At 40.3% G+C, this 72089-nt stretch overlaps 1 protein-coding gene and 1 long non-coding RNA gene across 2 annotated transcripts; one reads left to right on the top strand and one right to left on the bottom strand.

Moving 5' to 3' along the window:
- Nucleotides 1-13542: 13542 nt before the first annotated feature.
- LOC116784507 lies at nucleotides 13543-16563 on the top strand. Its single transcript, XR_004356101.1, has 2 exons — nucleotides 13543-14577; nucleotides 15625-16563. It is a non-coding gene; the product is annotated as an uncharacterized LOC116784507 (long non-coding RNA).
- A 13981-nt stretch (nucleotides 16564-30544) lies between these two features.
- MYCN (MYCN proto-oncogene, bHLH transcription factor) lies at nucleotides 30545-35286 on the bottom strand. Its single transcript, XM_032684209.1, is given in 3 exon segments — nucleotides 30545-32052; nucleotides 33236-33436; nucleotides 33439-35286. Coding segments are annotated over 3 exon segments (1311 nt in total). The 5' UTR covers nucleotides 33950-35286; the 3' UTR covers nucleotides 30545-31453.
- Nucleotides 35287-72089: the final 36803 nt, after the last annotated feature.

The raw sequence follows: 72089 nt of genomic DNA, 5'->3' as shown, positions 1-72089 counted from the left end.
ACTTTACAAATGACAGCCCTAAGGCACTAGCAGAAATTGAGGAGCTTGTAAACCCTGCTAGACTGAGCTATTATAAATGTAACATACTGGAAAGCAGATGTCCAGACTCAGAAGTGCCTCAGGTGCATCATTTTTCCTCAAACATACGGCAGAGACATTGAGCTTATACCATCTGAACTTTTTGAGTTTAGTATTAATTCTCCCTCTCAATAACAGTTCCCTTATGCAGCTGTCAGAAATTACAGCAGGACTGAAAGGAAGAGTTTTATTTCTGTTTCCATTTCTTTTTTTTTCAGTGGTAAGAGGGCAAAGTGATTTTACAGAGCATGGAACTGTATTCATTAAGAACCAGTACTCACCACTGTTATCTGAGTGTGATGCTCTAGAATTTAATAAAAAAGGAGGCAGACAGTCTCCTTTGGAAGGCTCAAAAGACATCTGCTTCTCTCCAGTGGATAACAGAGCACCTAGCCACTTGAGTTTATAAAGCATTTAAACTGTAAATTCAAGTAAGGTGCAAATTTAAAGCAATCTCAAAGACATTCAGTGAGTACTAAAATATCCCTTTGGCTTCACATTGTTTATCCAAAGATACAGAAACTGAAATTCTCCTACTTCTCTGTTCAAAATGTTCACTGACATCACCGTCAGAAGATGCCTACAGTTCTACTGATAACTGCATCTTCCTCTGCCCTGATCTACCCGATGAAACCCGTGGTTTCTGGAACTTGTAATTGCAAAAGATAAAGTATCATTTTGCAAGGTACCAAAGCCATATGGCACTCATTAAAATTACCATTTGTAAGAATACACAATGTTTGATGTCCCATACAGATCCATCCAAAGGCTCTGCTTTCCCCCTGCTCGCTTCTCTCACCTCCTTTGTGTACCAGGTTGTGGAGGCACCTGAGCCAAACACTCACTCCTGAGTAAAGGCAAGGGCTGGTGGTGTCACCTGTGGAGATCTGTCAGCTTTGTAGTCTTGCCCCCTATTCTGAAATGTTTGAGGCCGTACTGAAAAGCACATTTGTTTTTCTGATTTAAGGGCTGGAAGTTGCTGGCATTGGATAAATTAGTTTTTAAATGCAGGGTTGAGTTTTAAATCAGTAAAATTAGTTCTGTGTAAAAGACAGTGTTGCACCCAGATTATTAGATTACTTGAAATATACCATTAAAAGGAAAGTTCCTTTTTTTTTTTTAACTGGGAATATGTAAATTTATATAAACTGACCTATATAAACTCATCATCTTTTTGCCATAATTGTATTTTTACTGTTCCTCTGAAGAAATAAAAAGGTATAATGGCACGAGATGAAATAAAAAAAAAAAAATCTCAGTTCTGATTCCTGTAATATTTATGCTCTGGAGCCAAGGAAGCATTTTTTTCAGATCATGCACACTCAGGTCATGGCATACTCTGCCCCAGGAAATGACTGGGAACATCCCTACTGATAAATCAAACTTTGTCAAGGCTCATTCCTAAGCCCACAGGCTAAATGGTGTGGTCTGGTCAGGTCTATGCTATTACACTTTCTTAATTTACAGAACAAGATGGCCACATCCAAATTATGTTTTGGGAGTGGTCCCTGGCCTGTTCAAACTCCTGAACCTTGCCTGGGAGTTGTCTGTGAGTTGACTGTTGATTGGCCTCAATCAAAGTTGTGCCAGGGAATGTTTGTCAGCAGAACAAATTATTGAGTTTCAGGAATGGCTCTGGCTCCTGTTAGTTCATTAGTACAGATATAATCAACGACAATGGACTAAGGATTTATCTTTACATGTTCAGGAGATGCATTTTTTCAGTCATCCAAGCATACAAACACAAACATATAATGTGAGAATATTCTTTTTTATGGTTTCATTTTCTATTTCAATCCACCATCTCAGACACTCTTTATGGTAAACGTTCCAAAAAACCAAGTCAGTAAAATAAGGCAAATGAAGTCTTGTCCCTCAGATTTGACTGCAAAATGCTATTCCTAAACTACCTGTAGTCCATAAGAGTTCAAGATCTGATCATTAATAAAGTTTTAACTTGCCCTGTGCCCTAACTCTCTGAGATGTGCATGGGTACAATGCTATTCAATAGAGTTAGGTTACTTCAGACTTTCCCAGCATATTATTTGAAGTGCTCCAGACAGGATGCCTAAGGTAGCTCTTCTTTCAAATTAAGCAAGGTATCCTCATGAATTACTGAAGTAGCAGCTTCACTCAAATACCACTGAAACCACTGGAATTTTTCCACTGACTTTGTGAGGTTTGTTTCTGGTTCAGGCTCTATGTAATCTCATCCAGATATTGTCTGATGAGAAAATATGGCTGTGCTTCAAAATTCTCCCACACTTTGCAAAAGGAATGGGACTGGGATTAAAAAGCTGCAGGAAAAAAATAATCAGAACACTTATCTGGGCAAGTAACCTTTGAAACTGATCATCATAAGATAAAAAACAGTATCTCACCAGAAAGGTGAAACATGTCCAAATCTTGATGGAATAATTTTTGATCCAGGCTATCAAGATACTTCATTCCTTTCATAAAATAGTCATGAAAGTCAGTACAGTCAGCTGTTTCTGAACTCGAGTAATTCAGAAAACACTCAGCACTGAGCAGAACTGAAGGAAAACACCTTTTGAGGGAAGACATCATCTCACATATGTTTATAGAATCACTAACCTTGAAAAGGAGTGTTAAGATCATGTAGTCCCAGCATTCACCTATCACTGCCAAATCTACCACTAAACCATGTCCCTAAGTGGGGATCTACACATCTCTTAAATAACTCCAGGGATGGTGACACAAACACTTCCCTGGAAAGCCTGTTCCAATGCTTAACAACCCTTTCCATGAAGAATTTTTGCCTAATATACAATCTAAATCTCTCCTGATGCATCTTAAGGCTGTTCCTTCTTGTCCTATCACTTTCTACCTGGGAAAAGACACTGACCTCCACCTGGCTACAGCCTCCTTTCAGGAAGTTGTAGAGAACAATAAGATCTCCCCTGAGCCTCCTCTTCTCCAGGCTAAACAACTCCAGCTCCCTCAGCCACTCCTCATCAGACCTGTGCTTCAGAACCTTCACTAGCTTCATTGCCCTTCTCTAGAGACACTTCAGCACTTCAATATCATTCTTGTAGTGGGGGGCTCAAAACTGGACACAGGATTTCAGGTGAAGCCTCACAAGTGTTGAGCACAGGGGAATGATCTCTTTTCTAGTCCTGCTGGCCAAAAAATGCTTATTTTCAAACATTCACTTGAAATAGGTGGCATTGGTCTCATCTTACTGCAACCACTGAGAAGTTAGGCATTATTCACCTTGGAACTCCTTTTTGTCAAAGGAGAGATGGCTTCCCTTGGTGTGAGATGAATTGCCTTCTAGGGCTGCCTGTCTCTCACCATGGGCTGCCAGGACACCCTAGAAGATTTTCTTGGAATATACCTATAACTGCAGTTAATTAAGATGGAGCAAAGTCTGGGAATATTGGTACTTTTCTGCATGCTATATAAATTACTGCCTGCTTTACTATGCAGGTATGATTATTTGTGCCAGCTTTACAGGGTTGATAGGACTGTCCATTTACCATCCCACTACCGTTTGTGATTTTCACATGGGTCTTGATCCATCTCTGTAAAATCAATGACAGCTGAACTGAGTATTGTGTCAAAAACAGAGCTCTAGAAACTTTAAAGAAATACTGTCCTGGAAATCTCCCTCTCTGCCAGGAGAATTCTACAGAATAAGAAATTAAAATAAAACTAATAAATATAAAGAAGAGAAAAATAACAAGCATAAACATCAACTTCCTGCAGAACTAGTGAAAATATAATGATCCAGGACTGCACATTCAAAAAGAAAATTTTAGCAACCAAAAACAATGAATGGTAAGGAAATTTCTGGGGAAAAGATCACAAAGGAGAATGAAGTAAGGAATGTAATAGAAGTTTAGAGAAAAAGCTGAATGATTTGCTTTACCCCTTTGCAGTGAACATAAACACACTTTGCCACAATATGCTCTGACATAGGCAGTGTGCAACACTTAAAAACTCTGAGATTACAGGTAAAACCTTGTTCCTAACAAACTGAAAACCTGCAATAAAACTCGGTAGGCTAGTTAAAGCAAAAATAACTCAATTTTTACATAAGTCATACTGCATTATATCCATAAACTTGAGACTTATAATATGTGAGAGATTTTTAAATGTTGCTTGACATTCATTCATTCATTGGGAGGAATTAATTCCACTGGCTCTGAGATAGATTGAGAGCAACAGGAGGATGTAAAACGCAGGGCTCATATTCATTGGAGGTTCATGGCATTTACAGTGTTTTAAACAATCATATTCTAAGGTTGATTTTGCAGGCTGCCTTAGTCACTATCTCCAGTCAAGGCTCTTGTGTAAACGGGTTTGTTCTACCCTGACAGTGTGCCTATTGTAACTTGGGGCCACCTGTTAGACAGCATGAAGTGTTGCCTAAAAAAATACACAATAAGCAGATTGTTTGTTACAGTTGTGCACAGACAACTGTATTAGTGTTCTTCTCACCATATGTCTATATAAACAGAGCTGCAGTGAGCTATTCACCAACGACTCAAACACTGATGAAGAAGCTTCTCTTAAAAGACCCAGGGCTAACAAGCATTGGTTCACCTGTTAGCCTTACATCACGGTTTCAAATGCTTGGCTTCAAAGGAGAATTAGTCCTTCAGAAGTTTCTGCAGGAAGTTTTATGGTAGAAGCACAAAAATACCCCACACAAACAAAAAATTCCACCGCAAACCAATATAATACTACACATTTGGTGGTTTTAGTAGTTCTGTGCAAAGGGAAAGAGAGGGAAATTGGATTTATAGAAACAGTTTGACTACCTTCCAAAGTAAAATTACTACTAGATCATTTTGTAATACATATTTTAATTGCTGTTGTTACTATTATCAAATGCACCTCATCCATGTGTCAAGACTAAATCTGAAGTCTCTCATAAGATATATTTGTGAGCTCAGTCATATCCAGGGTTCTTGCAGTCTTGCCAAGACTACCTTGGACAGTTTCTTCTATTCATTTCACTTTTTCACAAGGACAGATTTTGAGGGAGGGCATGCAATGAAAATTTTTTTTTTTGTTTTTTTGTGCAAGGAAAAGTGTTACAGTAAAATAAGCAAGAGACACTACTGATTGCTATGGTGTAAGAAAGAATAGGACAAAATGGAACGGAATGGAATAGAATAGAATAGAATAGAATAGAATAGAATAGAATAGAATAGAATAGAATAGAATAGAATAGAATAGGAATAGAAATTACATGAGTCTTTTAACAAGATCTGTGCAAGGATAATCAATTCTATAAACCCAGATCTCCACAGTTATTGTGTGATGTGACTATAAAAGGCACATCAAGGCCTAACAAGCTCTGTTACACAACTGCCTGACAAGACTGGAGTGTATGTGAGGAAGCACATATTAATGCCTATGCATCCTGTTGCTCTGGTAGCAGAGAAGATGCATGGAGCAGAAGTCTCTTTGGCTGCCATCCTCCTGCATCAGCTTGCCTCCTGGAGCTGGTGCAGGTACGGGACATAAACTCTTCCACCAGAAAAGCCCACTGCAGCTAAGTCCTTCTGGAGCAAGGACACAGAACCAGAATGTGAAAAGGGAGTCACTATCTCGTGCCTGTTCTGCTCCTGCAGCAGTCTCTCTCTATTATTATGTTTCCAAGGCTAAATTATTACATGGTAGCATCTACAAAAATTGAATTTTGGAGGGGCTAGAAGCATTCTTCCTACACCACTAAAGCTGATACCCAGCATGTAAAACACCTATCAGAGACAAGAAAAGGAAAAAAATAAGAGGGGATTTTTATTCTCCAGTTTATTCTCTAGCATAGAACAAAAGAACCACAGCAATTTATTTTCTAATAACTCTTGAAAAACTTCACTTTACAGTTGAACTCCTCTAAACAGCACAGATCAACTGTTCTAGCTCCAAATGCATACAGGAATTATTTAATGTATGAATTGTTTACTCTGATATTGTTAAAATGTAGCTATGCAGGTTTTGGCTCCATTCAAAACAAAAATATTATCAACCTATTTTATGTCTTTATTTTTGTCTTTTTTTTTTTGTTTTGTTTAGTTTTCAGAAAGGAGTGTTTGGTTTAAGAAGCAGCATTAGAGAGCAGATTTTTAAAAGGTTCTGCTTCAAGGTTAGTTAACGCACATTTTTTCACGAATTACCATGAATACTTTTTCCCCGTGCTACTTTCTTTCTATTAACACAGAGAATACAATGCATCCCAGTTTTACAGACTATATTGGTCTCTGTTTGGAATAATATTTCATTTCGTACTAATAAGTGGGTTTTTTTTAAATCAAGCTATTGTGTTTTCTCAGCACTATTCTGTGTAATACTTCTTTCTTTTTACTTCATTGTAGAAACATTTTTTATATCCAGATGCATGTTAATGAATGAAGCTGCACATGTTTCACATCCTTCTTTCCCAAGTTAAATATCCAATTAGTTCACTGTTAAATCAGTCCAGTTTGGAAACAGTTTTCCTAACTCTGCATATGCACTTTGTATGGGGGCTGAAATTTGTAATGGTAATACCTTGACACCAATCCTAAACATTCACTGGTCAGATTATGTGACCAATACACCTGTTCTAGAACAAGTAGCAGTCACAGGTATTGAGGCCATGTTGCTGAGAACACAGCTGCGTTGGGCAGGACATGTCTCCAGGATGAAGGACCACCACCTCCCTAAGATCTTGCTTTATGGTGAACTTGCCACCGGCTGCCGCAAGAGAGGAGCCCCGAAGAAAAGATACAAGGACTCCCTGAAACATCTCAGCCTTGGCCATATTGATCACCATAACTGGTCTACTCTGGCCTCCAATCGGGAGGTCTGGAGACACACCATCTATAACGCTGCTGATGCCTTTGAGAAAGCACGCAGGATCACCCTTGAGGAGAAAAGACAACGCAGAAAGAATTGTGCCTTGCAGAGTGTACCACCTGGGGAATCTTTCTGCTGTGCCTTTTGCAACCAGGCATGTCTATCTCGTATTGGCCTTTTTAGCCACCAACATGCTTGCAGCAAGCGTGGGTAGTGCCTTCCCAAATCTTCGTTTGCGAAGTCTAGCCATGATGACTGTGCATTGAACAGTCTATATCATGCAGAACTCCAGTCTGAAGGATATGGCAGCATAATAAATGGAGGAAGCATGATTATATTTCAATTTTGGCCTGTCTACTACAGTTAAGAGTAGCAATGAAGATATCATGACATGATTTCTATTTTAATTCTAGCAACCAGAGAGAGTTGTTGCTCTAAGTTTTAACAGCAGGGAACACTGCTTTGAACCAATGGAACTCAGGCTCCCGAGTAGGAAAATGGCAGAAGAAGGGGAGTGAAGGCTCGTAATGGGCTAGGGAGGGATTCCTGTTTCCTTTACTCTCCCAAGATCCACTCCAACCACATCAACTGATGCCTACCAAGCAACTTAGGTTTCATACTCTTTTTAATAAGATAAGCCAGAGCCCATACTCCCACTTTTCATTTTTTATGTACGATTAAGACCATCATGTTTATGAAAGTATGTCTCATAATCCCATGCCCTTCATCCTAGCTGCCCTCCCTAGAAAGACAAAAAAGTGGATAGGAGAACTTTTATGAACCCTTTTTTTACAGAGCTATCTAAAAACAGTGTAACCATGTTTGTACCAAATCACAGCTGGTCCCAGAAACAGAAGGAAGCATGGGTAGGAGAAAGGGATGCAGAGTGGTGGAAGTCCACCAGCCTGCCAGGAGTGTTAGCTGGATTGTTCCAAAGCTGAACTGAAGGAGTTTATGTAAACAAGCAATGCAGATGGATGGGAAATTTGTACTCAAACCCCACTCCAGGACTGACATTTCCACAAAGTCACTTGGACAGTTCATAGGAGAACTGGCAGTAAATCCAAAGCTCTATGCAAGAGACTGGTCCTACTACAAAATCCTAAGTATAAAGAGGGTGCAATTGATGCTGTACAGTGGCCAGATTTGTCAACAGAGTGAAATGTGTTCATTTTCCTGGCAGAACACAAAAGAGAATCCCCTTTCCTCCCAAATTCTGTCTTGGCTTATACGAAATCTTTCATTTTGTTATTAAAACTGTGTTCTTATATAATTGTGTTTGTTTTATTTTCTTATTTTAAAAATCTAATTACATTTAGCATAGGAACTTTGGAAATTAAAATTTGAGCAATGTTGATGTGAATGCTTGTTTTTTTCAATATTTTGATTTTGGTGGCTGAGAAGGAAATAATAAAGAAGAGGAAACAGGAAGTTTTCACAGTTTATTCTAACAATGGGATTAACTTTTTTTATTCCAAAGCCACATTTTTTCATTATTTTAAGAGGTGCTACATGCAAAATTCCTCTTTCATTGCATATCATTGCTAATATAACGAAACTGTAGATTTCAGCTGCTGAAGAAATGGAATTTTCCAGTAGCAATCTCTGAAATTTATCCTACAGTTAAAAGGTTCTTTGAAAATGAAGTAACATGTACAGTGGAATTATAAATCTGTTTTTATTCAACACTAAATATGACTGCAAACATATTTAATTTTATGTGAAAATCTTTATATAAAATGGCCAACAGAAAAGTTGCAAGGCTATGGATGGTACCCCAGTAGATGTGGCCATGCACCTCTTTGCTTCATGAGGAACTTTAGGCTACTTTCCCCTACAGTTCTTCAAGCAGCTTTCCTCTGGAAGAGATGTGCACAGGGAATAAATAGGAAAATCAGGGAACAGTGGCAAAGCAAAATCAGAAGGGGTCTGGCAAAGGTAGCTCCTCTTGCACTGTGCTAGCTGCGATGTCAAAAGCATGCATCAGAAATGGAGAAACCACTATGCTAGAATTAGAGGCACTGTTTGTTAGCAGCAGTCAGCCTGACTTCACATTTGGCTAATGAATACATACACAGGTTTCAGGCCTGCTGGTGGCATTCACACAAGATGATGAGTAGGAAAACAGGAATTGTTTTTACTGAAAACAAAGATTTGTATTGAAAATGTCAATGTTCAATAATAACAAAAAAAACAAGTTAAAATATGCAAACTTTTCCTGTTTCTTTATTTTGATTAAAACTTCTAATTTGAGCATTCAGAGGTTTTGACTAAAAAAGCACAGAAAAACCAAAAAAAAAAAAAGAAAAAAGGGAAAAAACCCACAGCAAACAATACTTTTCACTTTTCTTTTCTTTTTTTTTTTTTTCCTCTTTGGCAGAAGTTTTCTGAGTTTTGTCTTTACCTGTCTGAAATTTTATCAGCTTCTGCATTTGCTGGTACATATCCAGTTCAACATCAATCTTTTCAAGTTGTTAAATGACAAGGTCTTCTGTTATTTAGGCTGTAAATGCCCTGAATCAAAGTCAATGGGGGCCTGACAATATTCTGGGCATGCACATTATATTGAGAGCTTCCTGGCTGTTCCTTTAACATATATGTCCATCACTATTTGTTCAGCTTCTTCTGAGATCAGAGTTTATTAAACAAGAGAACAAAAAGTAAGCAAAACAAGAAAATTTCAGACTAAGGCCTCATTTCCTTAAAATTGCTTACTTTCCTCTGTCTCACTAGGAATTAATTTCTTAGAGGTACTGCAGAGGTTTCTTAATATACTGGACTGAGAACCTGTGTATAACATCTCTCCTGCATCCAGCAATAGTCACGCTGCTGAAATAATTGGAATATTGAAAGACTGTGAACTCTTTGGGGCGCAAAACTGGTTGTTTTCTTTTGTTTTATTTTTGCTTCAGTGTTTGTCTTTTCAATGCCTAAACATACACCAGAGCTCTAAACATGCAGATCTGAATGATGTTAAATATCATAGAATCATAGAATCAGCCAGGTTGGAAAAGACTTCTGAGATCATCAAGTCCAACCCTTGGATCCACTACTGCTGTGGTTACTAGACCATGGCACTAAGTGCCATATTCAGTCTCACCTTAAAAACCTCCAGGGATGGAGAATCCACCATTTCCCTGGGCACTCCCTTCCAATGCCTGATTACCGTCTCTGTAAAGAATCTCTTCCTAATATCTAACCTAAACGGCCCCTGGCAGAGCTTAAGACCATGCCCTCTTGTCTTACTGCTGGTTGCCTGGAATCAGCCCAACTCTCCAGCCTGTCCAGGTCCCTCTGCAGAGCCCTCCTCCCACCCAGCTTGGTGTCATCTGCAAATTTGTTAATGGTGGACTCAATCCCCTCATCTAAATCATTGATAAAGGACTGGGCCCAACACCTATCCCTGGAGGACACAACTAGTGACCAGTCACCACCACTCTCTGGGCCCGGCCATCAGCCAGTTCCTAACCCAGCACAGAGTGCCCCTGTCCAAGCCATGGGCTGCCAGCTTTTTCAGGAGAATGCTGTGGGAGATGGTGTCAAAGGCTTTGCTGAAGTCCCGAGAGACCACATCCACAGCCTTCCCCTCATCCACCAGGCAGGTCACCTGATCATAAAAGGAGATCAGGTTGGTCAGACAGAACCTGACCTTCCTAAACCCCTGCTGGCTGGATCTGATCCCTTGTCCATCCTGTAGGTGCTATATGATTGCACTGAGGATGATCTGCTCCATAACCTTGCCAGGCACTGAGGTCAGACTGACAGGCCTGTAGTTTCCCAGGTCCTCCTTCTGGCCCTTTTTGTGGATGGGCGTGACATTTGCCCCTATGCATCTATGCTGCTTGGTGCAGTGATTAACCAGAAGCCTGTTGGGGTATTTCTGTACAGTGAGAGTTTGTTGTAGTTAAGGAATTTGACTATTTGTATTAGAAATAGTGTGGCCAGCAGGACTAGGAAGGGGACCATTTCACTGTACTTGACACTTGTGAGGCTATACCTCAAACACTGTGTTCAATTTTAGGGTCCTCATGATAAGAAAGACATTGAGGGGCTGGAGTGTGTCCAGAGAAGGACAACGAAGCTGGTGAAGGATCTAGAGCACAGGTCTGATGAGAAGCAGCAGAAGTTGTTTATCCAGGAGAAAAGGAGGGTTTAGGGGAGACCTTATTACTCTCTACAATCACCTGAAAGGACGTTGTAGCGAGTTTGGGGTCAGTTTCTTCTCCCACGTAGCAAGCAATAGGACAAGAGGAAACAGTCTCAAGTTGTGCCAGGGGAGATTTAGGGAAAATTTCTTCAAGAAAAGGGTTGTCAAGCATTGGAACAGGCTTTCCAGGGAAGTGTTTGAGTCACCATCCCTGGAGTTATTTAGGAGATGTGTAGATCCCCACATAGGGACATGGTTTAGTGGTGGAGTTGGCAGTGCTGGGTTAATAGTTGGTCTCATTGATCTTAACGGTCCTTTCCAACCTAAATGATTCAATAATTCTATGACTATTGTGTGATTTCGGAGAAATCACAGAAAATCAATCTTATGCTAGAACAGATGTCATTTATCTCTTCAGTATTTAGGACCCTATCTGCAAAATGCACACACATCGCTTTATTCTACTGCATTGCAAAAATATCAATTTGAATTTTTAATGGGATCTTGTAACCTTGGAGAGTGACATCAAAATCTTCCTGAGCTTCCTTAAAGTGTGAATCATCTTGTCTAATGGTCTGTCTGGCCACTGTAGAGTACTGAGCATACCACCAGACTAAGGCGATAAACAAGTGACCCTACATTCAAAATTCCATTTGAATTCACATCCACAACTAAAACAATACATATTTACCCCCAATAGGAGAGAGAGGAAGTGGAGTGGGATTACAGGACAGACAGTGGAAATTAATCCGGGGTTTCAGTTTTCTAGCTATCTTCTATTATTATTCTTGTTACATTTCAGAAGTGTTTGATAACTACTTACTAGAGATCCTAAAACTTTTTTAAAATGTTAGTGTAACCTTTTGATTCTTTCTTGGAATATTTCTTGGTATAATTGATTACAGTTACAAAATATTACTATACTTCTCTATCAGTTTAGGGATAGTAAAATGGGATTAATAACATGAATATGAATTTTTCATGACACATTTTACTGAATACTGAAATTCAATAGAATCTGTATTTAACTCTGTGATTCTTTATTTTATATTTTTGACCCATTTACAGCATACTATTTCTGAAGAGCAGGCTTTCTCGGGACTAGCTCTGTGATGTGCTACTGATAATTAGATGATACTGCTCTTTTCCATGTTTGTGTTAATATATCCATTTTAAATTAGAAGGCTTTATATTCCTGAAGCTGACCATTCAAACTGTGAAGAAATATGTACACAGAACAAAAAATATGGAATATATTGATCCTAAAGTGGTTGCGTATATTTAAGGATTCTTTGACATTCGTGTATTTAGTGTACTTTAAGTGATTATGTGCTGCCTATCAGGAAACTTCATTGCCATTTTGCCTCCTTTAAACCACTCCTCGCTACTGCTGAATGATGCTCCTCTGCATTTTAAGGAGCAATGGCCAGCTCCTGGGCCCATGTAAGCATCGTTTCTCCATGGGATTATACTGATTTACACAGCTCAGGATCTGATCCATATTTTCTATCTCTGTGACATGATTTAGGCAAAATTAAACCCCATAAATCTATTCTCAGCTGTTATTTTCTGCCTCAAGCTTCCAAGAGGAGAGCCCATATTCAGGTTTCACATCCAGGCAACAAAGGGCTTCCCCTGGGTACTCTGCTACTCTTTGAAAAACCGAAGCGCAGGGGCTGTGGAGGCAGAGCGTTTAAATAGCAGCATTCATTACCCCCGGACGGAGGAAGCAAGGTCAGCTCAGCAGCAATCTCCTGCTGTAAATTTGCGAGAGGAACAACACGCCAGCAAAAGCGCACATTAAGCAACACCGGGGCAATGGGACGCTGCCTCCTCCAGCCCCACGGGCCCTACTGACAGTGTAATACCCCACGCTGGGGAGAACCCCGAGTGCCGAGAGGGACGCCGCGGGGCGAAGAACAAAGTTATTCAGCGTGTCCATGAGCACGGATGGCTTCCAGAGGGAGGGTCCCTGTCCCGGGACCATGTGACGGTGTTGGTAAACACAGTCCACACCGGCCGCGGGCGTCCGGGGCCGCCGCCAAGGCCCCGCCGCCGGCAGCTGCTCCCGTCGCCGCGGCAACGCCGGGACAATGGGCTGGAAATCCAGCCGGCGTGGAACGAGAGGGCCCTACGGCAGGAGAGCGCCCGCGGCCCACCCACACTCCCCCCGCCCCCTCCAAAAAAAATGTGCACCCTAAAATACACAAAAAGGCACAGAAAAGGGCGTTACATCCCACAGCACCCCTCCAGGCTCCATTTTGGTCCTGCCTCCCCAGCCACCCAGGTACTGACCCCAGTAAAGGCCAGGTGACACCACGTTAAAATAATGGCAGCTGGATGTGAGTGGACATTTGTTGAGTCTCTCCTGTCACAATTTTAGTTCTCCATCATCATAAAACCATAGAAGTGTTACAGTTGGAAAAGACCTCTAAGATCATCAAATCCAACTGTTGACCCATCACTACCATGTTCACCACTAAACCAAGTCACTAAGTGCCACATGCTTTTTTGAATGCTTCCAGGGGCAGTGATTCCAACACTTCCCTGGGTCTATGTGTCAGAGAGTAGACTTCAGTACCTCATCACTCTGGAAGATGAAGGGGTTTCTGTCCCTACCTGAGGACAGTCCTCTCAGTTTTACGCCTGATTCTGCTTTCAAACGTAACTATTCTCCCCATATCCTCCCAAGAAAAGGCATGGATTTAACACACCTTGAAACCCTCTTGACAAGTAACTGAGCTGTCCTGAGGTTGCTTGACTGCAGAATGTAAAGGCAGCTTCTCTCACATGCACTTGCAGCTGGAAGAATTTCTCCCACTTTTAAGACCTCTACAGCTGTGCACAAACAAGGAAATCTTTATAAGAGGAGTGGACACAGTCATAAACTTGAACAAATACAGCAGCAGTCTCTATACGCAAATAAAACCCCCTATCCTCTCCTATTAAGTCCAACACTAATTTACTGAAGCATTTTCCCATCAAGCTGAAGTATTTTCTACATCATTTCACCCTGATGACAAACCCCACTCACCATTCAGACAGCAAGTTTGGATTTTGGGGAAACTTTATAGAGAAAAGAAGCACTTCCCTGGAATACAGTCATATCTTCTGCCTCTATCAGCCTACAAAGTCTTCAGAAAACACAGATTCTTATAACATAGCCCTTTTTCCATGCAAAATGATGCCTTTGGGACCAATGTCTCTTCTTGTACAACTTCTCTGTGGAATATCTCATAACTTTTAGGAGCAATTGATTTTTGTTACACAGCCAAGAAACATTCATGCTTTCCTCAAAACCTCTTGAGAATCAGTTCCCCAGCAGAAATGTGTGTCCTTATATAACTACATCGAGTTACCAAGTGTCTCTAAACTAATTGTGTGTCACAAAGTACAAATATTCTTGTGTGATGATAAAAGACCATATGGAATTGTCTACTCCTTTTCTGCAGGAGTGTGTGTATGTGTGTATGCAAGATGACATGAGCTTACCCTAAGGCATGGGGGGAAGTAATTACGTAAAATATTCCAAATGCCAGGTATGTCATCCCTATTGGTAATATGTCATGTGTAGCCCTGTGAAGATACAAATGAGAGATAGGTCATTTGAGTTTGATATAATATATGTGCAATGAATATGTATTATGACTATGATTTATAAAATGTAGTAATGCTCTTAGGAATGTTCTGGACTGAACAAACTTCACTGTCTGCAGAAAAAAGTGCTAATCAAGAGATACCATGCACAGGTCACTGCACAGAATCTTTCAATTGGGCAAGTAATTCATTGACTATATGTCCATTTTACATCCGAGACCCAATTCTGAAAAAAATGGAAGGAATAAGGTAAGATGTTACAGCCTTGTCTGGCTGCATTCCTGTTGCATAAAAGAAACAAAAAGAATGAGGAAGACAGCTCCAGAGCAATGCAGGGAAAAAGAGACAGAGCTGAAAGGCAAAACCGGAGGCTGGATTTCATACCTGGCTCTGTGTGTTAAATGGGACCAGAAAATGTCCAAATGCCAGGACAGCAGGAGACATCCTTTGACCTTGGAAAAACTCTTATTGGCACCACACATGAGTATGAGCTGCAATTAACGAAGTTACTTGTCGTAAAAAAAAAATCTGTTAAAAGACATCTAAATTTGGGTGGGTCTGGTTGCTGTAAAAATATCTTTAAAGACTGAAATGAAAGACTCTGTCCCTTAGGGCATGAAATTTTTGGTAATATTTATTACAGTAATTTCAGTGGACTATCTCTGGACCCAAGTCAAAAACTAGCATGACATGGCAGCTACGCCCCCTTACCTCCACATCCAGCCTCCTTACTGGGAGTGCTCTCTACCCAAGCTGTCCTAGACCACTATCCCTGTCAAAGCCCTGCCAGGATGCGTGCTGGCCATGTAACTGTGGGGACAATCTCAGGCCACTGCCAATGTCAGCGCCCTGGGCCTCTTTCTCTTGCTAGCTCATACATAATCTGACAGATCCAAAAGCTAAATCAATAGGGCTCTGGTGGGAACTGGGACAGGCTCAGTTGGTCTTTCCCTGGTTAATTTTTTTAATTACATTCTTAATTTCTGCAGGTCTAATTATTTGTAGTACAATAACAACATTACGAAGAGAAAGGAAAAAGAAATAGGATTAAGAAGTTCAAAGCAAACCAAAAAATCTTGCATTTCTGAAAATGTATAAACCAGACTTTTCTGTCAGGGCGCAATCATGCTCTCTGCACCTAGACAAGACGACTATTGTATCCAGGGCTGTAGTCCATGGAAATACGTCTGGGCTTCACATCTCAGCTGAGAAACTGAAGAGGACTATTGGGAAACTCACAACTTTAGTGCAGAAAATTCAGGATGGGTCATAGTCTGAAGAAGGTTTTTAAAGCTATTTTGTTTCTTTGAAAGAAAATCGGGGAAGAAAGACAATAAGATAGGAGGAGGAAAAGTTTGAGCACAGGATTGGGAACAAAACACTTCTCCTTTGAAGCCATGATATCTATCTTCAATAGCTCGGCACAAGTCAGTAGGTCATTCTACCTTGCCTGTCTGCCTCAGTGCAGGAGGGAGCAGAACACTGTGGAGCATTGGGACAATCTAAAATACCAAGGAAGCTTGTCCGTGGAAGAGTACACGTGACTCCAACATGGTCAGTGGAACATCACAGAATACTGCAGGCCTACAGCCTAGTGTGAGAGGCCCTAAAATGTTGTTCTGCTTGGGTATGGGGATGTACATGTAAAATTTTTGGTAAACCTGCACTGCATTACCTATTTAGGTGGAGGAAAATAGTAACACGCCTCCCCAAAGAAACAGCTCACAGAAATTGGGACCTGATCCTTAATCTAATAAAGTAAAAAATATTCCTGCTGTTTCATTTTTGCAGGTACTTGGTATTATTTTTGTTACTGTCCAATTGTTATTAATTCTTTTACAATCTTTCTACTCTCTTACCCTGGTTCATTTGTCAATACTTTACATGTAACGCTCCTAGTAACATAGCACAATAAAAATCAAAATATACTGACTGGGCTTTACTTAGAATAGGAAACAGATGGGATATTTTTTCACCATGTTTGAAAATCAACACCATTTCCCTTCTAGTATCTGAAAACTAGCATTATTCTCATTTTACAGTTTATGCAAGAAATAGACGTTAACTCAATAGCTTTGATGAAGCATCTGTAGCTCTGTGAGGTGAGTCTTGCTTTGCATGTCTTAAATTGCACACCATTCACTGAGGAAGTGAATCCAGATTTTTTCAAGATTCCACTGTAAAGACTGCAATACCATTAGTTAGTTTGAGTCAAGCAATTTCGAATGACATTTCCAGCTTTTGTTTTCTTACTTAGTTTCATTTTGCTTTCTTCCTCTACAAAACTAAGCCCAGTATAACATGAGGATAAAATCATAAAGCTTACCTAATTAGTACTGCTTTACACTTGTATGAACACTGCAGATACTGAACATTAGGCAAATTACTAATACAACAATGGAGAAGTTCTTTCTGTGGCACAAGATTTCTCTGGGAATGTTATTTTATTGTATTTCATTTAGTGCTTGTTTGTTTAAGGAGGAAGAACAGACATAGCTGTATTTCAGTTTGATTCAGCAAGCATTCTGGCCTCAGTCCAGCAAATCATTTAAGCGTGTGCTTAAATTTAATGAAATGAAATTCAAGTTCATAGTACTGCCTATGTATTTAACATACAGCATGGGCTTAAGCGCTTTATACAAAGCAGAACCAAAATGATGAAAAACTTTAAAAATAAGGCCCATGCATTTTTACACACCTTTTTTAAAAACACTAATACTGTTAAAAAGAATATTTTCCACTGCCTATGCTATGAAAACACTGTGTAGTACCCCCTGACTGCCCCCCAAACACCAACTGATTTTTCTTGATCTGACAATCTGACAGCTATATCCTGTGTAACTGCTAGTCTAACTCTTTTTAAAGATATCCTATTAAGTGGAAGCTTTGCCTGGGCAAGGTATGCAGAAATGAGTCACAGGGAGTATATGGAAATTTTCTCAGGACTTAGGGCTGTGCCTGTTGTAGCTAAAGGCTAAAATCTCCGGTGGAACTCAGTAGTGTTCCTCTGAGTACATGCACTTTCCATACCAATCTCTGTGTTAGTGGGAAACATAAAACCAAACATGAAGTCATGCTGAAACACACCACAAGAAAGGTGTGTTCTTAACTTGAGTTACCTAACCCAGGCTAGATAATTTAAACTGTGGTGCACAGCAATTTAACCAATCTAACTACTGACTGCCAGGGAGGGTGGAACCACATCAGCCAGAAGTTAGGTGAGCAGCAGCCACTGCCGCCCCTCAGCCCTGGCCTTGACCAGCAACCAAGACAGACAAGGCAATTGGAGTTAGCTAATATGGAATATGAAATATTAAGTGTTAAAGCTCCTACTGCTTTAACCTGTCAATGTATAGATATGACTGATTTTTTGTGCATTTTTCCAATGTAGACAGACCTGGAGAACCTTGTCAGAGACACAGAAACTCAGTAGAGCTGACTGCTGTCCACAATAGAGGAAAGTACAGTTCCTTCCTCTGAAGGTTTACAATCCATATGTTATATTTCCACTGTATAGGCCCTTAACTCTTAACCAAAGGGAAAAAAAATCAAAACCAACCTTATATTTATGAGAAGCTCCCAGTGTTAAAAACAAACAATCAAACAAACAAACAAACAAACTGTTTTGTTTTGCAGGTTATATGCCTAGGAATTTATTTGTTTGCATGTTTGTTTGTTTGTTTCTGCCAAGAGCAGAAACAATGCCTTGAATTACTCTGCAGTAAATCAATCTCTTTTCAACAGAAGCATTAAAACCCTCTTGGTTTCATTCATTAACAGAATAATGAATATGTTGTTCTTGGTAGTGTTTGTTTGAATTATAACTTCATGGAGTTCAGAACAAAGCTAGTGTGGTTGCATGAACCTGCTCAAAGTTCTCAAAATCCATTTTAGATTGTTTCTGCTACAAGAACAGATTAGGCATAACAGTTTTCTGAAAAATATACAAGTTTTTCTGCTACTACATTTTTCTTGCCATCTCCAGTCACTGCTTGCCAAAAATAATTTTTAAATGGCTACTGCCCTGCGTTTTTAGCATGTCACAAAAAGTGAGGAAACAATTATGTTCTGATCAATGAACAGAGCATGAGTTAATCATACATATTCTCTCAGCTATCCTCATGCCTTCATACTAGAGAAAAAGTATTTTTCAAACTTATCACTTGTTTAGTGTAGACTTAAAGAACATCCCCTTGCATTTTACAGAATATAGAAGGAGCTGAGTGTCTTTGGCCAAATTTCTGTAGCTTTCACTTACAAATAAAGAGGTGTAAAGTAAGAAAGCAGAGATATGCACAGGTATATATGAGCAGATGCTGGCCTGGATTTTTTTAATCTTACATTGCCCCATGTATCTGAAGGTTTAGTGGCATTTTCATTTATAAAGGTGGGCACAGATTTGCTTCTCTTGCATTCTCTTGTATTTTATTTTTAAATTCTGAAGGCTGACTTCAACACCAGGTTTCTCTGCACACCAGAGGTGTAGTCTCTGGGGACAGAGGGAAGGGGAAAGAGTTACAAGATGCAAATCTTATACATGGTCATATAAAGTTGTTCAAGAAGTCTGTTCCTATGCAGAATTCTGTAGAGAAGAAAACAGGCATTATAAGCCCCAAGGCACTCCTCTGTGCTTCGTAGTGCAGAATGTCTATCCCTTAGGCTTACAGGAACACCCATAACCAGGAGAAAAGATTTATCCCAGCATTGAAAGACTCTAGTGTTAAGAAATGGAAAACACATTAGAAATATGTGTTAACCCCAACTGGAAAACCTAAGCAACTCGTTTTACTTCCAGCCAATGAAACCTTCAAGGGAACTTGTGCTGGTTTATGTTCAGGTATCTACATTTGGATCTCCACCTTATCTTTCTGGATAAGTCTTGAGGTCCAATTCAGTATAAGGGTGAAGTGAGGCAATGTTCTAGGTGTTTGCATATTGGATTTTGCTTTGTTTTGTAAGAGCTATAGAATTTCCTGTCTGGAGATTGTTGGTTCTCTTTCATCTTCTCTTCTCTGATTACATTTATTATATTCCAGAAAGATAGAAAAACACCTAGTTCTATGCTAACCTGAAACTTAAGAGCAGGAGATGAGGATTAGGGCAGATAATTTGTTTAGTTTTGATCAAAGGCAGATCAAAACCAAACAAAATATTTGAGCCCTGAGAAATTAATGTACTGACTCTCAAAATTCCCTCATCCACTCAAATCTTCTCCCCTGGACTAGAGCTAAAATACCTTAGCACTGAGCTAGAAGAAATTGTCTGGGTTTATACCTTCCTTTCACTCCCTTGCAGTTTCCTGTAGGTCATTGAGCTGTACAGCAACCTTTCTGGTCTGTGTGGCCCAGGAAATTGCAAATATTTTCAGCTGTGTCAGGTTCTGCATATGCAAGTTAGGAGGTTCAAAGGGAAGTTTAATTGACACTAATCCTCATCTTGACTTTTGCTCACCTCCTCCTCTTTTCCCACTAAGTCTTCCCACCTCAAAGCCACAGAAGCTTTACAATTTTTCTTATAAAAATATATATATATATATATATATATATAACCCTTTGGCAATCTCTTAATGCCCTTTTATTAAATCCCTTAAGTCTTTTTATTAAGTCCAGGGTAATTAAAATGATTATAAACCTCTCTTGAGAGATTATACCCTTTAATCACAGTGCATATTTGCTGAAATATAGGTGACAATTGTGGTATATCAAATATAAAAATATTTTCTGCAAAGATGTTTAATAACAATTTTTAAAACTAAGATCTTGATTAAGGGGGTTTAGGGCATTAGAAATCATATCTACGTGTGGTCACAATGAAACACTGAGAGACTTCAAATACTTTTCCAGATATACAATGGCACAGTTATAATCAAGTTTCTCAATTTATTTCAACTCCAGCTCCTCAAATGGCATAATCCATTGACTCCCAAGGTGCTACACTGCTTTATATCAGCTCAGTTTTCCGGGCTACCAGAACAAATGCACAAGTAAAATCCCTTCTTGGGTCATTATTCCCCAGCCAATGAAAGAAAAACCAGGGACTTTTCTTCTGGAGTGAGCTTGGATCTCCTGTCTGGGAGCAGAAGTGATAATGCACACAGTATAGACCAAAGGCACTCTTACACAGTTGTAGAGTGACACAGATCAGTACAGGAAGTATTTATTGACTCTGACGCTTGCTGGGCTGATTCCTGAAAGTTCAAAATTAAAGAGTTCTGATAAGAAATAAACTAGCCATCCAATATTTGTTTTATTTTATTGTCATTAATTATTAACAATGAAGAAAAACTTTTAATGGGTTTTTGAATGTAAATTTTAAAAATTTCCGGTAGGATAGATGGCCAAATGCCTTACTCTTGACCACTTCTAATTAGTATTTATTTTCACTGGTGTTTACATAACCAAAGTTTCCAGTTTATTGCATACTGTCAACACCAGAAACAGAAAAGAAAGGTATAATTTTCTTTACCAAAGGAGTTCATGGTAACTTAACTGCTCCTAGGTTAATAGTGAATGGGAAAAAATATAAAATACAGCACAATTTAACTTGGCATACCTACAGTTTTCATTTCAAAGTCTTAGAAGGTCTGGAATTCTTACTTTATACATTTCTACTGAAGTCAACAGACCTATAGCTACTCAGCAAGTGTTCAGCAACTCACAGAATGGAACTCTGTATTTTAGAATTAAATAAAAAAATACATTGAGACATAATCGAGACTAGTAGGAGAGATGAGACTGTAAAGCATAAAAAAAGGTGTGACTCATTTAAGTGCTCGAATGAAAGGAGGAATTATCATAGAGTGATATGGAACAGTTATTGAAGACCAAAGGAGCTGTGAAAAGAAATTATTTTTTTAAAGAAACAAAGAAATATAAGAACTACTGGACTAAGATCGTAGAAACAAGTGAAGAGAAACACTGAAATGATTAGAATTATAAGAGGTCTAATAACAGATCTAGATATAAAAGTTACTAGTAATTTTTCAAAATGTTCATCTACTTTCTGGTTTTCTCCTGTGGGATTGTTGGGTTTTTTACATTGAAAAAAAAGTGATATGTGCTATCATTTAATTTAATTTAGAATGTTGTCAGTATATCACCATCTGAAATGTATCAACATGCCCCGTAAATGAGCTTTGTGTAGGAGTGAGAAGGAGAAAATAAGGTCCTGCCCACCATGCAATATGGTAACATGAGAGATGTTTTAGGGAATTTTATCAGTAGTGCAAGCAATTTTCTGGCAATGATGAATATTGCTATACATTGATGATAAACAGGACTTGTGAAAGGATAAAAGAAATCCAAGGATGCTGAAGATATGGAGATGTTATAATAGACAACGAAAGGAAAAAGGATATTCAGTGTTGCAGGAAAGATGAACTAGACAGAACTGGGTTTAAGATTACTCGACTAGTTCAAGAAAGACCTTTAGGATGTATAAGTGAAATAAAATGAGTGGAAGACAGGAGTAGTAGGAGTCAACTTGTAGTTTAAGGCACTGAAATTGGGTGTTAATAGGTGTTTATATATTCACTATATCTGGAGTTCCTTCTATAGCCAGTGGAGAGCTAATCAGTACAGAGAACTGAACCTTGAGAATTAATCCAGTTCATCCTAAAATAGACATCTACACTGAATCCCTCTCCAGACTCCACTGACTATAATAGCACCAATGTATCATGCTTTCAGTTAGGCATCTACAGACATCCAGATTTAGGTATCTTAAACTGAATCCCACCTTAGACACCTACAATGTTGGTACCCCAATCTAGTCACCCAAGGCTTCTCTGTAATCCGCAACAAGAATGCGTACTTCCAGGGGGAGATTAATTTGTGTTATTTTCAATATTTATTTAAGGATAAAATTAATTGTGCACTAAAAAGACCTGTTTTCTTTATTGACTAAAGAGAGTTGATATTTGGTCAGATGAATCCCCCTTGCCTCTGCATGGCTACTCAGCTAAGGGAAGCAAAAGAAAAGACAAGTAATAAATCAGATCAGCATAAAAATCTTTAAATGCTGAAGATAATAAAAATTACTGAAATACATTACATCACTATATAGCTTCACTAGCATTATTAGCATATATTTGAAAGAAGTGTTCATAAAGATATGGCTTCACAATGCTATGATATGTCTAATATTATCTTGTACACATGAGGAATAATACGTCAGAGTTGAAGCACATTGTGGTTTACCCAGGCTTGTTTGGCCTGAAGTAGAGCTTTTAGAGAAATGTTTGTAATCATAAAGGATGTGACTGAGGAATGTTGCCTTGGAACCCTGACCAAAACTAACCATTGTATGAGAAAATGAGAAGCAAGAAGGCCTCAGAAACACAGTTTACACTACATTTTTGATGACCCAAGTTCTAGATAAAACTGAGTATTTTTGAATCATAGAATCAGCCAGGTTGGAAGGGACCTTTGAGATCATAAAATCCAACCTTTTATCCACTACTGTTGTGGTTACTAGATCATGGCGCTAAGTGCCACATCCAGTCTCATCTTAAAAACTCCAGGATGGAGAATCCACCACTTCCCTGGGCACCCCCTTCCAATGCCTGATTACCCTCTCTGTAAAGAATCTCTTCCTAATATCTAATCTAAACCGCCCCTGGCAGAGCTTAAGACTATGTCCTCTTGTCTTACTGATAGTCGCCTGGGAGAAGAGACCAACCCCCACCTGGCTATAACCTCCTCTCAGGGAAGTTGCAGAGAGTGATGAGGTCTCCCCTGAGCATCCTCTTCTCTAGGCTGAACAACCCCAGCTCCCTCAGCCTCTCCTCATAGGACTTGTGCTCAAGTGCCTTCGTTGCTCTTCTCTGGACCTGTTTCAGCACCTCAATATCCTTCCTGAACTGAGGGACCCAGAGCTGGACACAGCACTCCAGGTGTGACCTCACCAGTGCTGAGTACAGGGGAAGAATCATTTCCCTGGACTTGTTGTCCAAACTGCTCCTGATCCAGGCCAGGATGCCATTGGCCTTCTTGGCCACCTGGGCACACTGCTGGCTCATGTTCAGCTTCCTGTCAATCCAAACTCCCAGGTCCCTTTCTGCCTGGCTGCTCTCCATCCACTCTGTGCCCAGCCTGTAGCTCTGCAGGGGGTTGTTGTGGCCAAAGTGCAGGACCCGGCACTTGGCCTTGTTGAACCTCATCCCGTTAGAATCAGCCCAACTCTCCAACCTGTCCAGGTCCCTCTGCAGAGCCCTCCTGCCTTCCAGCTGATCGACACTCCCACCTAGCTTGGTGTCATCTGCAAATTTGTTAATGGTGGACTCAATCCCCTCATCTAAATCATCGATAAAGATACTAAACAGGACTGGGGACCGTTCACCACCACTCTCTGGGACCGGCCCTCCAGCCAGTTCCTAACCCAGCACAGAGTGTTTTCCGGTTAGACTTTGTTTTATACTAAGAATTTTCTATCTCTTACTTAAGGTACAGCCATTCTAAAGTGATCAAACCAACATGTTCCAAATTTCTTGGGAGTGGAGAAATATCAACCATGAACCCTCTAACAATCTGTTAAAAATAAAAAGGCATTGCCACTTCCAAGGACAGGCTGTTCTATGTCACCATTCTCATTTTAGCACCTGATTAGTAATGTAAATATTATCTTGTAGCTCTATGGGACCAAATTTGAGGGTGACTGAACAGTGCAATCTCCTTTCTGCAATATTGTTCCTTTCCGACCATTTGCTCAAAAAAAAAAAAAAAAAGTGTCAAATTGCTCCAAAAAGAATAATGTGCCAAATCTAATGACAGTATTAGAAGACAGAGATAATTCTATACTAAAAAGCAAATTCATACAATATTTCAGGGATGGTTTAAGATCGATCTTAGGAATTTAAAGAAGAAATTATCTAAGTGGTTTTAAAATGTTTTTATGAGGATTCCCAGCTACTAGCCAACACTGAACTGTGTATATGATATTGGATAGTTCCTTCATCTCCTACACCATGAGTCACAATATTAATTACATACTAGAATTAAATTGATTACAATATTAATTACAATATACTTTTTATTAAATCTATATCATATTGAAGACAGAAACAAGGTTATGCCTAAAGTAATTGCCCATGTATTGCAGAAGAAAAATACTATTTGTATACAGATACTAAAAATATCCATCCAAATAATATTCTAATTACACTGATTTGTTCTGTGAGGAAGTGAATCATTAAATGCTAAAACACTATGTATTTATTTTTGGATGGTGTTAGGAAGCAAAAATGGAGATAAGTGCCATTGAAATATTTTATTAAATTGCAACTAAATGTCTATGCCAATTAATTGAACTATACATTCATCTACTGCTTTATTCTAAGTAACGAATCTATAACTTGCAGTTTTCTCCAGATCATGCTTTAAATTTCATATGGTAAGTAAGATCAGCTATGGATCAAGAAACCTGATGGTTCCCAGCAGCAATAAAGCAGCCCTTAATATAGTTCATATAATCACCCCTGGCATGCTGTAATCATTCTTTCCTCAAGGTTACCGAGCAGTGTTTGGGCCTGTTCCAGTTAAGAGCCCAGTGTAAGATGCTCTAAACTGTCCTCTGGAAGAACCTGAATCACTCTGGTGACTACATAAGGAGAATTAGGAAGCTAAGCAGATAGGTGCTTAAAATCTGTAATGCTTGTAAAGCTTGTAGATTAGAAGGTGAAACTAGGACAGATGTAGACAAACATGACTCATCCTACCCCTAATAGAAAACTCAGCTATATGAGCTATTAGACAACAGGCTCTTGTTATACTTTTATAATGATTGATACAGCCACTCACGAGTCACAATCTAACCTCAGCTTCAGACAGATAACACAGAAGACAGTTCCTCTCCCTAAATGCATACAGTATACACGATAGAAAGCAGTAAACCCTTAAAGCAGAAAATGAGGTTGGGAAACTGGGAGCACAGCCTAAGAAAAAATTATATAATCTTATTTTACCGTAAATGTAAGTGTCTCCACTTATTCTAAATAATGTCAGATGGAAACACTATAAGATGGCAAATTATATGCTCACAAATAGAGCAGCTGTAATAGCATATATGGAACCTAACGATGGTTATGCATACAAAATGTAACTCAACAGTTCAGAGATCAGTAACAAATAGGTCATAATTCAGTTATAAGTCTGATAAATTTGAAGTCTGAAAAGTTCACACACCCATTCATTTCACCATGGAGTTTAAAAAAATGCCATTAATTGTACTTACATTGTAGGTACTTTATTTTTTAATTTCTGCATTATTTAAATGTGTCATACAGTGATCATAAATACAGGAAACAAAATATCTATGTTTGCTTTTTTCCTTCAAAAGGCCAAATGGACAGCCTTGTAATTTACTCAGTTAAAATGGCTTTATTTAGCAGGGTTCATAAATCAGCACTTATGGAATCCCTTGTGTGCACACAGCATGTATGTTAATCTATACATACAACACACATGCAAGGAATCTTCATGGTGCAGAGATCGAGAATTCATTTTATCTTCCCTGTGTCAACTATTGAGTAAAAATATCAATAATCTCATCAAAGAAGAATTTGGCCACTAGAGGCATGAAGTTGAATGAGAATCACAGGTCTGCAGGCAGCAGAAATTACCACCTCATGCAACCCAGCAGCAAAATCCCTGGTTTACTGTGGCCAAGCCTCCATGCAAGGTCAGTACAAGCAGGACAGGTTGCAAAAAAAAATAGTGTAGGGCAGCAGACTGAAGGTAGCCCTCAGTAGAAGTTAAATCTCGTCTTGGCACAGACCAAGGGCTCTGAATTCAGACAATTGTTGAGGCAAAGCAGCGCTCTGCCTGTCAATGCTCCAGGAGTAGCCAGAGGTGCTGAGAAAAAAACAATCGTGGTTGGCCCTATCATCAGCTTCTCTTCCATGTTTTATACCATTATTTTCCTGTAAGATTTCTGGAAGTGCTGTGTATTCTCCTGGTTTCTGCTGAAATCCCTACTTAATTTAAAGGAGTTGCTGTGACACCTCAAATCCCTTTAAGTTTGATGGGTTTGAGTTCCTGAGAGAAGAGGACAGGAAAGGCGAAAAGAGAAAGGGAAAATGGACACAAGAAGTAACCCAGCTATAGATCACGTGGCATTTGGCAATGGTAGATTAAAAAGTCATTAGCTATCTCAAAATGAATATTTTAAACAAAATTACATCTTCTGATTTAAACCAGCCACAAGCCAGGAAATTCAAGCTTAAGAATGGGATCCATTTAAAGTAATTTATTCTAGCTTGGTTTATCAGTATACTTACCAGGAGCAACTTTCCTACTTCATGAAATCTCAAGCAGTCCAACCAAGACCTGGTGATAAGTTGCTCTAACAGCAGCGTGGGGGGTTGAGAAATGCACTTTCCTTTGCATTCATGGCTACAGGTGACCAAGTGGTAACGACACTATTAACACATTTCACCTTTTTAAGCTCTCCCGCTGGTGTTTTACTTATACTAGTTTATGGAGGAATCATTTCACTTTGGTGTTACAAGTCCCTTGCGTTCTTAGTGGTGTTTTTAAGAAAATAAACAGAAAAGGGGAAGGAGACCATCCTCCAGGATATGTGATTTTGGATAAAACCACCTGATTCCATCAGCAAATTCTGTCTTGTATGGAAAAAAACTTGAGAATTTTTATAACAGATCAGATAAGACTGAGATCAATTTAATTAAGTTTTCCCTTTGGGAATCAGCAATACCTGCTTTGTAATGAGCAGCTATTAGGTACTGCCATATTTTCTAACTGATTCTCTAGACAGATATGTTTGCATTTGTTATGTAAATATACATATGTATATTAAAAAAAGGGAAAAAAAAGTAATATTGTCTCAATTCATCATTTTGACTGATTCTCCACTCTAGATCGGCATGCAAAAGGATCTTTTGTTACAGCTGCAGCTATGTTTCTATTGTCCTTCTCTATGTAGCCTTCTGGATACTGTACTGATTCTTCAGAAAATATTACACCAATTCATTGTTTTACTTCTTCTTTTCAAAAGCTATCCTCTCTACCATTCTCAATTCTTTTTATCATGTAAATACAAAAAGAAATCTCCTATTTAACAACTGTAACTTACTAACATCCTACAACTGAGGTTTTTACCAAAAACATTTGTCCTTGACAGCTTGTTCCCTACAGCAACCAATATGAAAACAACCTCTTGACTCCATGAAGTTATTAAAAGAAGAAAAAAAAAAGACAATCCCAGAGTACTCCTAGTACAGCACAGAGCAGCAAACCAGTATGGGAGCATTATGGGGCCAGATTCTGTCTCCATGGACATCAGTTAGATGTTTATAACCGAATTCTTAAAGAATCAGGCCAAGACTCCCACATTTGAAATAGAGGCTTTCAGATGGGATTTGTGTTGAATATCCAAACAAATCTGAGTATTTGACACCTTTATTATACTCTAAATGCTTGGCTACCACAATACAAGACAGAACTGGGTTGTTTCAAGAAGAGGAAAGACGTAATTGCTGTCTTCAGTTCCCTAATGGGAGGTTACAGACAAGGTGGAGCCAGACTCTTCCAGGAGGTTAAAACACAAAAGACAGGAGGCAAAGGACAAGGTTGCAACAAGGAAAATTCCAAGCAGATAGTAAGAAAATTTTGTGTCCAGTCATGGTAGTCAATGGTAGTCAAAAACATGTGTGTTGTCCAAAGAGGCTGTGGAATCTCAATTCTTTAAGATATTCAAATCTTGGTTGCATGACCTGAGGCAACGTGATATGACCCAGAGTTTGCTCTGAGTGGAGGACTTAGACCAAAAGTTCTTCAGGAGGGGGAAGGGGAACGAGGGGAGTGGGAGGGAAGGGAAGGGAAGGGAAGGGAAGGGAAGGGAAGGGAAGGGAAGGGAAGGGAAGGGAAGGGAAGGGAGAAGGGTAGGGGAAGGGAAGGGAAGGGAAGGGGGAAGGGAAGGGAAGGGAAGGGAGGGAAGGGAAGGGAGGGAAGGGAAGGGAAGGGAAGGGAAGGGAAGGGAAGGTAGGGAAGGGAAGGGAAGGGAAGGGACGGGAAGGGAAGGGAAGGGAAGGGAAGGGAAGGGAAGGGAAGGGAAGGGAAGGTTTGGGAGGTTTGGGAAGGTTTGGGAAGGGAAGGGAAGGTTTGGGAAGGGAAGGGAAGGGAAGGGAAGGGAAGGTTTGGGAAGGGAAGGGAAGGGAAGGGAAGGGAAGGGAAGGGAAGGGAAGGGAAGGGAAGGGAAGGGAAGGGAAGGGAAGGGAAGGGAAGGGAAGGGAAGGGAAGGGAGGGAAGGGAAGGGAAGGGAAGGGAAGGAAGGGAAGGGAAGGGAAGGGAAGGGACGGGAAGGGAAGGGAAGGGAAGGGAAGGGAAGGGAAGGGAAGGTTTGGGAAGGGAAGGGAAGGGAAGGGAAGGAAGGGAAGGGAAGGGAAGGGAAGGGAAGGGAAGGGAAGGGAAGGGAAGGGAAGGGAAGGGAAGGGAAGGGAAGGGAAGGGAGGGAAGGGAAGCTTTCCTTCAAGACGACGCATGTGACTTATACCTTGTTTGAAAACAGTACGACCCTAATAAAATGGGGTTTGAAAATTGGTTTAGCTAGTACAAATAAATGTACCCTGTGATTGTCCACACCAATTGTCTTTGCTTAGGCTGTCTTTTATTGTTTTTTTCACTGTACTGGGAAAGTGGAAGCAGCATGATAAAGTGCACATCAAGGGAATGAAAATAAAGATTTTATATATGGAATGACTGTGGTCAAGGCTGAATTTAGATCTTGAGTGTATTCAGGCCAGTTCTTCAAATGCCATAAACTTGTGTAGGCCTAGCTGAATCCAGTGTCACACCAATTTGTGCCTGAAGGTCTGGATTTACTGCACTGAACTATAAGTACAATCCCCGATGGTCATGGTAGAGAAACTGGCTGAGGCCCAAGAACACACAGGTTTATGAATACGTAACAAACTATAGGGATGGACATACGGCACACCCATTACTGCGGTGATTTTGCCCCCACACTGCACTTACTGTTCCCTCAGAGCAAACCTGAGATTTCTGTACCTCCATCACCAAGCAACTTCCTTTGTGGCTCAAGTAGGGGCAGATGTCCCAGACTACTTTCTTGCAAGTGGATCCTCAAAGGACTTACTGGCCATTTGGTCATTAATTCATACCTTCTTTTTCAGAGTCAAGAGTGAGGAAAGACAATGTCCCAAATACCTGTACAGACAACTCCTTGGTCCCATGGTGTTTAACCCACTGACCAAACATGGACTTTCACATCTTGCTCCTGTCACACCAAATGCCACCTCTCTTGAGACAACCACCTGCCAAGTTTCACGTTCATTTGACACACACTTCATGGCTCTATATCTTCCTTGGGATTTTTAATTTTACTGACTTAACACAAGTAGTAACAAACAGGATCTTTAGCTACCAACAGGAACATTAATTCCTCCATACAATGATGGGACAGCTTCAAACCTTTTGTAATGCAAAGAATAGAAACCAAGGAAAATCTTTGTTTACTACCAATATTTCACTTTCTGTGCTTTGGCAAGTGTACCTCCATCATATACTCATCCACCTGTGTGCCACAATGAGGCCAGCCCCTTATCAGAAGCGTGTTAGCCCTGTTGTTTCTGATCCCTCCCAATTCCCTGGTTACAGTGGGTATTCCAGAAGTCTTTGTAAGTCATTCCATTAACTGTGACATCTGGTCCACCTGGATGATCCTGACATCACAAGTATGAAATAACAGGAAAATTGTTCTTATTACAATTGGTTTTTAACCAAAAATGGAAATGTCCTGCCCTAGCTGACTTTTCATAAAGCATCACCTGTGGTTTTGTAAGTTGAAATGTCCAGGATACAGGACCATGTTTTTTGTATTTCATCAACATTGCAAAGTTCAAGATTTATTTAAAAGAAAATAGTAAATGGCACATCATGTAATTGCTATTTATTTTCATAAACATGAGGTATTCAAAGTGCTATAAGACGCAGCACTAAAATGTCCATTGTTGGAAGAAATCAACACAGAACTTTGCAGTTACCCAGTTCTATGCACCAAACATTAACAAATACATTAACTGGAAGAAACAGGCTAGGAAAAGGCATATATAGTAAATTTCTTTACAAAAGTTTCTTAGTTCAAAAAGTGATAAAGTAATATCTACTCAAAACTTTCACAACTCATTTTCATACGAAAATATAAGTATCAAATTTAGTTATGTATCAGCATCATACTAAAGTATACAGGCAATGTAAGAATTAGTACAGTACATAACAGAGATTAACAATATATTTGTATACAAAAACATGCTCCTCAAACATTGAGGTATACAGTACTTAGGTATGAACTTCCAGTCTAATACTGGCAGCAAAAGCCACCTCTCATAACCCAAGACATGTACAAAAGGCAAGTGTGTAGATGGTATTTACAGAAATTCCCACAGGGGTACAAAATGCCAACCCCTAAAGTAACATCTGTTAGAACATAAGCACCATAAAACTTAGAAATGAACATTTTAAAACTCAACTAGATGTCATCAGCAGCTCCAAATGCTCACAACAATTAAAAAAAAAATCCCCACCATCTACAGTTCTTAAGAAGAAAAACAAAGGCAGTTCTTTGTTGTTTGGTAGTCTTGCAATAAACTCCTTGCAAGAACATCCATTTGCTCCGTACCCGGATAATATAGTTTGTCGATTACTTCAGGGACTGGATTGAAATTAAAACCAACATTCTTAACGTCAAAAAACACAATTTTTTAAAAAGAATCAAAAATGTGCAAAGTGGCAATGACTGTCCTGGTCAGCCAAAAAAAAAAAAAAGAACAAAACAAAAAAAAGTTTAGCAAGTCCTCTTGTATTCTATTTTCTTTAGCAATTGTTGTTGTCTGGCTTGCAATTTTTCCTTTTCTAGCAATAATTTTTGCTCCTCTTCCTGAAGAGAATGAACATATTCAGTGGCTTTTTTCAAGATCACAACTTTCACAGCTTTCTCATTTTTAACCAGTTCTGGAATATGGTCCCTTAGTGTGAGGAAACTTGACCGTAGATCATTACGTCGTTGACGCTCCAGGATGTTATGGTTGCGTCGACGTTCACTATCCTCTGAATCAGAATTTCGAGGACTTGAACTCTTAGGCTTTGGTTGGATCATGGGTTTCACTGGACGGGGCACCTCGGTTTTTAACTTTTTCTGCGGTGGAGCTTCTTCAGGCTCCATGTATGGAGAAGGAGCGGCATAATTATGCTGCTGGTGAATTGGTGCACAACGCTTTAAAATCAGTCCATTCTGCTGTGTCGTGACTGATGGAAAAGTGGTATTTTTAGTACGCACTGTAATAGTAAGGGTGGTAACAGCCTTGTTGGTGGAGGAGCGTCTTTTCTCCACTGTAACAACATCTATTTCTTCTTCTTCATCCTCTTCCTCCTCATCTTCATCATCTTCTGGTAATAAGAAATGGAAAATAAAATAGATGTTATTCTGGCTGAAAATACTCTGACCAAGTATGAATCCAGATGTATATAGTGATGAAATATATCCAATAAAAGCAGTAATAAAATAACTGATGGCAAAACCAGGGTGTGCCCACCATATGTAGTCAGATAAAAGTAATGTAATACACACGAAATGAGCAAAGAATAGTGATTTCTGAAAACTTTTTAAGTTTAATGAGGTGGGGTTTTTTTAAACACGCCTGATTTTCAATCAAAGGAGGGCTACCACCCACATAATCACAGAGGCAGAAAAGAATTTTTAGGCAGAATGTATGTATTTTGAATGGAATCGTCGAGCTGCGACACAAAAGTCGAGCACAGAGCCACAACACAGCCCCTGCTTGGTAGAAAAGCAGCCGGAAAACGAAACAATCGCTGGGTTTGTTCTGAGGCAGAAGGTGAAGCTGTTCCAGCCGGGGACCCTTTAAGCCGGCGCTTGGTGCACTGCCAAGAAGACAGCTGTTGGAAGTGCTTCCTCACCCAAAGCTGTCAAACCAGACATTAAAGGGACAGCAGGCTCTGAAACCCGGGACGGATCACCAAGTTTGTGGTTGTGGTCATAGGGACCAGCTCATCCACACAAACCGAACCGCATTTCAGTCCAAGTGGACTCTTCTGCGTGCACGGACAGGGGACGCTTTGGGCATTGCGGGCTCTGTCAGTACAAGCGCTGCTCTAAGGGGTCACTAGCCCGGCTCCAGTCTTTCCAAATCGCGCCTGAGGGCACACGCACACGGTCACCCCCATAAACCCCGTGCCCAGGGTGGCAAGTGGCGGCCCGCACCGCCCCTCCGCCCCACGGGGGGCAGGACACGGTGAGGGAGCCCGGGGCTCCCGGGCACCACGCAGCTCCCCCCGGAGCGGGCCAGCTCCCCCGTGACGCTTCAGCCCCGCCGCCCCCCAGACCTGCCCGACAGCACAAGGGGCTGCCGGGCGCTGCCCCCCGGGCCGTGTCCGCCGCCCCCGCGGGGGCCCCGACGCTGGGCCGCCCCCTGCTGCCGCCTGCCGGCCGCCCCGCCCCGCCGGGGGCCGCCATCGGGGCGCAGCCGCCCCCTCCCGCCGCGGGGCAGCTGGCGGGGGCCCGCAGCCTCTCCCCCCTCTCCCCACGGTCCGGTGGTGGAGCTCTTACCCGAGTCGCTGAGCGTGTCGTCCCCGGAGCTGCTGCTGCTGGCCCGGCTGTCCCCGGCGGGGCGCGGCGAGCGGCCGCCCCGCGGAGCCCCACCGCCCGCCGGGGCCGCCGCCGGCGCCTCCCGCTTGTTGACGGGGAAGGGGAACACCACGGCCGGGTCTACGCACTCGGGCACGGCGCCGCCCAGCTCCGCGCGGCCGCTCCGGCGGCGGGGCCGCCCGCGGGCCCCGGGGGTGGCGGTGGGGCGGCGGCGGCGGGCGCCTTGCTCTGCAGCTTCTCGCTGACCGCCCGCTCCAGCTTCTCGCGGGCGGAGAAGCCGCTCCACATGCAGTCCTGGATGATGATGGAGTTGAGATTGTTGGTCATGCCGGGCCCCGTCTCGAAGAAGTCCCCTCCGTCCGCGCCGCCCCACAGGTCGGCCTCGGGGGGCAGCAGGAGTAGCTCGGACGCCCAGTCCAGGGGATCGGTGGGGCGGCAGCCCCCCAGGGCCGCCCCTCCCCACGCCACCGGGCCCCACCCCGGAGGGTGCTCCTGGAGCCCGGCCCGGCTGGGAGACAGGGGAGGGGTGGGCAGTAGCTCAAACTTTTTCCAGATGTCCTCGCCGGGGGGAGCGGAGTCCGGCCCGCACAAATAAAAATCATCTTCGTCTGGATAGAAACAGGGCTGCAAAGAGTCGAACTCGAGATCTGGGTTTTTACTGACCATTCCTGGCATTACGGGTCTCTTTTTGCTGATCCCTGGGTCGGGCAATGGTTTCAAAGACAGGTTTTATGGGTATTTCCACCAAGGGGAAGAAGAAAAGAGGTTCTCCCAAGACCTGAAACTAAACAAAAAAAAAAAAAAACCACTACAATTAAAATACGAATTAAGAAGCAGCCAAGACCGTAACTCCCTCCTAACAGAAGGGAAAAAAATAATAATCCCACCATCAGTAGCAAGGCAGAGGGAGCCTTCAGCAAGTTGAGGAAAAAAATGCATCTCACACCTTTCCTCCCGACTCAAAACATTGAAAGCAAAGCGCTCAGGTAGTGCTCCCCCGTGCAGAGCCTGCCCCGCCGCTCCGCGGGGACACAAACCCAGCCTGTGCTCATAGCCCTCGCCTGCTCTCCCCAAACCGCTTCAAACGCTCAAAACTGCAGAGTAACTACAGACAGATGCATGGCTTTGATACCGTAATCTCTCCAGAAAGGCTTCTTAATATGCCAGCAAAAGTAGAGGAAGTTTACTCCTTTTGTCATCTGCGGAGCAGTGCAAAGGGGAGAGGAGAAGGATGCAAAAAAGGGGGCGGAGGGGCTCTTTGCAACTTCGCAAATCGCCAGTTCACTCACTCAAAGCGAGCCAGCGAAATCCGCACACAACCCACGGGGGGAGGGGGGAGAGGAGGGGAAATCCAGCAGCAACAGAAATTATCAACCTTATGTAATAATCTCACGCACAAAATGCATTAAAACCACCCCGGCGCCACCAACAAAGCCTCCTGATTTGCCAAGAAGGCACGGGAAGTTTTTCTCCCCCTTTTTCCTGCAACAGCGAGGTTGCAAGGACAACAACTCTGCTCATTTTGCCACTTCATGCACTCAAACCTCCCGCAAACACACCAGCTCTCCAGCTCTCTCACTCCGGGGAATGTACGCTGCTGCCCTTACCTCGGCCAGACCCCCACTCACTACCCGCGGCCATTCAACCACTGCCCCATTCCTCTGCCGAGAGCTCCGTTGCATCAGACATTAAACCCCCCCACATACACAAAAAAACCCCAACAACAAAAACAAAAAAAGGCTTAAAGTCCAAAGAAGCCAGTCAGCGTTTCCATTCAGTTTGGTAAAGGTACCGCGAAAGGAAATCGTTCTGCTGGGTTCACAACAGCTGACGCTGAAACGGAGACCAAAAGAGAGGAAGAAAAAATCCTTGAAAAGCCTTATGATGAAACGCCGAGAAACGCGCCCGGCTCGGCTCAGCTGCGCTCCCGCCCCGCCCCCTGAGCGCCTCCAGGACTGTGCATTTTTCTACTAGGGAAATACATTAAACCGTTTAAAATGCAAAGCAGTAAAGAGGCACCTACAAAACACTGGCGATCTCAATGCGACAGCTCCAAACCAAAACACAAATATCCTCCAGGATTTCCTTCTGCTCAGTGAGAACCCCATTCACGCTCCGCTCTGCCCCTGCGCTCCCCTTCCCGCCCCATCCTCCTCTCGGCAACTCAAACGCGATGGAGAATTGGATTTATTTGACTGGGGTTTTGTCCTGCAGCCTAGAGCCTGCAGCTTCCTCTTCTTACCTCCTTGGTGATGGTGGTGGGTGTGTGAGGGGGAGGAGTGGCGGGGGGAAGGGGAGAGAAAAAAAAAGGCAGCTGATGGTGTCTGTGGCACTTTCCGCGCCCGCCCGCCGGCCCCCGCGGCCGCCCCGGCCTCCGCATCCACCCTCTGCTCGCAGACAGATGACTGTCACTGCCTCGCTTTGAAGCGGCTGGATATTATTAACCCCCCCAAAAGGCAATAAAAAAAAAATCGGTAAAAACCCTGACACACTCAGGAAGGAGAGCTAGGAAACAAGGGGAGAAAGGCGGGAGCGACGGCCCTGCCCCCCCTCCACGCGCGCAGGGCGGGACCGCGCGTTTGGCGCCAAAAGCCCCGTTCGCTCTTTATCCTCCGGGAGGGCGCTCGGATGTCCCAGGGCCGGCCCTGCTGAACCCCCCAGTCCCTTGGGTACTCTATACTCCCCGCTCCCCCCCCCGACCCCGAGCTCGGGGGAAACGTCGCCTCCGGAGCGGCGTCCCCACGGCACCCGCCGCTGCGACGTCGCGCGCAAACACCCGGGGCAGTTGAAAATAAATAAGCAAGTCGGGGCTGAGAGAAGTGGCTGGGCGAGAGAGCCACTCCAACTCGGGGCTCTGAACATGATCAGTAGCATTTGCCCTGCAGCGACCGCCTCCCCGCAGGCGAGCGGGGCTCTCATGCCGCCGCTGCCGCGGGCGCGCTGTCGGTGCCGGACCCGGGCAGGGGGGCGGGCGAATGGGCCCGGCCAACCCCGCGCTCAGCGCTCCCGGGTCCGCACCGGCACCCGGACCGGGATCGGGATACGGCGGGAGCGGCCCGCGTTCCGCTGCCGACGGCGACACCTTGCGGACGAACGGCGCGAACGGCGGCGCTCCCGGCGCTCCCGGCGCCCCCGCGCATTCCCCCGGCAGCGGCACCCACCGCTCTCGCGCTTCCTTCCCCGCGGCGCGGGGCCGCGGGACGGGACGGGGCAGGACGGGACGGGACGCGACGCGACGCGGTGGCACGGGACGGGAGCACGGCGCTTCCCTCGGCGATGGGCGGCAGCGGGCGCTGGTACGGTCCCGGTCCCGCCGCCGCTCGGGGCGGTACCTCCTCGCTCATAGGCTGCAGGTTGAGGCGGGGACTGGGCGTCGCTCGCAGCAGCCGGTGGTGGCGGGCGGTCGCTTTGTGTGCGGCGGCGGCGGTGGGGCCGCCTCCCCGGCCCGCCTTGGTAAGGGTGAGCCCGGGCTCTTCAAACCCGGTGGGCACGGAGTGAGAGAGCGAGCTGGTGGGAATAAACTCCGAGGGAGGCAGGGATGTGTCGTGTGCACCTTCGCCTCGTCACCGCCAGCAGTTTTGGGCAGGAAGGTCCTGCCTCTCCCGCATGGTGATACCCCCCTCGCCTCCGTGTCACGTTTCAGTGGCCGAAACTCGGAGGCTCCACCAGCCGTTCAGTGCCCTGATGCGGCCTTGGGAGCCGTGTGGGGGGCCGGCGAGGTCCTGCAGCCGCCGTGTCCGGGACAGCGGTGGGGCTAGCCGGGCACCCCGGGCAGCTGGAGTGGAGCTGGCTCACCAAAGGTGGCAACTCCTTTGCAATGACCCTAGCCAAGGTAGTGAGCCTCTTGCTTCCCCTCACCGAGGTAGCTGGTTGCATTTTTGTTCGGCTGGTCCTGGCTTAGAGCAGAAAGAGCACCTAGAAGGTGAATCCTCTGTACCAGAGCTTCCAAGTGAACACTATTCAAGCAGGGAACGCTGAAGGTGACTTTCAGATACTCCTCCATGAGTTACAGCTTGGCTGGACTCAGCTGTGGCAGGGGCGGCGCCCCATAAAGCAGAGGAGCGCTGGACCTGCTGCTGCCGGGGCTGCAGCCAGCCCCGTGGCATGAAGCTCATCAGGCTTACCTGAACTGTGGTGATTTGGCCTCCATCCCTCTAATTCACTTTGGATTCAAGACAGGGGAATTAATTGATTAGCTAAATGTGCACTTGGTTCTTTGAAGATGCAAAGTCTTATGAAAGCACCGAGCTATATTAATTTCTTTTTGGATGATTTGTCTGGACAAAAAGGGTGTGGGTGGTTGGGATTTCCCCCCCTCACATTTCAGTAGCCTTAAACAGGTTGCAGCTTGTGAACAGTTAGTATGTGGCTCACAGAATGTGTTAACAATTTATTCATACTCATTAATCAAGGACCTTTGTGGATTTAAACAGTTATATATGATTTGTTCCTTTAAAGTAATTATTTTTGTCTTCCGTAGAAATGGACGTGGGCTGCTACCTGATTTATTGTTAATTTATTATAAATTCTCACCTAGATTTTCTTAACAGCCTTTTTAATTTTCCTTTTTACTTTTTCCCCATATGTATGTGCATGGGAATAAAACTGCCAACTTCTAGGAAAGTTCCACTTTGGTGTGTGATATCTTTTGTAGTACCCTGGATGAGAACATTAATAAGGGTTAACACTCAAGACAAATCTTTTGAAGTAACTTTCATTGCCAAAAAAAATCAAACCAACAAAAACAAAACCCCCAACAAACAGGAAATGGAAAGCAATACTCTGAAAAACATTGCCATGTATGAGCACTACTTCTGTTTAGATAAAAGGACTTGTTAAAATTCCAGATCTGTTGCTTTGTCTTGTACAGTTAAGAAAGACATGGAAAGCTTTGGTAGGACTGCACAAATCTTTGTGGCGTTTTGACTGATGTTTACTTTGGCTCTTTTATCAACATTTACTTTTCTTTCTCTAATCTATCTCTGAAATGAGATATATCGAGAAGCTTCAAGGCAAATGGAAATCTGAAATTACTTGTAGTTACTGTAAAATTATTATGTTGTTTCACTGGGAAAACTTGGCAATTAAGATGTGCTGATACTAGAACTGGGTACCAATATAGAACAGTTGTGTAGCAAATATATTAAGGCATTGTAAGAATTCATTATCTGGAAGAGTAGAAAAATATGTGTAAAAAAGTGTATAAAAGGCTAAAGGATAGTTTTGCTTATACAGTGGTAAGAATACAAGTGAATCCAATGGTCTTTAATTTGGCCTAATGATGAGCCTGGCAAAGCACTGTGCTGAGGGCTTGGAGGTACATGCCAGGGCATAATAAAGTAAGTTGCTGGTGGTCAGGGCTGCAAAACATTTTCCCGTTTATTATTATTGATTCATTAAGAAATGCTGTGTCAGGCAAATTTCTCTGGCCACACATACCTTTATTTCATGCTACCAGCCTGCAACTGCTGAGAAGATCAAAAGAAACAGAGTATTATTACTTGATATGTGTGCAGTTGTCTTCCTCAGAGGCACCCAAACTTCAGTATATTTCTGAATTTTCTTTACTAGTCAGAAATGATGTATATACTCTCTTGACTCCATATTACGGTGTAAAAAATTTTGTAAAGGGTTTTGTTAATTGGGGTATGGGGAAAGTGGCCAATACCCCAGTGTGCTGAGTGCACTTGGCAAAACGTGACAGAATTGGAACGATTTATCCCTGTTCTGTCTCAAACAGCAAAAACTACATGTGAAACTTTCTGTGTAGGACTAGAAAGGACATAAGTATAAACATTCATAGACCTGGATTTTTATTTTTCTTTCTTAGTCCTAATACACTGCCTGTTAGATAGCAGTAGTAAAATTTTAAGTAAATTGAATTAAGTGTTTGGAGTTGCTGTTAAAGTTAGCATAACAGTTACAGCAGCTGCCAGATTTAGAGAAGCAGATTTATTCCTGCATACGTTAAATAAACTTGCAAGGGAGTTGTGCTGCTCCCTGCTGTGTAGCTGCTGAGGGTGTGTAATCTAAACTATTTCTCTTGCCAATTTCTGTGAAGGTAGACTCTGCTATTGCTTTTACCCTCATTCAGGTGAGACAGGGTTAGGGACTTGCCCAGTGTCACATATGGTAACAAAAACAGATTTCCCCAGTATGCTGATTGTAACAGTCTGAGGTAGCAATTGCTTTCTCACAAGTTCTTACAGAGTGCATCAGCATCATCTATTAAGATGAGAGGATAGTGCAGAGTCCCAAAGACCTTTGGATGTCACCCCTGCAAAGAATAACAGATGTTCTTGTGACATAAAAGCTCTCAAGTACTGGCCATAATACCTAGTGCTTGTATAGTTTCGTATGACCAAGATGTTGAAAAATTTGAGTTATTTCACTTACAGTAACTTCAGAGATCTCTAGCCAATTTCACCTGTGCATCCAGAAGCACTTTAAGGAGTACCTAGTAATCAGAGGACTAGTTCTATTTAATTAAAACTAGTTTTGAGGTAATATTATTCATAAGAAGTAGTCTGATAATAGAATAGTACCCTGGCTGCTAAAAACAGAAGAGATGCTGGATTTAGCCAGGTAACTGTGGCTGAATGCTCCACCTTTAAGTGTTCCTAGATATATAAGAAATCATATTTCAATAGCTGGTGGAAAGAAAAAGAGCTTTCTTCCTTCTCTGCTTTTTGTATGTATTTGGTTCCTTTAAAAGTTGTGGGTCAGACAGGTATTTGTGTACTAGTCTTCTTCTGCTTCCCTTCTGGCTGCTCAGAGAGCACTGGAAAACTTTCATTTAAACCAGAAGGACTAGAAATGTATTTTTTAGATTTGGCAGAAGCTGATGGCACTTTCTCAGAGAAACATCCTACTCGCAGCAGATTTTCAAGCCCTATATATGGCTAGATAAACATCTAAGCATTTGTTATCTTATGGTTGTATTCTGAAGCAAAACAAAAGAAAAATAACTTCAAAAAGTTGCGGGTAAGACCCCTAAGCGAAATGTTTCACAGTGAGGCTGTGTGCATAGAATCACAGAATTGTAGAATCAATTAGGTTGGAAGAGACCTCTGAGATCACCGAGTCCAACCTGTGACCGATCACTACCATGTCAACTAGACCATGGCACTGAGTGCCATGTCCAGTCTTTCTTTAAACATCTCCAGGGATGGTGACTCTACCACCTTTCTAGGCAGACCATTCCAATACCTAATCACCTCTTCTGTGAAGAATTTCTTTCTAATGTTCAAACTAAACCTCCCCTGGTGCAGCTTAAGAATATGTCCTCTTGTCCTTTGGCTGATATCTAGGAGAAAGGGCCAACACACCCACCTGACCACAACCTCCCTTCAGGTAGTTGTAGAGAGTAATAAGGTCACCCCTGAGCCTCTTCTTCTCCAGGCTAAACAACCCCAGCTCCCTCAGCCACTCGTAATAGGACATGCGCTCCAGACCCTTCACTATCTTCATTGCCCTTCTCTGGACCTGCTTCAGCACCTCAATGTCCTTCCTGAACTGAGGGGCCCAGAACTGGACACAGCACTCAAGGTGTGGCCTAACCAGTGCCGAATACAGGGTAAGAATCACTTCCATAATCCTGCTGGCCACAGGATTACTGATCCAGGCCAGGATGCCATTGGCCTTCTTGGCTACCTGGGCACACTGCTGGCTCATGTTCAGCCTCTGTTGACCAGCACCCACGGGTCCTTTTCCACTGGGCAGCTTTACAGCCACTCTTCCCCAAGCCTGTAGAGCTGCCTGGAGTTATTGAGCCCCAGCACTTGGTCTTGTTGAGCCTCATACTGTTGGATTTGGTCCATCGATCCAGCCTGTCCAGATCCCTCTGCAGAGCTTCTCTACCCTCTAGCAGATTGACACTCCCCTCCAACTTGGTGTCGTCCTTGAATTTGCTAATGGTGGACTCAATACCCTCATCAAGGTCATCAGTAAAGATGTTAAACAGGACTGAGCCCAGCACTGATCCCTGGGGGACACCACTTGTGACTGGCCACCAACTACATGCAGCACCATTCACCACCACTTTTATGACCTGCCCCAGAAAAAGGGAGGGGGGTAACTCCGGTTTTTATCAATAATTCCCTTGGGGTGGATTAGAGTGAAACGACACTGAATAATCGGTGTCTGAAAACATATACTGGCAAGGTTTGTTTTAACAATTCTGTATCAACAAGCATGCTAGTGCGACATAAAGATAACTTTTGGGGGGGAAGAAACTGTTTAGGGGAGAGGAAAACTAGGGTGAGAGTAAGGGAAAAGAGAAACTGAGAGTACAAAAGAAATGGACATAGTCACCACTCACGGGATCCAGCGATGCTTGAGAGCGATGGTCATGATTCGCAGGCGGTGGGGGAGAAGGAGAACTCCCAAATTCTCAAAGTCACCAGTCAGTTTATATACCCTCAGCATGCTTTTGCGCCTCCCTGGCATGAGGAGTTGTTTGCCTTTTAGGGCTTAGCACTGGAGGGAGGGATGGGCCCGATTGGCCACCTGAGGTATCTTCTTGCCTTTTAGGGCTTAGCCCCCCTGAGGCATCTTCTTGCCTTTTTAGGGCTTAGTCCACCTGAGGCATCTTCTTGCCTTTTTAGGGCTTAGCACTGAGGGGATGGGCTCAACTGTCCATCTGGGGTATCCCCTTGCGTTTTTAGGGCAAAAAGTCAAAGCCTGCAAACTCCTGGAGTGCATAAATCATTAACTATTTCAGTCTCTGACAACCACTTTCTGGGCCTGGCCGTCAGCCAGTTCCTAACACAGCAGAGAGTACCCCTGTCAAAGCCATGGGCGGCCAGCATTTCCAAGAGTAATGTGGGAGATGATGTCAAAGGCTTTGCTGAAGTCCACATAGACTATATCTACAGCCTTCCCCTCCTCCACCAAGTGGGTCGCCTGGTCATAAAAGGAGATCAGGTTGGTCAGGTAGGACCCTTCCTAAACACATGCTGGCTACATCCGACTCCTTGATTGTCTTGTGTGTACCGGACATGTATTAGAAACAAATTTTGAGAGCCTAGTTTCAGCTGTCTCTTTTTATGAGAATTTTTGATGTCTAATTAAGAATGATCTTAAAACTTTTCTTGGTTGAAATATTAATAGGAACTTTTTTCTCTCTCTCCAGTTTCCAAATTTAAAGAAAACTCTAAGATTTTTAATGTTTTGTAGACCTTTTTCCTTTAGGTTGAAACGGTCTATTGAGTTCAAAATTCATGTCAGGGAATGAAAAACAGATAACTACATTGAGTATGTTTGTTTTCCTTAGGAGACTAAGTCAAGAGGAAACCAAGCACCTGAATTTTAAAATTTTGAATTTATTTAATTTCAACATTTAAATTTTTTCTTTGTGGACAAAAATGATTGTAGAGGAAAAGTACCTCACTGTGCCTGTTAGGCTGCCACAAGAAACATTATTAATACAAAATCTGTGGATAAATTCACTTTTACAATATAGTAACCCACACACATTTTTACAGTAATTGCTTCTTCCTAAATGTATACATAGACATGAAAATATATCCTAATTGTAAAATCATTTATAAGCATTTATCATTCTGGCAAGTATATCTTTATCAGTAGAAAGGTATAGCTTTCCTAAATTTAATTGTCGCAGAAATATCTACTGCTTAGTGGCATCGAGCATCACTGACAGAACAGTAGAGACTCTGCGTGACTAAGCAGCAGATATTGTGGGTTGTACTTTTATTATATTCCTGTTTTTATAAATACCTGCGACATAATGAATACATTCAATAAGCACATACATTTCAGGACAACAGCCATGGGAAATGTTTTTTATGTAACAGGTGCATAATGAGATGATGGTACATTATCAGAGCAATCACAGAATGGTTAAGGTTGAAAGGGGCCACAGTGGGTCATCGAGTCCAACCTCCCTGCTCAAGCAGTGCCATTCCAGAGCAGATGGCACAGGATTACTCTTCCTGATGCTCCCCAGGATACCACTAGCCACCAGGGCACACTGCTGGCTCACCTGCCAGGTCCTTCTCCGTAGAGCTGCTTTATGGGAGGTCGGTCCCCAGCCTGTCCAGGTGCATGGGGTTACTCTTCCCCACATGCAGGACTCTGCATTTACCTTTGTTAGATTTCAGATGGTTCTTCTCTGCCCATCTCTTCAACCTGTCGTCCTTCTGAAGGGCTGCAGAGCCCTTAAGGTATCAGCCTTTCTCTTAGTCCTTAGGCATCTCTTCTGATCACTACAGCCTTCCAAAGATCATTGTACGCAGCCTCAATAGTGTCCACCAGCTCTTTCAGCACCCGTGGATGCATCCCATCAGGGCCCATGGACTTGTGAATGTCAGGTTTGCCTAGGTGTTCTCTAACTCGATTCCTCTTGATCAAAGGAAAATCTGCCTTCAAACATTCCTTTTCTCCAGTCTCATGTATATGAGAGTAGTGATGAACTTGGGTTTTGTTAAAATAATTTATCTTTTTCAAAAAGTTAACAAAAGTAGATCAGTACAGTTGCTGCTTTTTACTTTTTTTTTAATTATGGTGAATGTAATTTGCATTCTGCACACTGAGACACTAATCTGTATTACTATGCTGCAAATAAATGGTAATTGTCATCTACCAGAACTTCTGAAGCTATCAGTGATGCAAATTTTTACTGTGCTCTTCAGCCACAGCAAATGCGGTAAACCTTTTAGAGTTAGATATCTTTATAAAATAATCTTATCACAGGTCTTCAGTTTTTCTTTGAAAGTCAAGAGTTTGAACCTATTCAGTCAATACCCACTCCACTGTCTGTTAAAGCCACAGAAGAACTCTTTGGAAAATTAATTTAGTGAAGCCCAGACTTGTACTTATATTTTGCAGTTCATAAGCATGGAGAGAAGAAAACCACAGTGAAGGGCACCTTCCTGCTTCTCTTGACCTGCTGTAGGTAATAGGCAGGTGGGAAGAGGACTGGTGAGGTCTGATGGCTTCATGAAGTAAGTTTTTCTCCTTGCGGTGGTCCATGGAAACACCACTTCATCAGGAAGACTTGTTGTTCTCAATTAGTTTAATTCTATGAAAAACTTAGTTTAGCTAAAATTTTTTTTTATTTGCACAGAGGAACGATTAGGTCAGTGAACACTGGAAGATCTTTGGGATTGTTCACATGGCTTGTAAAATGAACTACTTATATAGTTTTTCCTAATTCTTACCCAGTTCCTTTTCTACCTGTTCCCCCTCTGTTTTTCATCATATGTTCAATCATTTAGTGGTTTGAAGCATTAAAACAGTTTATGTTTATGTGTGCTTAAATGTTTTAAATTTATTTTGAACAATTAGCCATTTGTGCATTCTTATGCAAACTCACTTTACCAACTACTTTTGAAACTTTAGCTCGAAATGTTTCTCTGGCTACAAAGCCTATTAACCATTCATTATCATTAAATATTTTACCAGATAATTCACTGAGACAAATGTGAAATGTGCAGCTGGGAAGGTAAAATTATAACCAGTCACATAAACCTGTCCTCATTAGCTCCCTTTCAAACATCTCCAAATGTTACCAGTAGAGAAAGACATCCTCGGAGAGTGGTTTGAAGCATGAATTCTTTACTTTTCAACTGGAATCTGCTTTATGTTTGAGAGGAAGTCTTTAATTTCCTGCATATGAGATTCATTTTCAAATGCAAACTAACAGGAAGATTAGCCTTTAAAGGCTGTTAGTGACTGGCCAGAAGGGTCTTGGTGACTAGAATATGAGGGAAAAAAAGAAAAATATGGGCTTAAGAGAGTGAATAAGGATGCATCAGCCTATACTTTCAGCTGGTGTCAATTGAGATGGCTTCCTTCCACTGAGATTGTGCCAGATGGGTCAAGTAATAGATCTGTCCTCTCGTGATTCCAACTTTAGTCCTGCACCACAACTTGAAAGTAGTTTTCTAGATTCTTTAGTTTGTTATTTTATATGCAACAGATAGAGCCTTTGTTGATAACCTGTGAGACATTCTTCAAAGCTTTGCCATAAAAACTGTTAACAGCAAAGGAAACACTTAACACTTATTGCAGTAATGAAAATATCTTCAGACACGTTAAAGGCCTTTATGAAGTTTTAATGGTTTTATTATTACCATTTTTGCTTTAGTAAATCAGCGTATCAGAATTTTGTTTATTTATGTGCCAGAAATTACTGATGTATCTCTGCCTGTAAGCAGAAATGTATGAAGAGTTATACCACAATCTTCGGATGTCTTACCATTTCCTCCCCTTCTGCATACCTGTCATAATCTCCCATAGAGAGCTGGCTGTGTCCTTAATGTCACTTGGTCTTAATTCCTATGGGGTTCTGTGGAACTCTCCTGTTTCCTTGCCAAATCATGGACATCTGAGCCTTGAAAAAGTTGTTCACTTCCTGGTAAAACAAATGATTGCTGGAGATGAGAAACCAGACTCAACAGAGCCAGGTTTGCATTCGTTTCGGCAGCTCCTATGATCTACTCATATATTTAATATATTCATATGTTTTTCTAGGCAAATGCAAGGGAGTTTTGTATGAACCACAGTCTGTAAGTCAGAAAATTGCTTTGAAGTGAGCCATGATCAATAGGAGGTTGAAAGAGGTGTCTCGTTCTGATTATTATACATAATTATTGCAAAATGGTGTGACATGTTACAGTCTTTCAGAAGCAGGAAGTTTTAGAAGCAAGTGCCATAACAAATGTGGTTTATTATTTGATTTTTTTTCTCTTCAATGAATAATCAACCATCTACTGTACTGATCATATTTAATGCTGGATTACTGTTATTGCAGTGCTCTGCTTTGAATGTTTTTAGGGCTCATCAGCATTGTAACTGGCATTGGCTGTCCATATGTCTTAAAGATTTGGTGCTGCCACATATTACTGAAATAACTGAAAACATGCTATAAGATCTAGACCTGACACCTTCCATCTAAACCTGCCTCTCATGGTATTATAAAGGCAGTTCTGCTGCCCCACTCCTCAGTTCCTGAAGTGACAGGGAAAAAAGTGAAAAAACCTGAGCAAGAAGCATCAAGTATGTGGCAAGCCAAGTTGAAGTTGAAAAAAGACAGTACAAGACAGCAGACAAGACAGCATGTCAGTCTTGTAGCCACCCCAAAGAGGGTGTGAATGAGGCAAGAAAAGATTTCATGGAGTTTTGGCTGAATTATATTATAAAGCATAATTTAAAACGTCCCTTAAAACTGCTCACTAGTTTTGCCTTTTTTTATATAAAAATTAATTATTTGATGGTCTTTAGTGACTTTTGATTGGGTAATTTGTAATGTCAAGGCAGAAGAGGCAGTTAAAGTCAGAATATCCTTGCACCCCTTAATTAAAATAGTTTAAAAATTACTGTTTGAGTTAGAGCTGAGAAAACTGAAAAACATATATTTGGTTTTGTTTCCACTGTTATACAAGTATATCCTTAGATTGTGACTGTTAATTTCTCTTTTGATCATTGTATAGGAAGGTCTTCCTTGTCTTATTGTTAACTGAAACATCCAAAACTGTAATCCTGATCTGGTAGTCCACAGCTGTGTTCATGTGATCAGACATCACATGTAAAACGCTTTTTCCTCAGTAATCTAATATTTATGAACCGTTACAGTATTAAGGTTTTCTGTACTGGTAGTGCAGATATTTGTTTTCCAGTGACATAATTTCATTGCTAAGAACAATTTCTACTTAACAGAACTGAAATATTCTTGATATTCTCAAATTGAATGTCCAATATTGAAGTTTTGAATAGATGGGTCAAATTAGCAGAGGAATACAGAAATGCTTATTATTTCAAAAGAGATGAAATTTATATTAGAGGAAGAGAAAAATGGTGAGAATTTATTTTGTTTTGTTTCTAACCTGAAATTACTCAAGTCTTCTAACAACAGTTTTCATTGCATCAGTTCCAGAGTGCTAAATATGTGACGTTTTGGCAAGATCATTGCCTCAAACATACTAGTACTGTGCTGGCAGTCCTGCTCTTTTGACTTGTATTCTGGGTGCAGGCAGCTAGATCAGCATTAATCAGTGCAGAAAATCACATTCCTGTGCCAGGGTTTCAGACTACTGGTAAAGACTTGTTCTTGGCAGGCCAGCTGTACAGGTACAAGGTTGGAAGGCATCCTCCTTCCAGTGTGTCATGGTGTTGAGGACTCATTTTTTGCCTACTCTGGAAAAAATATTACTGAAATATTTCTTTTCTAAGCAATTAAAAAAAAGACCATGCTTTGGTAGTTTAATATACTCACAAGAAGTAATAGCAAAGCCTGTGCCTATGTATGTGTTGATGTACACACGTGTATGTGTGCGCAGGTGTAGTTTTATACTCCAACTTATCCTATAGTAAATTTTTAAAACTGTTTATCTGTTTCAGAAATTTAAAAAAAAAGATAAAAATGTGGAATCCTTGTCTATAATGTTTTTCTTTTTTAAAGGATGATTTGCAGTATTATTTTAGTTAGCTGCTTTTACACAGAATTTAGGATATGTCTGCGCGGGGCAACAGAGCATGAAAACCATCCCCACTTCACCTGGACTGAACTGGGCTGATAAATCTACAAAGCACAGTGCACTGTGGATAGCTCAAGTACCAAAAGATATATAAACTGTATTTGCCTGGCCCCCTGCTCAGAGTAGTAAATTTTCTCTCTTTACAAGGTTAATAACTTGGACTCGGCATAATTTTGAGAATGCTGTAGTGTGTTCCATTCTGACACAAACTTAACCAATGCCAGCCAGGCAGCTGCATCCTGTTCCAGTGTGCTGTGTGGATATTCCATGTGGTAAACAGCAATAGTGTTTGTCTTAAGCTCTTTAAATAAATATTTAATGTAATTCACTATTTTATTTTTCTTACCATATTCATACTCACTTCTCAGGCCTACGGTTTTGTTGAATAGTATGCAGCAGAGCTGGACTGATGGTGTATGATGATACTTCTAAGGTAGGATGAAATGCCAGATGAAAGAGTGTGTCCTGGGGTTTTGATTCTACTTTTAGTTTAAACTTTTGAGCTGTAACAGATCATGGGCAAGGTCATGTAAATTTTCATGTTAACTTTCAGTTTTCCTCTCTTGTAAAATGGGGGTAGTGATGGTTAGCACCTCTGTGAAGTGTTTTGAGAACTTCAGGAAAATTGCATGTTGATAACTAAGCCAGGAAAAAACTTTTAGATTTTTGGTTTGTAGTATATTTCTACTAATATGATGGGGGAACAGTACTCTGCAATGAAGGTAGAGTTGCTCCACTATGTAGAAAGTAGGGATAAATGCTGGAGTGAAACAAAGGAATTAATTTCACCTTAAGGGATGGCTACAGTGCAGAGATGTACATCTCAGGTAGTCATTATAGGGTGCCTTCATAATCAGTGGAGAACACTTGCCACAATCCATTTTACTTTCTTTAGATGTCTTCTTGAAGGTGAAATGAATAATGCCTCATGAATAATGCTCATTATATAATTTAATCTTATGTCCTGCCATAGAAGTATCTTCAACTGCTCTGTGTTAGTTGTGGTTGCTTTCATTTGACTAAAGCACCACTTTCATAGAAAGTCCTTTTTAGAGACTTTTTTGGACAACCAATTTAATACTTGTAGTGGTGATACTATTTTTTCCCATTTCCTTCCTACCAATATCATATGTTAACCTTCAAAAATAGCTAATGAGCATATGAATAGCAGTTGAAACCGCTTCTCATGGAATATCATCATGTTTGACAATAAGTGCTGAGTGTTGGTCAGCAACTGCTGTAAAAAATGAAAGTACATTTGGCATACCACAGTGAAATGCTGAAGTGGTGACTAGTATTTTGATAAATAGCTGAGTCTGGCTTGGCTGGCTATCAGGATGGTTGCATATACATTTTGCTATATTATTCTGATTGTATGACTTATGGATTTGAACTGACATCAGGATAATTGCATAGAAAAATGTGTCACTGCTTAACAAGGTTATAAAAATGTCTACTCTGTTTCTGAAGCTCCTTCTGAGATACAATGGCATTTCTACCTGTTCTGTGAATTATGTCATTGCAGACATTTGCTTGTTAGTTGTAATATGAATACAAGGTTTTTCAATATATTTACAAAAATATATGTTTCAGCCTCTTTGGAACTAGTATATTATTACATACAGAGAGCAACTACATGTTAAGACTGTGTTATTTGTGCGAACTTGTTCTCATGAAATTAGCATAGAGAGAGTTCTCATATGCACATAAATGCTGGCATTTTTTCCTGGAGCTGGCTTAGGAATCTGAATTGAAAGTAAAGGTGGATAATGAAACGTGATGTATGTGTACATTCCTTGTCCCATTATGCTGATAGCCCTGTATCTGTCATTTTGGAGATGACAAGAAAAGATAATGAGTAAGCCTTTGTGCATATCCCCGTGGCTCAGAGAAGGAAAAAAGCTCTTCTCAGACTTGCATTGTTGTTAGTGGTGAATATTGGAAAACCCCCTTCTGCTTGTCCTGCCTTGTGAGAAGTGAGACTTGAAAGAACTTTCACTTCTTTTACTGGTTTGAAAACATATTTAACCTCTGAGAAAGGAAGCCAGGGAAAGCATTGAATAACTTGATTTACCATCTCTTGAAATACCTCCTTTACTGGTTCTGTGCCAGAATCTGAAGTGCTGTAGTGACAGCAGCCAAAAGGGAGTGAGTATTTGGATAGAGATAAAGGGAAAGATTAAAAAAAAGAAGTCTAAACCTATATTTAATCCAATGGTCTTGTTATCTGAAGCTGGCTACTTCCAGGAGCTCTGCAAACCTTTCCTCTAGTGAATGAATTGAGCCCTGTATTATAATGACAAATACTTCTGGGAAATACTTGTGGCACATTAATGCTATAGTTAAAAGGTACAAACTAAATTGGATATAAAAGGTATGACTTTTTACATCTGTGATGCGTGTGGATTATGGAGGCAAAGATGATCCAAGAAAGGAGAAGCTCTGTGTCTGAATTGTTGAAAAGCAGGTTTTGGAATGACATCCCAGGAACAATTGCTGCTGAGTATGCAGGACTTAGGGGAGAGTACAGTGTGCTTATCAGTGAAATGTCCAAGTTTTCTTTAGTCCAAGAAAAAAGTGGAATTTGTGTTTCTGATGGATTTACTATAAAACGTTGCTACTTGAACACGATTCTAAAATTTAATTCACATCGTTGCAGTTGACTTTTAGCTTGTTGATTTTGGTAAACTTCTACTGATTTAAACCAGCTGAGAATCTTTTTCACAATCATGATAGTATTATCCACTTGAAGTATCCTCCTGAATTATAAGCTCTCTGGGGCTGAATGCTACAAAACCCTAAGAAAAGTGGTTTCAGTTCTCTTTGGCAGTAGATGTTTGCCTCAGAGTAGCAGTGTTCAGCAGCATATATCCTAATTTGAGTTTGTCTAGTAGTTAGGCATTGCAAAACTGAATTTAGCAGTAGCTAGTCATCCTTGTGATTATGTGTTGCCTTTGTACATTTTGGCATTGGGTGAGCTTCCTTTAATTCTACTTGAGTTTCACATCCTCTTTTTTCCAACTCCTTCATAGAAATGTCTGCTCGGTGATTAAAGGCTCATAGGACAAACATGTAAGGCTATGTTAAATGTTCACTTTTCCCAGACATGACCTTTTTATTCTACCATTTCAGCGTCGTGCAGGGTACACTGTGAGTGCATTCTCACTTCCAGCCATTTTCTGGGGTCATTTCAAAGCTGCAGCTGAACCAAATGGACAAAATGGACAAAGAATCCTAAGCAGTGTCAGCAATAGTTTTGAGCAGTCCATAGGAATGTGCATAATGACAATTCTGGAGAAACGTGCCACACACAGCATCAGAGCAATCACAGTAGGAGGTCACAACTGTTTGTGTTTTTTAATCAAAGTGGGAAGCTAGGTATGGCAAAAGTGAAGACTTTGGAATGGTGAGGACTTGAGAAGAGATTCTGAGTCAAGGCTGAATGCAGAGGCTTGGCATAAGAAGCTTTTGAGCAGCTGACTTCCTTTAACTAGAAGCAACGGATTTAAAGTTCAGCATGCTGATGGAAAATAAGTCTCTTATAGAGCCATTAGTGAGAATCTGAATCCTTTCCTTTTGTTGTTATTTAAATCCACTGGTGTATGAAGTTGTCATCAGAAGAATGTTTGTTGCTTCTTGTTTATTCAGGTCAGGAAAGATGTTCGTGAAATATGTAGTCACATAGTAATTATGTCATCAGATACACTGCTACAATACTCTCCTCAGTGAAGAGGAATTTCCTTTACACCTGATGATAACATTTTTCAAAATCAAATATGTCAAAGCTTAGAAGTTTATCTTGGCAGAGCATCAGACCATTAAAGCAAGATTGAATGTATCCTGTCCAAATCTCTTGCTTCTTGTAATGGTGCCTAAGGCTACAGTAGTCCTCCAGATGTTGATACTACCAGCATTTACATTCTGAATGAAAAAAAAAACCTTGTTACCACAGACACTTCACGGTAGAAATTCTACACTTTTTTTTCAGAACAGTTTGTGTGATGTAATGCAAAAAAAATGTGATGGGGAAAAAAAAGCAGATTTTTTCCTCCCTTCAGAATAATTTGCCTTCAGCAATAAGAATGAGAAAGGATGGGGCAGCAGGTATTTCATGCTCCTTGCTTCCCAGTGTAGGTTCAGGTTGCACTATTTGCCCATAAATAGCTGACAATCGCCTTGGTCTCAGGAAGAAAACAGAAGGTGCTGCAGTAGAAATACTAGTGAAAGAGCAAACAAAACTTTCCTTGGCCAACACTGGCCAGACATCATCAGCATTAAACTTAATGAGCCTTATTTACACTGAGTCAGCTCTAGCCTTAAAGGGACCTTAAATGAGAGTGAGAATGAGAATGAGAATCATTTCCTCTAAGTTTTGGTAATTAACACAACTATTCCCACAGAGGTTCAAAGGATGGTGGTAAGACAATTCAATTTTCTTAGTTTTGTGGATACCAAAGGCATCTTGCATCCTTCTTGCTGCAGTGGTGCTGTTTTACACAGTTTTGTGAATGAAAGGCAGGACTAAATGATCAAGGGATGACAAAGGGATGAGATAATAAAATACTGAGAAGAGAAATACCTCTTTCTTGGTGTATACTATTAGAAAAGCCATATATAGTTCAGCAAGAATCAGCAGGCTTCAACTGGAATTATATTATTTTTTCAAGAAAAACTGTATCCCCATGTGTGGATCCACATTAAGATTGCTTTGTCCTGCTCTCGCCTATTAGTTTAGCGAGTTTAGCATATCTTATATGCTTACATGTTTTTCTGTTTTAGTAGCTGAGGCTTGAATCTGGTGAAAAGATTCATGATGCAGATGTATAGTCTAATTTTCCAGTCTGCTGCTACTACTATTTCTGTCCTGTACACTCTAAATTGGAGCATACAGTTGTCACCCGGAAGAAGAAAGGCTTGGAGGATTGCTGATACTTTCAGAATCAGATGTTGAACCCACCATTCTCCAACAAACAGATCTTGATCAGACCAGTAGTAACGGTTCCAAGAAAAGTCATGAATACACTCACCAAGCAGAACGTGTATACATTACATTTGTTATGTATATGTGGTTTTGCAGCAGTGAAATATATATGAAAAGAAACATCAGTAAGAAGTAACATACTGAGTCTTCCATACAAGTGACTTATAAAGGTAAATGATTTTCCCAGCTGCTGTTTCCCCCTACATGGCACCTTTGCATGGGAACACCTTATTAGGAAAGATATTGAGGTTGTGATGGCTGTGGGATTGATTTACAGGTTATACTTAGTTCAAACAAGAAGGATCAATCTTCTAAGAATCAGTTTAGATCATGATTTTATATAGTGGCAGTATAATATCACATATAGTATATTCAGCAAATGCACACACACACACACGTGTGCTTCATAATGTCATGCACTCTTTGTTTTGTGCTTGCACTTCAAATAATTTCTGTTCAACCATGATATCCTGTGGCATGGATGGATGCTTGTTTGAAGAACAAGTAACATAATTCCTGAGTTAGAAAGGTCATAGATGGGGCAATGAGACTGGGGACCCAAAGCTGGAAAATGTATTAACATAGTTTAATCAGTCATACTAAATTCCACTGTGGCATATTTCCTCAACAAATTAGTTAAAAGGATTCTGGCTTCTGTCACTAGAAAAGAAAACACTTATCTTTATTCTAAAAAGTTGTTTTTAATTATTGTGTCTGAAAGTTTTTGGGGTTTTTTGTTTGTTGAGTTTTTTTTGCATTTTTATGAGTGTTATAGTTCATGTTCTAATGTTTAAAACCTTATAATGGGACACCTGACCTTTCCTGTAAATTTTACCAGAGCTTTGTTGTGTAGCCTTGATCAAATTACTCGCTCCTTCTGTGTCTCACTTTCACTGTTTTCAGGTAATAGACTCTCCAGCTCTGTCCTAAACTTCAATGTGTCTGTAACATGCATAGTGCAATGTGATGTTGATATCAGATGGAATTTCTAAGTATTACTGCAATTCAAAGAAGTAGTAATTATTTGAAGTTTGGCTGAATTGTCTTGTCCAGCATCTTCTCTGGTGAAGAGTCATTACTTAAAATATTGAAAGAACATGCATGAAAACCTTTGGCAAAGCAATGTGGTTTTTGGCAGGACAGTATGTTTAGGTGAGCAATCATGGTCAAAGAGCATGATTTAGATTCCAGTTGCTCTCAAGCAAAGGAGTCCAAATGTGAAAGGATATCAGTGAGATTCATCTGAATAATAACTGCATTTTTTTCATTTCCAAGATGACCATGCAAGTTATGCAACATTAACTACCCCTTGAATAGCTTGAAGCTAAAGTTGGAAAGCAATTTAGTACTGCTTTAGTGTGGCTATTGTTATGCATCCTATGCAACTGGTACCCTGCCTCCTCCTTCCCTTGAGAGGAAGGATAAGAAAGGCGCTTCAGGAGGGAATACAGTTCCATTACTCTGTGGTGATTCTGTGATCATTAACAACAGCACTCTTGAGAGTTCCACTCTCGGCACCTTCAAATTGAAATTCCTCCTCTGTTGCAGTGCTACCTCTTTTTCACAAGTATCTTGTAGAGCTTTATAGCTTACAAGCTTCATAATGGTGCCACTCCAGCCTGAAATATAACTGTGGTATGATATGCTGTTGAAGAACTTATCTATTCAATAGATATGCCTAATGCAGTTTTAAAAAGTACAGAAGTAATTCACAAAGTTCAGTAATTAGTGATATGGTAAAAATAGGATTCTTCTAAATCACTTTAAAAGTTGGCCTATTTCCATCTACACCATTTAAATAGGTATTAATTTAAAGCCAGATGCTTCTTGCCTTTTGCATATCAGTATTACTCTGTTAGCTTTTTGTTCTTCCTCCTGAGGATTAAATCTGTGTCCTGAAGGCTTATCAACCCTGACTTTTTGAATGTGACAACGCTCACTGTGATCTCGTAACTCATCAATCAAATGAGACCATAGTCTTTGAAAGTGTTTTAGAGAGCCTCTTTCTTGAATAGCACACAGTATTTCCATACCGAGGGTATACTATGCCATAAAATAATGTTTATGTTGCTTTAGGCTTCATACCGTGCCATTTATGATCACAAGTGCTGAAGCAATTTAGAAAAAGATATTAACTTTATATCCTACTAGGGAAGTAGTTTTATTACTGTGTATGCAAAGCAACAGGAAAGCAAACCTTTGCTTTTACATTTTATTAGCTATCATTATGATGTTTCAGGGTCTTTTCTTGTATCAGTATTTGCAGAGATATAGAAGTCTTTCTTTATGAGCATATTAAAAAGAAGTTAGGAAATTAATAATGTAGCTTTTCAATCTTTAGAAAATGCACTTGCTTTAGAAAACAAATAATTGTTTAATTAGTCTACGCCCCAGCAATGAGGCTTACAAATGCCAGATGTAGAAGAGTAACATTGTACTTTGGCATTAGAAAGTGGGATGGAGATGAAAGCAGTTAACTGAACTGCTATGCAAAGGAATATCACTGTTGGTAGTGCCAGCCATTTAAATATGAATCAAGTCCCAACATAGTTCTGAGATATCCTAAAATTGTTTAAATATACTTTGGGTTAGTTTTTGTTTGCCCACTGATTTTATTCTTTGAGGTCACTTTCTGAGTTTTTTGTCATAATTGTGAGATCAAGAAACCCATGCTAAGATTTTTCAAGTAGTCACAAGTTGTCAAACATATGAATTTTAATCAGATTTTGAAGTATCATGAAAATCCATAGACCTGTGAAAGTTCATAATACTGTGATAAGCGCTGTTCTGAGATGCAAGTTTTAGTCTCTGAAGTGGCTTTTGGCTGGGTTTGGAAACTGAAATTCTACACTGAGAAAATTCGCAAACAAGCTTTAAGGATATATTTATTTTTTAATATGTATTTTGTTTTATTTTTATACTACAAAAGATGTCTTAAAAAGCACTATGTAAGAACACCGAGAAGTTACTTCCTAAAGTAGCTTGACCATGTTCAGTCCATCTTCTGTGGAAGTTCTCACAGAATGGAATTTGCTATGGAGATAAGTGCTGTCCTGTTGTGAGAATTCACTGTGTAAGAGGATATTTGCTAATCACATTCTTAACCCAAAATATTTAATACATTCAGGAAATGAATGCTTTGATTGCCTTGAGTTAAAAAAAAAAGAGCACATGACTTTACAAGGTGTTCTGTAGGAATGAGAAGAGTATTCTGTAGGAACCAGTCTGGAGACCCATGCAGACCCCTTGCTCATTGCAAATGAGTTATGGAGTCTAGACAAAAGCAACTAATGATGATACAGATGTGGCACATGCATTGCCACATCACAGTTGCTGCTTCTAAACTTTTAAGTATTGTGAGTGAGCTTTAGTTCATGCCCATGATCATGCTTCTTGTGATCATTAGGGAAAAAAATCAAAACAACTCAAAAAAACCCAAAACCAACCAACTAACCAAAACCACAAAAAAGGCTCCTAAGATACCTGGGGTTTTTGGTGGGAAATGAAATCACTGAGAAAGCTTATAATCATCTGAAAAAAGATTGTCCTGTCCAATCTGAGATGATAGCAAGCGTTATTCATGCTGCAGGTTTAATGATTAATTGGACATCTACATTACCATTAAAGCCCCTCTATCTTAGCTAAAAACTTTTGAAATGTTTTTCACTGAAATTAAATGCATTATCATTATAACTCTTGCCTTCTTGAGGTTCAGTTTCATTCTCCTGTTCTTTACCTAGCAACAGATTTTAAGTGCTGATAATAATAAGGAAGTAAAATGTTAATAGAGGAAAAGTTACAGCTGTTCTTTATGCACTTTTTTGCTAACATTGAATTTGTTCAATTGATATTGCATGTAAAATCCTGGAACAACCAGAAAAATATGTGATTCTAGCAATGAGAGAAATTTCCCTACCATTATGGTTGGATATGTCATTCCAGAGAAGGCCAGAAGCCTCTTGCGCAGGGAGTTAGTATCATACCATTTCTTCCCCATAAGGCAATAAGATTTTATGGTTGGCAAAGTTAAGTTGGAAAGAGATCTAAAATGAGAAGTGAGTATCTGCTTCCTGTGCATATTTAGTAGACCATTTCCAGCATAACTAAGGTATGTTCAGTTCTGGATATGGGTGTGAATCCTGCAAATGCCAGGTCTGCTTTCCTAGCTTCACATAGATGAACGTTCATGGATTTTGGCTGGCTTCCGAATGAGCTTGTTCAGGAAGGAGAGAGATTTGGTATGCTTTTTGGTTGGTTTGAAATCATTAAGGATTGCAAAGAGTCAGCCTTCTTCATTGCTAGTCAAACTAGTTTGGGCTTGAAAGACAAAATTAGTTTCTTTCTTTGAAATCCATATTTGTAATTTCTGTGGAAAAGGCCTTCTGTTCATAATTCTTTCAAGAATCAGTAATAATGCAACTAAATACAGATGGTTTAGGCTGGTGATATCTAAGTTTAATTTGCAAAAGCAAATAACCTCACCATAAAGTGTGAACTTTAGAGGGGTCATGTGGAATTATCTTTAGAGTTCCCCAGTTGGTCCAGAATCTATTATTCTGCTGGCATGCACATCTTTTATTTGTAGTAATTGCAGTTCCTCCAAGTGATAAACTATGTCAGTGTCAGTGATGAATGATAATTGAGGGTTTGATCTCTCGTTATGCCCAAAAATCCATCTTAAAGAAACGTTAAATTTACAAGAAAACTTCACATTTTAAAATAACTGTGCATTCCTAGTTCAGCTGTTGCCTGTTTATGTCATACTCTTTCTTGATGGCAACACGTCCTATTTTTACACTAGAGTTACAGGTTTACACAGAGCAAAGGATGTCCTCCTACAGAATCATTCTGAATAATATTTTGCACTTTATAACACTGATCAGATTGCAAAAGTTGAAAGAGGCAGAATATTGCTGGAAGAGAAAGAAAGATCTCAAGATCAAGTCAGAAAGTACCCTGTAAAAAATTGATTTTACAGTAGTCCTCTTTCTGCTTGGCAAGTCACTTTTAAACAGATTTTCAAAGTTTGGGAGGGAATTTTGTGTTCTTTATTTTCAAGTAACCACAATGTTTTTGGACCTAGACTTAAAAAAATGCTAAGCACTGCAGCTCTAACTGGAGTCCGTACTTGTACCATGTAAAATATTATAAAAAAGAGTGTGCATCCAGAATTAATGGTATTTTGATTGGTTTGACTTTCTTCCATCAAAAGAGAGAATGGTAAATCTTACTCACAGAAGGGGTGTGAGATAAATTCATTGGCATTTGTAAAGTTCTGAGATGCTGTCATGATATTGAAAAACTTAGGAGGAGCCCATAATAATCCAGTGTTTAAATGGCCTGTGTGTTAAATATGGGCTAGGAAAACTCAGTTGTGTGCCACATGGGAGAGAGCAGAGAAACAAGTATTGAATTACCTGTGGGAATGTAATCAGTACCTTGAGTGTTTTTGGTCATATACTAAAGCATTTACTGCAAGACCAGTGTATACACCAAAACATCCTGTCTGTATCTTTTGCCTGTGTTTTGATTTTACAGGTGCTTAGTTGTGCACATGTTTAAGCTCATTATTAAGCATAAGATACTTTTAAATGCCAATTTAGTTGTACTAAAATCAACCTATGAACAGATTCATGATCTTAAATAAATAAATACTGAATCCCTAGATCATTTGATTTAAAGTAAATGTCTAAACTGTTTCCTATTTCTAGTTAGCTATAAGCATTTTATAGTGCTTGTTGATCACCACGTTGCCAGGAGATGAACAGAGAGAAGCAACTGGTTAACAGCTGGTTACATCTGGTCACAGCTGGGAAAGCACAGCAATAGAATAAACAATTCCGTTTTCAACAGCTGCATTTGCGGTTACAGTCTACTGAATCAAATAAGTGCAGTTTTCCAAGTGTAATTTGTGAGCTAGAAACATAATTTATCTTTAGAAACATTTAGAAGTAAAAAGAAAAAAAATTATCCTTATTTTACCATTTTTCCCCATTCTTACTGTTGTTATTTTTAATTTCCATCTTTGTTTTAACCATTGAAAACATCTACTAATAGATGTTAAGCATGTTGACAACATGCTTAAGCATTTTAATTCTCTTCTGTGTTTTGCACCTTGATGAACATGTCTCTATTTCAGTTTCCAGATATTCCATGCTCTCCTGTTTCACTTCTAGGAACACTTGAATGCTGTTAGATATTTCCTGATATACATCAAGGACCTTGCTAAAGGTTTTTATTGTCCCTGGAAAGTCACCAGATACAATATTGATGGGTAACAGTAGAACACTTTATTGAAGAACTAATTGGATTTGGAATGTAGTTAAGTAATGGATTGCCTGAATATGCTCCTGAAAGCCGCCCAGAGAACAGGAGATGGTCATACTATTTGAAGACATCATGCCTGGGGCCAAAAATGTTTGTATGATTTCTCCGTCAATATGTCAGCATTCTCAGATGCTGAGATTAAAGAAAGTTAAGTTAACCCAGTGTATTATAATACTTTTGAGACTAGTTGCTGGTTCAGAATCTCAGGGGAAGTTAGTCTGCAAAGAGTGGTGTATCTAAGGCTGAAAGTTCATGACAGGTAAAAGAGAGGGATTGTTTTACTCCTGTGCTGGTGATAAATGGTTAGAAAAGATGCTCATCACAATCTGGCATCTAAATTTACTGACTTATTCTGAGCTGATTTGAAAGCTCTATATGTCAGAGTATATGCTGGACAAGTACAGTAAGTCTTAAAAAAGCAATGATTGGTACTTGGGTTATTCACAGGATTGATGTCATATCCATGAATAGGTACAGCTATGAGTATTCATGCTGGCAGAGTCAGAGACATCCTAAGGGCAGGTTGTAGGTTGAAAGATGTCAGCTGGGGAGCAAGGGCATAAATAACTGTTTTTTGTTAGTGTAGTGGGTTGACCTTGGCTGCACACCAGGTGCCCACCAAGCTGCTCTATCACTCCCCTTCCCAGCTAGACAGGGGAGAGAGAAGATTTAAAATGACTCATGGGTTGAGATAAGGTAGTTTACCAGAGCAAAGGCGAAAGTTTGCATGTACAAAAGCAAAGAGGAAAATAACAAGGTTTATTCTCTACTCCCCATCAGCAGTGATATCCGGCCATGTCCCAGGAAGCAGGGCTTCAGCACACATAGTGGTTTCTCAGCAGGCAGCCACTGTGAACAATGAATGCCCCCCCTTTCCTCCTCCTTTCCTTAGCTTTTATATCTGAGCTGATGTTGTATGGTATGGAATATCCCTTTGGTTAGTTTGGGTCAGCTGGCCTACTTGTGTCCCCTCACAAATCTTGCCCTCAACTGGGCAAGTAATGTTACAGTACTGATGCTGTGCCAGCACTGCTCAGCAGTAGCCCAAACAGTGGTGCGTTATCAACACCTTTCTTGCTCTCATGCAAAGCACAGCACTATGAGGGCTGCTGTGGGGAAATGAACTCCATCTCAGCCAGACCCAACACAGTTAGCAACAGTAAATTTTCAGGAAGCCTGTTCCTAGCTAGTCCTGTTTGTGACTTACAGGATGAACCCTGGATGACCTGCACTGTAGTTTTCTCTGTCTGCAGTGCAGTCTTGGGTCCTGCCTCCTGCTGTTCCTGACTGGATGGACCCCAAGCATGACTTATTTCCTCACTATGCCTGGGACTGCTGATGGGACCAGTTACCAACCAACCTGGTCTGGTTCAGACACTGTGGGACTGTGACCTGGTTGGAGTGGTCACTGCCCTGCCTGTACTGTGATCACTGCCGGCTCCTGGCTCATCTCCCTTGTGCACCCGTCCTGCTCGTGCTGCTACCTGACAGGCTGTGTCCAGTAGAATCCATCATCTGGATTATTTTTAATAACATTTGGTTTATAGTTTGAAATAACCAGTTGGTAGATACATCACAGGTACTAAAGGCTGAGATAATTTGTGTTAATAGTCATTAGTTCTGTTCTCAAAGATTGTGGAAGTCCTAGATGTAGCCCACAACCTGACTAAAATAGGTTCTGTAGGACCGATAGAATGAAATACAAACTCTCTTCCAGCCAATTTGAACTATAAATATAAACAAAACACAAGAAAGCCTAAATTTCAAGTGATCAATGGACTTGCAACTCAACGAGCATCTTAATTACAAGATGACATTTAGGATGAACAGTACACCCTGGGAAAACATTGATTTGTTAGAGAGATATAGTGTCCCAGAGTATCACTGAGCTTAGTTAAGGGCTCTTGTACTTCTCACAGTGCAGCTCAAACTGAATTTGCAGAATTTATTGTGAAATCGAACCAGAGTTATAAGAACACTGCCTCAGTCTTTACAGCCATGACAGTCTGTATTATCTACCTGTCTTGGAAAATAGTAGGCTGAGAACAACAAAAAGAACCATAAGACCACATGTATAGCGGATTGTTAAATCAGGGCATATCAAGTTTAGGTGAGATTTTGGCAGATCAAAAACCCTTTCAGGTCACCTTTTGATCCACATACCACTGTAGCTGCAGTTGCTGTTATGTAGTGCCTTTTCCTGCACTACATAAAAACCTATTTCTAAAGTAGACAGGCAGTAGACAAAAGTTTGTCTAAGTTACCAAAGAGCCTTAGCAGTTTGTTCAACCTGTTCTTATCCCCTGAGTAAATAAAAACAGCCTAATTATATACTGACTTGGGAGACTAAAAGGCTTTCTTCAAAGTCATTAGTACTACTTGCATAGCTAATTCATATTTTATGGTGTCCAGGACTTTTTACTCACTTTTTCTCATGAAATGAACTGACATTTGGGGTCTGATTTCATAATCTTTTATTTAGGCTATTTTTATTACAGTAACATTTTGTCTGAAAAAGCACAAGAGGAGTAAGCCCAAGGATATATTGTAAAACATAATGCTAAAATTGTTTGAGTGTTCTAACAATTTTTTTCTATTTCCATTTGATGTTAACCAACACAAAAATTATTTGCACTTGCAAATAAAAAAGCATACTAATAAAAGTGTTAGCATACTTGTCATAATAGTGTATCTTATTCAATAGAGCATGCAGAATTTTGCTGATGTTTTGTTTACTTATTCATCTGAACTTTGGCATGTAAAAAGTGTCATGCCACAGCCAGAAGAGACCATGATTTCTTAACTATGATTGTCACATGGCTAATGGACACCTACATGTATTTTTAAAATAAACAATATTAAAGACAATAATTGAGCCATTTAACTTTACACTCACCTCAATATATGTATGGCTTTGGGTCATAAAGGTCATCAGTGGGATGCCTGAAAACATCCCTTGGTGAGTTCAGGTACTAAAATAGCATATTCTTCATCCATTCAGTCTTCACTCAACCTAAAGAAATATTGAAGTTTATGATATTGACCTTATAAGCATTTTCATCCAGGAGATCTATACACCAGTACTCCCCTGTGTGTGTGGACTTCAGCTCAGCTAGATTAAAAGAGGGAAGTGGGAACAGTGGTCATGTCTTGAAGCAGCATTTAAATGTGTAATTTTAGCCATCCAAGTTAAAAGAGTGTGTCCTCATGCTCTTTTCACTGATTACAATATCACTGATAAATCATACACATGGTTTTACTACATACTGTTGCTATTTCTTGGTGTCAGTACCCATGTGCACAGGTATGATGAATGAATGGTAGTGTTTTACCCTGTGAGTAAAAGCAAATACAGTGATTGGGGCAGTCACAAGGTACAATCCTACTATATGTGAGTGAAGCATGGCGCAGTCTCATACAACTTTTTGATCTTCCAAGAAAGCAGACCAATGCAAGAGGCATTTCCCAGAGCAGTGCCACTTTAATGATAGCTAAATCTAAGCTCACTGTCATCACACAGCAACTTCTGATGTCAAGCATTGTAACTACTTAAAGAAGAACAGCCTTTCAGAGAAGAAATTATATTATTAGAAAGCATTCTTTCTGTTTCCATTATCCTGTTGACCATTGTGTTCTTTCTACTCAATGTATAACTTACTGTGTCAGCACTGAACCTGGTCCTGATCCAAACACAGAAGGGTGGAGATTTTGAAATGCCAGCCATCTGTTTGCTCCTTAAAGGAATGCTGGTCAGCTCCTAAAGTCACTGTCAGTGGCAGATAGAGGAATGTGAAGAATGCTTAGAAAAAATCCATAAAATGTGTCTCTTGTTTTCTTATCTCTCCTCTCAGACAACAAGAAGACAGTTACCATCACCCTGTAATTGTCTTTTGGCAAATTGTTTCATTACTATTTCCTGCCAGAGACAGAATAAATTGTTGTTGATCTTCTAGCCTAAATTTCTCCTTTGTATAGCTAAATAAATGTGGTGTAGCCATGAAAGATACCTTTACAAATTATGAAGTACTGTCTGCTGTACTGTTATACCATTATGCTTCTGAGCCTTTCAGAGAGGTTTTTGCTTTTACCAAGAAAATAATTTTGAAAGTGATTATTCGATGTTGTAGGTGTTCATAAAATAATTTGTTTGGGTTTTTTCTCCATTGCTGTGGGGGTTTTGAGAGCAGGAAAAAGAGAAAACAGAGGACAAATGAAGGTGTAAGATGCATATGAGCAGAATCCTGGAAGGCAATAGAAATCATGTAAAAGTCTTGTATTCTTACTCCAGGAAAAATCCAAGCCATAGCTTTACATATCTTCTTAGTGTATTATTCATGCCATTTTCTATGTGCTTATTTTTTCTGTGACGACTTTGAGCAGTAATATCTATTGCCACTATAGTTCTTCACCCTTTTTGAACATAAAATTATAAGTCTGAGGCCAGTCTGAAAAAAAAGTTTAGTTGCCTAAACTGTGGGTGAGTTTGGGATTAGAAACATTAGTTCCTAAATGTTTGCTCCTTCAGAGAGCAGAGGAGCTTTGGAGTACCACAATAAAAGCTGTCATTACAGTGTGGAGAAACCAGGTCATCCCGCTGGTAATGCTGTGCATTGCTCTGCAGCAAGTATGGCAGTTCTGCTTATGGAAGAGGTATGCTTCTGTCAGGCTGCTGGACACTGCATATGCTTTTTGGAAGGCAGCAGACATGAAAAAGAGAGTTAGCACAGAAAAAAATGGCTATGTGGGCTTTCAGCTAATGTACCTCGGCACAGTGCCATGTAGCTATGCGGGTTTATTAAATGTAAGAGCTGCTGCTTATGTGTAAATTAGGACTGCCACCTGGCTGGTTTCCAGCTGTCTTGCCTGGTTTTATTCTAAATTTGCTGGCTGCTGTTGGAGCTACTGTACAGATTGGTCTGGACACTCTCAGCAGACATTTCTTTGGAAGATGGCTGGCCTTTTCTGTGTTGAAGATGACTGCAGTTTACCTGTGTTTTAGCAACAGAGCCATTGAAGTTACAAGGGTGATTATTCTGAAACTTTGATGGTAGTGATCACCCTGACTAAAAGAAAAAATGTCATTTAAAATGTAGTAAAAACAGGATAGGTTCATCCAAATAAAGTGATGGTGAAAAGACATGCAATCTGTTGCTTTTTACAGCCTTTTCAAATTAGAACTTAGGTAGATGAATGTAGACAAGAAGTTATAATAGAAATTTTTACACACTCCATTATAGGCAAACAGAAGCTAGTAGATAGAAGCTTCACTTTCTAAGAATTTTAAAAATGTCTCCTTGTTACATCTTTCTTGGCTTTTGTTTTCTGCCAGGCTCTAAAGATGTTCCGATTGATAAACTTTTGGTGCTTAATTCAGTTACTAATAAGGACCATTTTCTCTGTTTTTTAAGAGAAGGTCCTCAGTGTATTTCTAGATCAGTCAACAACCTTTCTTTCACAGTGGCCAGTAAAAGCCACGTAAGACAAGACTGAGAATGCAAGTGCTGGATGTTTTAATTAATTTTGTGTTCAAAATGTCTGAATAATTATTTTATAATCTCACTCAACTGCCATTTTTAAGGTAGAGTTGACACTTCCAAAGTTCAGGTGGGTGCCCGACTTTGTCCATGCATTTCAAAGACAGCATTTGTATTCTGACCATGCGTAGAAATGTGCGGCTGTGCTACACAATATGAAACCTAAGTGAGGTGTGTTTGGTCAATGGATCTTCTTGGCTGCCTTTTCTTGCATTTGTGAAGTTGTACTATCTTTCTTACAACTTTGAAGCAGTCTTAGCAACCTGTACCAGGCTACAGAAGAGTTGCATTCTCTTGTATAGATGCGGAAAAAGGGTGAACTTTAATTCCAAGTAAGTCATCAACCCTTTTTTTTCCCCACTTATAATGGTATCCGGATGTTTTACGTCTGCTAGAAACAACTCACTAGCACCTAATACTTACAATATGTGTATACACAGAGAGGTCTTGTTTACATGCCAAATGCTTGCACTCACCCTGCTGTCCGGCACTGGGAATAGAGTTGCATGGCTGTGAGTGACTTCAGTTTTTTGCAGACATTTTTGTTCTGCAGAATGACTATTCGGATCACCATGGCTATTCCTATGATGGGGGGAGGAGGCAGGAATATGGAGATGGGTAGCATGGGCATAATTAAAGGAAAATATGAACTCTCTTTTCCAGATCTGAGTCCTTCTTGCCCCTAAGCACAATACAAGTGTTGAAAAGCTCCCCAAACAGAAAAAACGCACCCTTGTTTTCTGCTTCTCTTAGGATTAGGTAAACTGCTGTGGTCAGATATCCAACACATCACAATATACTGCTCTCATTTCAAAAACTTTGGAAGAAACAGCAAAGGAAATTTGATGAGACAACCACCTAGCTTTCAAGATGAAGGTATTGTGTTTGGATTAGATTTTAAATTAGTAAGTGCTTATTGTCATCTTATATCTTAAAAATTTGTACAAAAAGTATAGCAATGTAAAGCTATACTGATACAGCATAGATTGTGCATTCTTAACACAGTTTCCTAGTAATTCAGATAACATCACATTTGTCACCTTTACAAAATCTTTCTTTGATGTCCCTGGCATTTGTGTGTGTGGAAAAAAAAATCCTAAAGATGCTAAAGTTTATGAATCATGGTGCCTTTATAGTGCCTTCAGGGGCACCAACAGTTCACAATCTGCAATGTATCAGCACCCCCCCAACAATTACAGCTTTTTACATTTTGTAACATTAAGACGATTTGAAAGCACAAATTCTCTTAAAAGTGTGCACTTACTGTTTGTGCCTGTTGAAATTATCTGGAAAGATTATTTTAGCTAATGGATTTTAAATGTTCTACTTCTGAACACTCTTTATATGTATGTTGAGTTTTACTCTTCTGTCACTGAAAGTCATGCAATCTAGCTGACCTTCGTCAATTATAAACATTTAACTGCCAGCAGAGCCAGTTTTGCTGGCACCTCATGTCAGATTCCTGAAAACATTTTCAGATACAGGGATGTCACATTAGCTTAGCATGTAGATTGATCTCCTTGCTTGCTGTTCAGCAGCCATCTCCTTCATTTTTTTTCTCTGGGAGAAATGCTTCTTTATGATTTTCTCACAGCTGCAAGCAGCTGAATGAGCTTAGTCATGGCAATAGCACTCTGAACCCCAGAGGGGAACCATGTATTAGTATATAACTCTGCTCCATTTCCCATTTAGGACAATGTCAAAATTTCTACTAACCAATATAAAGGGAGAAAAGGAGGCAATGTCTTCTGCTTACCTGGCATGATGCTTAAACATGAAAGAGCAATTGTAATTGTATTTCTGGTGTGTCCCAATTAGATTACACATATTTCTGTTCAGATACTCTACATGCAATCTAATTGTGTAATGAGTATGATTTAGAGCCCCTATTTAAATGTCTAATATTTGAATTTTAAGGTCTTTACTGATGTAGACCATCTAGTCTTTTCTTTTACTTCAAAACATCACTTACTTACCTTTCTAATACTTCTACACTTTTCATGTGGTTTTGACATGTGGATTGTGTCAAGGTTTTTAATCTATAGAGAGTACAATGGAAGACTGCTAGGACTTTGGAGAATGAGCAAGGACAGGGAGGAGGCAGAAAACTTTGTCCAGTAGAAGTTTTATTATAGCAGAGTGTTGGGCTATTTTCCAGTGGGAGAGAGATGTAAAAATAGGATGCTATGTGAGTCACAGCTAAGGGATCAAATATCCTCCCTAGAATGCAAATACAATGTACAATCAAACTGAAGGAGATGTAAACAGACTCAATTGATACTTGATAAGGAAAACAAGAAGTCAAAGAGCTGCATCTTAATGCTAGGAACCCAGATGAACAGCAGAAAGTATTGGAATTTCTAATGTTGAAGCTCTTGAACATGATCAAGGCATTAATTAGAAGGAAAATACAGAACTGCTCAGTATATATATGGGGGTTTTTTTCTGCATTTGGAATGATGATCTAAGAGTTTGTATCATCATCCATCCACCAGCCAATTGAATATAAAAAGGATTTGAATAAACATCTTCTTAGGGTATTTTTTAAATCATTTTCTTACATCAAAGAGTTCTTAAATAATTGGTTCCTCCTATACCTTGCCTGATGTTATTTACTTGTAACTTTCCAGAGAAAATGTGACAGCTTCATGAAACTGCTAAGGTGTTTGTGTAGTACCACTATTCATCAAAGGGAAATAAGAATATTAGAGTAATCATAGGCTAGATCATGTGGTACAAATCCTAGGAGGGAGGGAGCAAGAGGACTCATGTGGAACTCAGCTAAAAAGGAGTGAAGGATGAGGAGCATAATTGATCAAGATAATTTTCTGAAAATTAGTTTTTCTCTAAGAATTTGATGTGATCCTTTGACAAGGTTATGATTGTTTGAGAAAACAGTTGTGTAGCTATATTTAGACTCCTGTAGGGTGAATGCCTTCACATTGTGTCATAGTATTATTCAAAATACTATGCTATTCAAAATACTGTGCTAATACTAGCACAGTACACTAACAATAAAGCATAATACCAGATTAAGAGATGGCTAATTGAAGAATCATAAAAGTAGCTGTCAACAGAGAATCTTCATGCAGGTGTCTGTATTTCTGCATTAGATATAATTTTTTTCAGTATTTTCATCAATGTCAAGGAAGTTGGTAATTCACTACCAATGAAATTTCTGAAAAATATAATAAAGGGTGCTCTGAAAACTACTGAGGTGAACAGTACACTCAGAAAGGGAAATTGAAACTTCTAAGGAAGCTGGCCTGTGCCAAAATGTTTTTGGTGCCAAGTACTCAGTTTAAAGGTCTCCGAAGGTTTTTTCATCTTTCTTCTTCAGCTTCTCCAATGCCTCTGCATCGTATCCTTGGGTAGTCGCATTGACACAGAGTAGTTCAGTTGTCTGCTAGATGTCTTATGAGTTCTCTGTGTTCAAAAATACTCCAATGTATTCCAGACATCATTACTTGACCACATCAGCACAAAAAAAAGAAACTCAACACTCTCTCATTTTGAGGGCAACTATCCAAGTCTGACCACTTCCACAGTGTTACATTTTCTTTCCTTTCACATCAGGATGGTCTCATCTAATTTGCCCTTTGGGAGTGGTTCCTGATCTTTGCTAGTTCCCGGCCTGTTTTCTGGTGTAGTGGCAAGGTGAAAATGCTGGCAGGGACTGCTGAATGTTCTGACAATGTGGGTAGGTGAGTTCCAGGGACAGAACCTGTGCCTGAATCTGCTCTATGTATTAGTGCTGATACAACCTTTCTGTGCAAATCAGTGTCCTGCCTTCTCTCTCTGACGTCTTTTAGTGTGCACTCATCTGACAAATCAAATTCGGTGCAGATAACATGAAACATATTTCCCTGCCTGCAATCACCTCTTCTAACAAATACACCATCACAGCTACCACTTTTCCTGATCTCTACCGCCCTTCATGTAGAATGATAACCTGAACATCACCTTCAACCCTAGACTTTCCTCAAGACTTGAATCCTGCCTTGGCCCATCAATATTCCTACACAGCTTGCACTCATAGTTCAAAAATTAACAAAATAAATAATGAATAATAATAAGCATAAAATTATCTGGAAGCAGGGAATTTGAAGTGCACCTTCAAAGTGGGGAAGGGATTTGGAGCACAGGAAAAGTCATATAATAGAACACATGATTTATAAACCATTACTAACATACAGCTAAGCTTCTAGAAAGATATGTGGATAGACAGCTAAAGAATACAGGCAGAGAATTGATTTTCGCTTTGCAAGTGACCCTGCTCATTGTACGTAACCACCCACCCATTTCTTTTCAGCTTGAGAAAAAAATTAATGTAGACATGCTTTTGATGTTCACATTTGCAAAAGAGATGGTGAACAATTGGAAGCAGTATAGAAAAAATTCATAATAATATTCAAGGACTGAAGAGAATACCATAAAACAGTCTGTTTATCAAAGATGACTGATAAAAACATGTAAATACCTTCTTGTTACCCTGTAATGAATGAAAAGTGCTCTTACCCTTGACAACAGCTGAGATGTGAATAGAAAGAACCTGTTCCAACCTGAAAAAATGTTTGAATGGAAAAGAATGTTAAGATATTTGCTTTTTTTTTTTAAGTGTTACTGCATTTATATACTAGAATATATTTCTACTCAAAGTACTTAGTGTCACATAGGTTGTTTGTATAGGCAACCAGAAAAGCAATGGTACTTTTATCATTGAAATAGTAATGCAAAATTACTTCATAGATACAGAACAGCCTTTGTTTCTGACTATTGATGAGCTGTTGGGAGTGGTGCCTAAATAACTAATACAACTTTAATGTGGCACATTACCTCTACCTGCAGCTTGTTTCTACTATTTGTTTATCCTTTCAGGTGTCCAAAAATGGGTGTAAAACACATGGAAAGCATACACTATGTGGAAAGATTGCTGAAGATCTAGAATGTAAAGCCCCTAAGCCAATTCCTGTGTGCTGTAACTACATTTAATGCAACTTAAGTGAACAAAATTTCACCAGTGATTAATTTGGCTCAAGCTGTTAATTTACTAAACAACATGAAGAAAGAAATAAATAGCACTTTTTCTGAAAGTGTCTTCTGAAGCTATATATTAAATATCAACCTACACCATACAGAAGATTGCCTCACTGATTCAGTAAGACCTTACAGAACAGTACACAGTGAGCAGACCCTGCAAAAATGAAAGAATTTTAGCTGTTTCGTTTAGTTATTCAGTATGAATTTTTTTCCTTGAAAAAGGCCCTGCATTATGCTAATGAGTGCAATATTAGTGACTACTGAAAAATACCACATAATTATCACACCATCAGGTGTATTGCATTCCACAATAAATTTCACTACAAGGCTTACAAGGCTGTTTTCCCCTCTTAAAAAAAATAAATTTTGTCCATTGGATCTTCCCTTTGTGCCACTTGCCTTTGAGAGACAAATATTCTCTATTTCCTTACTGAGACTGGATGAAGGGTAGGCAGGGTCTCAACATCCCAGTTAAGTGCCTAGACATAAGGAGGTGAAGCCTGACTTTTATTTGTTCCCCAATAAGTGTATGTAATGTACATTCAGACTGGAAGAATGAAGGGAAATGTGAACTTGAATTCACTCTACTGAAGTCAATAAATTCTGTGGGTCCAGCATCTTACCCTTTTAAAAGCATGGCTCCATTGATTCACAGCACGAGAAGGATCTCTCCCTGCATATTGTCATGGGGATTGAATAGTCTTCAGCTCTAGAAGAACGGAATATTAGAACTCTAACTTACAATCAGCACTGTAAAAAGCTTTGTCCTATTCACATTGTCTGGCAGCCGCAGCAAGCACAAATGTGTTTATTGAAACCCAGTCCAAGGCATTGTAATTGTCCTTATTTAGGCAGTCTTAAAAAGGGAGAAATATATAATTCATGGCAATCTTTAAAAACTGGCTGACCAAGGCTCATGACAAATGCTTACAAATGGGGATTAAAACCTGAGCTGTCAGTGAGATAATTAGTTTATTCCAGCACGCTGAAAGGCTGTGGTTGTGATGATGATGAGTGCCATCTGATGAGTAAGGAGTCATGTTACAACACAAGCACATGCTCCCCCTTCCCCTCCCTTCTTCTCCAGTATAGACCTTATTTAGCCAGCTATGATCCTGCTTTTCAGAAAGAAAAAAAAGGAATTGCTTTAACTCAGCTATTCTCTGGATCCTTTCAAATATTGATTGACAGCCCCCATTTGGCTAGAGTAGCATCCGAGACCACAGATGTCAAAGAGAAATATTTACAAATTCTGTCCCCTCTCTTAAAGTAATTATTTTTAGTTTCTGACGAGCAGGCAACTGTACCCAGATATTCATAAACAGATTCCTAATGCAAAGGCTGACAGCAAATTGGCCATATTACAAAATAAATTGTACCCTCTGTCAATAGGTTCCGTGCTCTGGATTTTCTTTCTACCAGCACTGCCGGTCACAACATGTGAAGATGGCAACTGGCTCATTATTTTTATATAGATAGGACAGCTGTGGAGGGAAAGGAGTGGAAATTAGGTCTGTCTTCTGCTTTAGCATAACACAGAGCACAGAATAATCTGCAGCTAGTCAGGAATTTATTCAGACAGGCAGAAATCGTCACAATGATAACTTGTAGGGTTGACTAGGGACATTATTTAAGTCAAGTAACTCAGTCTGCAAATTCTTATCCTTGAAATCTGTGAGAGTGAAATGCTGAAGATCAGATATATGATCACTAGCAGACTTCTTAACATGTGTCTTACCCACAAATAACAGGAGAATGACAAAACTATGAATTAAAAAAAAACAAAACAGGTATATATATTCTCAATCAGAACAACAATATTGCTTTATAGAATGTCAGCTGACTTTGAATGTGTTGTCCTTTTATTATCTTCAATTTATTTAGATTTCTAAATTTACTTTTTGTATTATTATAATACTTTCTAAGTATTTTGTAATCAAGCAGTGACACAAAGAAATATTACTGTGTTTCGTATGTCAGACCTTGAGATATATAGTCCATTCTACAGAGAGTGAGAGTAGAAAGAAAAAGCAAGTATAGGAAAAAAAAATCATAAGCCATTAACCTGCAAATGACAACAACTCCTATTAGGAAGAGAAATGATAAAGCTGGATCTTGAGAACTAAAGCGCCAACAGCTCCACAGTTAAAGACTGAACTCTTCAAACTAAATGAAGTCAAAGAATGCTTGTTGTGACAGATAGACCTGCCTCTGCAAGGGACAGGTCTAGTGCAAGGAGTTTTCTCCAATGAAGTTAACAAGCGGCAGAGGAACTGAAATGCATATACTCCAAAACAAATGCCAAGCCATAGAGCAAGAATCCAAGTGTGAATAATGTTGGAGATGGGATTTATTTGCGTTACCCAAGTAAACGTAATACAAAAGTGTCCATTGGAAAGACTGAAGTGTTATTCATGACATAAAGCTTGACACTT

The sequence above is a fragment of the Chiroxiphia lanceolata genome, chromosome 3 (assembly GCF_009829145.1).
Source record: "Chiroxiphia lanceolata isolate bChiLan1 chromosome 3, bChiLan1.pri, whole genome shotgun sequence".
Lineage (NCBI taxonomy): Eukaryota > Metazoa > Chordata > Aves > Passeriformes > Pipridae > Chiroxiphia > Chiroxiphia lanceolata.
The sequence above is the reverse complement of the archived record's forward strand: the minus strand, read 5'-3'. Positions and strand labels throughout refer to the sequence as shown.